This window comes from Sinohyriopsis cumingii, chromosome 14 (genome assembly GCF_028554795.1).
Source record: "Sinohyriopsis cumingii isolate HCF-2022 chromosome 14, ASM2855479v2, whole genome shotgun sequence".
Lineage (NCBI taxonomy): Eukaryota > Metazoa > Mollusca > Bivalvia > Unionida > Unionidae > Sinohyriopsis > Sinohyriopsis cumingii.
In genome coordinates, this window is record NC_142974.1 from 98,819,359 (window position 1) to 98,891,447 (window position 72,089).

At 35.7% G+C, this 72,089-nt stretch overlaps 1 protein-coding gene across 1 annotated transcript; it reads left to right on the top strand.

Annotated features, from left to right (window-relative positions):
• The first annotated feature begins 20,684 nt into the window (after positions 1 to 20,684).
• LOC149784472 (perlucin-like protein) lies at positions 20,685 to 26,618 on the top strand. The gene is made up of 5 exons (XM_089932553.1): positions 20,685 to 20,791; positions 21,363 to 21,460; positions 23,107 to 23,194; positions 24,003 to 24,219; positions 25,039 to 26,618. The coding sequence occupies exons 1-5, from the start codon at positions 20,737 to 20,739 to the stop codon at positions 25,049 to 25,051; spliced, it is 471 nt and encodes a 156-aa protein (XP_089788679.1). The 5' UTR covers positions 20,685 to 20,736; the 3' UTR covers positions 25,052 to 26,618.
• The last annotated feature ends 45,471 nt before the right edge of the window (positions 26,619 to 72,089 follow it).

The following is a 72,089-nucleotide window of genomic DNA, read 5'->3' on the forward strand; positions in this document are numbered from 1 at the left end:
CGCAAACTTCCCACAACGGTTTCTAATCGATCAACCTGAGGATGAATTGTCGGAACAAACCAGACCACTCTGCGGCTGCTTCGGAGTAATAGCAATCTGCGTGCAACTTTGTTTTTTGTCGTGACTTTTTTTCTGAGGACTCACATGCCCGTTCTTTTATCGCCTGGGTAAGAGTGCACCTGGGGGAGGGGTTTACATTAAGCATAAAAATTAACCCATTCGGGAATATCCTCGCAGACCTTTGTTTTCCCAGTTAACTCTCAATAAACTCATTTGTTCCAATCGTCGCGTAAAATAGGGACTTGTCCTGGCAATAAATGATTACACCTGCACCCATACTCATACTGGCAAAACATAACAGCATCTTAGATCTTCAGTAATTTTGCCTTTGAGGCCTGATTGCTATAAGAAATTTGGCTCAGCGATCTTCACCTCTTCATGCGAAATCTCAGCTATTTCACGGAATTCTTCGTGTGCACACTCCACCCCACACCGCGGCTTCTACTGCACGTGTTGCTCTCCACAGGGCTTCTTTCATTTGTCCTGTTAACCCTTTTATCGCGCCTCGGATTTCTGCAATGTCCACATGAAGATGATGCAGCGGAAAATCTTTGCTCGAATCACGTGGTGAGATCTTCACGGGTTGATTTAAGATATAAAAAATGTTGTTTGACTGCATCGCGCTCTGGTAAGTATCGCTGTAGTGTCGTCAAGCACTCTTTTGCTAGTCATTCTGTACCACTCATAATTGATATTTATTAAATGTGTGTTTTAAAGCCAATCCGGTATGTTTCGAGCGGACTCGAGATATTGATGGCGAAGAGTCCATGTAGGGGTGCTTGTAATAATTGTTTTGAAACTACTGTAACACATATCACCTGGACAAAATGTTGTATCGATATTTCTAAGTGTTCGTGTATCAGCCCCGTTGAATATGATTAACATATTGGCTTTGTCACAGATAGCTTTCGGGATTTGTTGCATTAAATAGATACGTCGGTGTTTTTTTTTTTGCCTGTCCAGAATCGCGATACGTACACTATGATCGATGCTGTTCAGCATACATATAGTGATGGTCAATACCCCATCGGGTTTTAAAACTTTCTTTTCAAAGCTTTACCTCCACACCGTGTTAAAGTCTTGCTCATAATGCTATATCTGTACACTCAGTTATATTGCTATTGTTATAACTCCTAAACAGATGGATTGTTACTTCGAACCATGTTAAACAATTTATTTGCTGTTTTGTATTTCTTTCTGACACCTCTGTAAGGTCTGATCTTGCCATTCAAAAATTTTATAATTTAGTTTAACTTTATATCCTGAAATTTTCGCCACTGTTATGTTATTTAAATGCAGTGTATGTTACAGTGGTGAACTTGGTATTGTGTTCGCGCATATTAAGGTAGAAATAGGCAGTGTAAAATTGTAATTTGTAACGTGTTTATCAGGCTGTTTTGGGCATATAGTTTATAAGTTTTGGGATCATTTAAGTGTTGCTTTCACTGATTTTGTTCTCCACGTTTTGCTCACATTTTCCCCAGGTTTGCTGTTCAAAATTGAAATAGAATTATTATTCATAGGCCCATTAGTAGCCATCGCCCTTGCATTGTGCGTATGAGTGGCTTACATTGTACAACTACCTAACTCCGATTAGTACCCCTCTTCTCTTGCATCGTGTGTACGTCTACGTAAATCAACTACTTCAGGCACATTATTACCCATATTCTCTTGCGTTGCGTGCTCATACACCACTAACCTACATAAGGCCCATTGGTACCCATCTACTCTTGCGTTCTTTGTGTGGCATACACCACTAACCTATATAAGGCCCATTGGTACCCATCTATTCTTGCGTTCTTTGTGTGACTTACATCACTCAACTACTTAAGGTCCATTAGCACCCATCTTATCTTGCGTTGTGTGTGTGTCGTTTGAACTATTCAGCTACATAAGGCTCATTAGTGTCCTTCTTATCTTGCGTTGTTTGTGTGTTACAACACAACTGCTTAAGGCCCATTAATACCTATCTACTCTTTCGTTGTGTGTGTGGTTTACACCATTCAACCACATAAAACCCATTTAGTACCCATCTAATCTTGCGTTGCATGTGTGTGCTTTTCACAATTCAACTACTTAAGGCACATTCGGACCCACCTTCTCTTTCTTTGTGTATGTGGCTGACACCATTCAACTACTTAAGGCTCATGAAAGGTGTTGACGAAAGACATCTCACTATAGCGCAAGTTTTTCTAGCGCCGCCTTTGACATATTTGACATAGAACAGCAGACACGTGCTTTCACTGAACAGGCATTAGATATATGAAATCTGCGAGAACAGATCTAATCAGACAGGTTGCCCTTCCAAAGATATAAACAAGAAAACAATAAAAATATGGAGAAGATTCACGTTTATGCCACCTATTTTAATCAGTTTTTCAGCATAGTATCCACGCTCTTCATTAATACCTTTATTTTAATTTTTTAACTACGTAATAGATAGATCCTCGAGCAATCATTTGTTAATGCATCGGTTACAAATCATTCATTTAGATATTTATTTGCCATGATTTTCAGTGTTTCTTTAGCTGCGTTCTGTTTCTCGATGAGGTGCCTTGGACGATTGCCTATGTCGTGTTTTTGCTATGTTTAATTTTGTTCTTAACTGTGCAAATCTGATGTGCTTCAATGCTATACAGCTAACATGCAATGCATATAGAAGTAATACCGAAATTAATTATAAAAGCACGTTAAAGTAATTAATACCATTTCGTGTAATGTTCTCTTATTTTAACTTCCCATACATTAGAACAATAATCCATTGTTGGAAGAATATATGACTTGTAGTACAGATTGCGAGTTTCAACGTAATTGTGTGCTTCTGCTAATCTTTCTCATCCGACGTTATGAATTTTAAATGTGGTTATGGCTTTAACATATTGCGTCTAGATAACTGAATTCCACATAAAATAAAATCGATATTTCAATCCAGTTTGATATGGAAATATCACGTATTACATTGAGTATTTAAATTCATACGAATATACCGACTCGAAGAAACATGCCCGGACTCTCTATCATGATCTCTAATACGCAAACACAAGTCTCACCACCTCTCCAAAACACAAACCTATATAGCATCTTTTCCGGAGTATTTTTCTCTTTACCTTAGCAGTATAAATGATACGCAATAAATATAAAAAAAAAGTTTAGACTGAAAGGTATCAAAAGTGGCTGAAAGGTATCAAAACACTATGCACCAACATTGGAACTATCTCCGCTTATTTATCCTTCCGTGCAGCGAATTTTATAGTGTGTTTGAAATCAGGCCAAATAAGAAATAGGCCTCATAAGAATTGATCATTACATTAGATCCCTGGAAATTAATTGCCGTTAGTAAACGTATATAAATCAACTTTGTCTTTAGTTAAACCAGATCTACAAAATAATATAGTCATTAACATATTACACTGCAATTAGCAGCAGTACCAGTGGCTACTATCATGTTCATTATCCTTCATTGCACACTAAAAGCAAAGTGGCATGTCACGCGTGTGTAACGTCTACAAGAATAATGTGTCAAGTTTAAGACAGAAATACAGTAGAAAAGTACGACGTCACGTTGCATCTAGTTAAATTTGAAATAGGAAGGGCTTAGCATAAAGAGGTGGAGGAAATTGATGATGATCATAATAAAATCGGGTAGACATATAACAAATTGAAATGGGAACAAGCAAAATAACTTAATAAGGAAGTGGTTCTACTTGGATCTTTGTCTATTTTAAAATCGTTGTAACTGGTTGGTATATCCTACATAGCGTACGTATAGGAACAATCAGTAAAACATTACAAAATTAAATAAAAAACAGAGTGAAGACGAAAATCATGAATTAAAACCGTCGGACGCTTAAAGCAAACATACAAGGAAACCTACTATTACATCTCCATTATGTTCGAGGCTGAATTTTCCTTTAATAAATAATCACATTCAAGGTTAGTGCATTTCATCCAAGAAACTAGTTCACAAATACATTACACGAAAACAATCCTTTAGTTTTACACTTTGTATGGCAACTTACTTGACACCAGAAACGCCCATTTTTGGAAAAACTGAACAATATTGGAACCGTTCTCCATTCATTCACTGCTTGAAATTTTATTAGGAACACAAATCACCTAGAAGGCATTAATATCATAATTATTTCACTTGATTTCTTGCCAGCTAGCATAGATACCCATAGCACTGTAGCATTTGTGTCCATGGAATTCGAAGCCAGTGGAACAAGCATAATGTGCATTATCACTGTTAAAATACAACCAATATGCTGAAATTGGATATACTCTTCAATTGATGTTCACATTCTTCTTATTTCCTTTATTTTCTTTGTAAACATAACCTTAGGAGTTTCATCCATTCGGATCCAGACGCAATGTGTAAATGAAAGGCTAAGAACTAATTATTGCTAGGTTAATCACAAGCTAAATTCTGGTTACATCTCTCTCTCTCTCTCTTTCTCTGTGGATCAATTATGTACGCGTGAGTTAAACTTCGTTTTGACAGTATGTGTACTAATATTATATCACTCATTGATAATGAATATAATATGTTAGTCGCTCAGTTTCACATGCTGCACTATAATCGTTTGTTTATATCATAGCACGTGGGTAAGTAAGAAACGGACAGACTGACTTGTCAATGAGCTTACTAACTATATAAAATGTGAGAAAGCAAAGAAAGAAAATAATTCAACAAAGAAACAAACATATGCTGACTAATAATGATGGAAACAAAATTAAATACAAAATTAAATAAAACCAATTCTGTTAATGAAGGAAGTCCTTGCATTAATGATCCCCTTGGACCTAAATCAGGAGTAGTAGAAACAAACAATTAAAATATCTCTTTTTGACAAAAAGATGTGTACTCTAGATACATCTTTTCAATGGTCAATGGACCTATCGATTATGCTCCTCCTCCTCATTAGCATATATAATAATTGAAACTTAAAGACTGTTTTATGAATTGGAACACATAATTTGAATACACTTCTGTGTATCTCCTGATGCCTTCTCTTCACTTAAAAATAAAATAAAGCACGAAAACATACGTTGAACATTATATATACACCTATTTAATTGACACGGTTAGAAATATGAGGAAAGTATGCTTGTTAAAGTCATCATTGATATAAATTCCATGTTTTTACTTTTTGCAGATGAATTAAGCATATTTTGTTTGTGGTTTATTTATGATTTAATGTATAGCATGTGATAATTAAACGTTTAATATATTTGCATTTTATGAATCACATTTGTTTAACATATGTGAAATATGTGTGGGAATTCATCCTGTGAAGACAATGAGACTAATCGATACCATAACGCAATCACAATGACTTTGTTTTGGCATTTAGTTTATACCGAATGCATTTAACATCATTGTTCGTCCGGTACAAAACTACTTTATCTCCATGAAATGGGCAGCAGTTTCGCGCAAAATAGGAAGATCATTTTCTAAATCATCCCTGAATGTCAACAGGACTATGTCATCAACTCTTTACCAAAATGATAAAGATATCCATCAGAATATATATAATTATGTGCTTTAATCGGCTTCCTAACGTACCAATAGATGCTTTAAGTAGGTGTGTGCGGGTGATTCGCATTTTTAACGTAGCTTTATCAATGTTCCAGTCATATTCGTACGATGTCTGCAGTGTGACAGTTTATAGTCATGTCTAGTACTGGGCATCATGCCGCAGACACGTAGCATCATGCCCCACCCAGTCACATTATCCTGACACCAGGCTGACTAGTCCTATCACTAACCTATTAATGTGAGCGCCAAGCGATGCAGCTGCTAGTACATTTTTATAAGTCTTTGTTATGACACGGTCAGTGTTAGAACCCGCGATCTACCGTATCAGAGGCGGACGCTCTAACTACTTAGGCCACCGGAGCGGTCTGCTTCAAGTTGATTATTGTTCAAAATCTAAATAAGCAGTTGTTTCTACTTTCTTTCACATGTCAAACATTATTGACGGATTATATATTTCCTTCTTGCCCTAAACTGCCCCCAATCACATTGTAATTGATATTTATTTAATTGCTATTGCTGTATTTCCCCATCAGATAGACACATCGTCGCCTTGTGAGCTGATTAAAAGTGACTAAATGGTGTCATGATTGTTGCCTATACTAAAGTGACCATACACATGCTTTAAATGCTATCACTGCACGATCATTTTGGAGCTCTTGCTCATAATACAATTTTAAATTAATAGGAGAGCCGGGGAAAATCTACTGGTATGTATTGTCATGGGATAATGTCGTCACAGTTCCATGAAATCTATTTGTTAGTCATAATTTTACGTAAAACAACTTTACTTGAACATCCTACTTCGACTTTGATTCATTAAATTTCTAGTAACACTATACTTGACATAAGTGCACATACGGCTATGTGTTACCATATAGTAAACAAAACTCTTGACAGCATTGTTTTCTGTCTTATCTTAAGTAATCAATATTCCTTTCATATCAAATAACTCACCGATTCAACTGTATAATATATCATAATCATTTACTTTAAGAAAATCGCAAATCAATCAATCAGTAAGAAGATCATGACCACTAACTGACTTTGCCGCAGGATAAATGACCTAAGAATCTATCGACTATTGCGTTTCATTAAAACGTATATTCAAAAAAATAGCTAACAAATAATTCGTACTACACGCATGTAATCCACCGAACAAATTAAATGAATTTTTGTTTGCTTCACAATTATATTTGGAGCGACACAATTATGTTGTTAAGTTTTGCTAACAATCATGTAAACAGCCAATACTATTTGTAGATTTTATTTAATACACTGTTACTTAACCCATCAACATCCATGTTTGCGCTAGAATGACTGTAAGTCAATATTTCTTAAGTTTAAATTGCATTGACCTTAATGTCTAGTGATTACCTCTTCACAAGCAGAACATAAATGTCCTTCGTATCTGTGCATCTTAGTGTGATTGTTTGACCTTGTACAAGAGAGAGACACATACAGACAGACATAGACAGATGGACAGACAGACAGATAGATTTTCAAACAACCTTTACTTATATGAACCCTTAAAAACTTAATTCAGTAATCGCATTTTTTCTGAATGTATTCTCAAATTCTATTAAATATAGCACAACCATTTAACTGCGTGTTGTCATCCGCATCATTTTGTGGACTTGGGGCGTGGTACGGTGGTGGTAGTGATGGTGGTGATAGGCCACAAAATACAATACAAGAAATCTGAGATTGTTCTAATGAATTACATATACCATGATATGTTTCAGCAAGTTGAAAAACTGTGGAGTGAACAGGAAATAATTCTGATTGATGTTTACAAAAAGACGGTAATTGTGAAAGTAATTATACACTAGTTGAAAAATGGATCGTTCAAAGATTTTTGAGACATAGCTAAGTGATTGGCATATAGTTGGCAACCTGGTGTGGATCACCTTGTTTTAGGAATGGGAACAATGTGCGCAAGTTTACCGTTATCTTGAAATATAGTTTCCTTCAATGATCGATTCAAAAGCATTGCTAGTGGTGCTGCCATTGTTTTACTGACACCTTGAAGCATTCTATGACATTCGTCACCAGGCCCAGTGGATTTGTTGACATAAATGGAATTAATAATATCTTTAATTTCATTTCAGTAATATTAATTTCGCTTAGGATGTCAGAGGGTCTTTTCTGAGAAATAGGGAAAGGAACATTGCTATCATCTGTAGTTAATAATCATTTAATAAGCTGGCATTTTCTTTTTCATCATAGATGCAAACAGAAACATTATTTATTGTATCTGTATATTGTGGAGTAGAATTTGAACGATTCGTCTCTTTTAAATGGGATTTTGTAACTTTGCCTAACATTTTGGGGCATCTTTTTCAGGATTGAATAATGTGCATCAATATTATCCATATATTGCTTTTAGCACGCTTTTTCATGTTGTTTACTTTATTTCCTGATTTGTTTGAATTTATTCCAGTGGATTGGCCTACCACGATTGATGGCAAATTTGTATGCTCTATCCTTTTTCCTTATCATTTTTCTAAATTGGCAATCAAGCCACGGTTGTGCGAATTGCTAAAGTTTTATAAAGAATACACAAAACTGAGAATTCTGATAGTTTCCTTGTAAATATATTACTTACTAGATCACTATCCTTTGATGTTACGAATATATCGGCCCAGGTAGGTCCTGCTATGGGAGTGTTTTATTTGTTAAATCAGCTTTGCTGTAAATCCAGACACGGCGCATGCAAGCCGCTTGCGGGTGCACGTTAACGATAATTGCTATATTAGGATCATCATAATCACTAAATACTCTATCATGTTTTAAGATGTGTGTGTGTGTGGATTATATATGTGCCACTATGTACAAAGACTGGATCAAGCAAATCTTTGGTAGTAGTTACTCGTGTAGGATTTGTTATTACATTTCGTAGACTATATCTTGCCCTTAGATTAACTAAATATTCAGAAAACAGTTAAGACTTAAAGGTAGCTAAAATAGCTACAAAGACCATGAAACAACATTTTGAATCATCTCTCCCTGTTCCTGTTGCGTGTAGTGAATGTATTCGAAATCTGTCTGAACAAGAAAAATGTCCCATAAGAATTGATATTGCTTCACAGCATTGATCTCTGGAATTAAATGATGTTACAAAACACCCCGAACTTTGCTCTAACTCCATCCAACTCTCATTAGCTTAAGAACATCTTTTCTAATGCATCGTATTTATGACATTATACGGACGTGTAAATTACACTATAAAAAACATAAGCTTTAAAATGTGAGAAAAAGCAGAGCAGTAGTTTTGGCGATACTCTGGTTCTAAGATACCCTATATGTTCTAGAACTGGTTTCCGGTTGTGTAAACAGTTTCTCCCATGTTATGTACCATGATACAACAACTCACACGTGACTGACTTGTCCGAAAGATTATTTAATAGTAACATAATATGAAGCAAAATATCGCAACCATGGTGTCGATCATAGTATCAATCTGTTTGGGGTTTATTACACCCACGCACATGGGAATGACCAAACTGACTCAATTTAAAGACGATTCTAATTTTAATACATGTTGAAGATCTATTCAAAAATAATCAGACTGATAATAAAGTACAGAAGGGTCTAGGTAATGTTGTAGGTTCTTATGTTCCTCTGTTGCCTTCCTGTATATCTAAAGAAATAAAGACACGATTATGCATATGGAAGACTGATATTCAGTTTCCACTTTTGACGAAAACACCTGTTAAAATATTCAACTGTCATTTTAATGCAAATAAAGGATAATGATGGGTGAAATGTCAATGTATAAAATATAATCTATTAATAATGTTATTTGTTTAAGGCACTCATGTCAGCACGTATCACCAAACTTTGCTGATCCAATTCTGACTTTTTAAGCAAAAAATTGGATTTTAATTTGATGGGTGGATTTGATACATGTAGTACATGCTGTATGTAGCTAATTATTGAATATAGATCATTTATCCAGTTGCATTGTCTATAAAAGAGTGAGGTGTTTTGGAAGGAAATGATAAAGTTACTAATTCCTTGAATTGATAAAGTACTTGGTGTGAAAGGAAGAATGAATGTTTAGGATAAATAATACTTACTGCTAAAAGTTGTGTTTACTATGTTGCAACTAGTAGCCTTCTATGCGCACATGTCAAGTATATAGTTTAATAGAAATTATCGAATCAGAGTCTAGTAAGATGTTTAAACAAAACTGTGTTATAAAATATTATGACTGAAAGCAACACTATTTTCAATCAATTGAAAATACATTCTTGAATAAAAGTGTATGTGTTTATTGGTATAATGCTATTGTCTACATATGTTTTAAATGCAAAATAGTTTTCAACGAATAAGAAAGATTTCTTCAGAAATGCAAAATAAGATTCAAAAGAATGTATGTATACATACATAAATACATACATACATACATACATACATACATACATACATACATACATACATACATACAAATGATAAACGTATGTTGCATACTGTTTGATATCAAAGATAATCTGCTCTAGTTCATAAAAGCATACGCAGACCGTGGAGATAATTTGGTGCCATCCTAATAGTTTTCTATTGTAACATGGGTATGAGTATCTCTCAATATTAACATGGAGAAGGAAAACTCCGATTCCAAACCTCTGCTGCCTTGTGGCTATACCCACTCTTGGGAAAGGCTAAGGGAGTAAACCCCGACAGAAAATCCGGAGATGGAGTCCCTAAGGCGGTATGACATTGACTTCAACGTCATTCCGGCAACTCCTGCGACGCCGTTGGTGCCAAGCTGTATCGGCATTCGTCGTTTCCTTGGGCACACCAGCTGCGTGGAGAGGGGGGATCTGCTGCATGGGCAACAGCTGATTCTCCATACCACCCTGCCCAGGCTTCATAGCTCCACTGGAGAGGACACTCCAGCGTCGTCGTACGGCGTCGGCACAACACGAGAAGTAGCAGTTTACCGGTTCTAAGTCAAAGCTCGATTGGCGTAGAGCTTGGCGCCAGGGGTTACTTCTGACGGTGGGAGAGATCATCAGGTCTCACTGGATTGCTACCGCCCGCCTCAAGCTGGGCAGCCCCCAGTCAGTAAGGTGCTGCCCGCCATGGCCTGCCTGCTTCACAGGGTGCGTGGAGCTTAGAGAACCATCTCGACAAGTGGGCCACAAAACTCTGCACCAGGAAAGACTAAAAGAAGAAATAAAAAGACTCCAACTCTTCGTTTTGCAACCTGGAACATCAGGACCATGTGTCCTGGATTGACCGCTGACCTACAGCAGATCGACGATGCACGGAAGACTGCCGTCATTGACAGAGAACTCTACCGACTGAACATCGACATTGCCTGCCTCCAGGAGACCCGACTGGCTGACAGCGGCACCATCAGGGAAGCCAATTACACATTCTTTTGGCAGGGGAAGCCCTTGGATGAACCTAGGCAGCATGGTGTAGGCTTTACCGTCAAGAACACGCTAATCGCCTTCATTGAACCTCCATCATCAGGTACTGAGAGAATCCTTGCCCTCCGGCTGTCAACATCCTTAGGCCCAGTCAAGATCTTCAGTGTGTACGCCCCAACCCTCTACTCCACCTACGAGGAGAAAGACAAGTTTTATGTGGCTCTGGATCAGGCAATATCCATTATCCCCAACAATGAAAGCCTTTACTTACTAGGAGACTTCAATGCTAGAGTGGGAGCTGACCATGAGGCCTGGTCCACCTGTCTCGGCTTTTACGGAAGGGGCAAGATCAACGAGAATGCTGGAGATGTGCTGCTCCCACAACCTATGTGTGACCAACACTTTCTTCAAATGCAAGGAGATCCACCAGGTGTCGTGGAGACACCCACGTTCACACCACTGGCACCAGCTAGACCTCGTCATCATCAGGCGTGCAGAACTGGCCAGTGTCCTCCTTACCCGCAGCTACCACAGTGCCGATTGTGACACGGACCATTCCCTCGTGGCCAGCAAGGTGCGAATATTACCCAAGAAGCTGCACCACGCCAAGAAGAAGGGTCACCCACGTATCAACACCTGCTGTGCAAGCAACCCAGAGAAAACACAGCAGTACATCAGCAAACTGAAGGAAGCCCACCAAAGTGACACATGATGACACCATTGATTCCAAGTGGTCCCATATCCGTGACTCTGTGTACAATTCAGCCATCACAGCTTACGGGAAGAGGGAGCGAAAGAATGTCGACTGGTATGAGGCAAACTGGGAGGAGATGGAGCCCGTGACTGAGGCAAAGAGGAAAGCCCTCCTGGCATACAAGGCTGCACCTAGCCCCAGAACGCTACAAGCCCTCAGGATTGCAAGTAATAACGCCCAGAAGACTGCCCGCCGCTGTGTCAACACCTACTGGCTGTATCTTTGCAACAGTATACAGACAGCTGCTGAGACCGGGGATACAAGAGGAATGTATGAGGGTATCAAAAAGGCGACAGGCCCCCCCCCCCCCAGCTACAAGACCGCCCCCCCCCCCCTCACGTCCAAGACGGGCGAAGTCATCACAGACCAGGGGAAACAACTGCAGCGATGGGTTGAGCACTATCTCGAGCTATATGCAACCCAAAACAATGTCACTGGAACTGCCCTGGACGCCATTCCAGACCTGCATGTCATGGAGGAGCTAGACACACAGCCCACCCTGGAAGAGCTCGGAAAAGCCCTCGATTGCCTTGCCTGTGGGAAGGCTCCTGGAAGCGACGGCATTCCGCCTGAAGTCCTCAAGAGCGGAAAACCAGCACTGCTCCAGCCCCTACACACACTCCTCTGCCTTTGCTGGGAACAGGGATACATCCGACAGGACATGCGTGACGCCAACATCGTCACTTTGTACAAAAATAAAGGAGACCGTAGCGACTGCAACAACTATCGGGGCATCTCCCTCTACAGCATCGTCGGAAAGGCCTTCGCCCGTGTTGCCTTGGCGCTTTTTGCAGATCCTAGCCTCCCGCGCTACCCAGAATCCCAGTGTGGATTTCGAGCCGGCAGGTCAACTGTAGACATGATCTTCTCACTACGTCAGCTGCAGGAGAAGTGTCGCGAGCAGCGGATGCCCTTCTACATTGCCTTCATAGACCTGACGAAGGCGTTTGACATGGTTAGTCGGAGTGGACTCTTCAGACTCCTGCAGAAGATCGGCTGCCCCCCACGTCTGCTTGCTGTCATTATGTCGTTCCACGAGAACATGCACAGCACAGTGTGCTTCAATGGCGCAACATCTGAAGCATTCCCAGTCATTAGCGGAGTCAAACAAGGCTGTGTCCTTGCACCGATGCTCTTTGCCATCTTCTTCTCCATGCTTCTCCAGTACTCATTCAAGGACTGCAGCGAGGGAGTGTACATCCATACCAGGGCTGACGGCAAGCTGTTCAACATCGCCCGTCTCCGTGCTAAGAGTAAAGTCACAGAGGTACTCATCCGTGAATTGCTCTTTGCTGACGATGCAGCCTTGACATCACACACGGAAGATGGACTTCACCAGCTGGTATGCTGCCTCTCCCATGCATGTAAGGAATTTGGCCTGACCATCAGTTTGAAGAAGACGAATGTCATGGCACAGGACACAGACTCCCCTCCCTCTGTCTCCATCGATGGGTACAATTTGGAAGTTGTCGAGAACTTCACATACCTCGGGTCTAACATCTCCAGCTCACTCTCCATTGATTCTGAGGTGGGCGGCAGGATTACCAAGGCAGCAGCAGTGATGGCCAGACTTAACCAGAGGGTCTGGAACAACCCCAGCCTCACAGAGAAGACCAAACTGCGTGTCTACCAAGCGTGCGTGCTCAGCTCACTTCTCTATAGCAGCGAAACATGGACCACCTATGCAAGACACGAGAGGAAGCTCAACAGCTTCCACCTGAGATGTCTGCGGCGCATTCTGCACATCCAGTGGCAGGACAAAGTACCCAACACGGAGGTTCTAGAACGTGCCAACATGAACAGCATATTCTCCATACTCAGCAAGAGGCGCCTTCGCTGGCTCGGCCATGTCAAGAGAATGGACCCAGGTCGCATTCCCAAGGACCTGTTATATGGGGAGTTAGCAGAAGGTGCACGACCAACTGGACGACCACATCTGCGCTACAAAGATGTTTGCAAGAAGGATATGAAGACAGTAAACATCAATGTCAGCGACTGGGAGAGCTGTGCAAACAACCGTTCCAGCTGGCGTCTAGCTGTTATGCAGGGAGTTCAAAACGCAGAGGAAAAGAGAAGAATAAAGCAAGCTGAAAAGAGAGCTATAAAGAAGGATAAGCAAAAGCGTCCTTTGGAGCTATGCCATCGTCTCTCGTAGACGGACGGATGCCAAGAGACAATATTAACATGGTATGGGATAAAGAACAGACTAATGAGATTAATGTATCTATCGGTATATATATATATATATATATATATATATATATATATATATATATATATATATATATATATATATATATCTTTTCTTGCTCCATCAATATAGTATAAAACTAAAGCTTTTATTTTTATGGTAATCTTTTCTTTAGCTGTGTTAGTTTTGTTGTCATCATAATTCTGTGTATTGATAACTTGAGATATGATTGGATTAAGTAACATAATTTCTGCGTTATATTGATGTAAGTTCGATGGTAAATAGGATTGTTTTGTATATCATTTATAAAATTAAGTTACATGAATAACGATTGCAGTGCTCTTATTTCTGTCATAAATCTATGCATGCGTACATATGTATAATTGCATTGATAAGAAAACATTATGAAATCTGACATATATCCTACTTTCCAAAAGTTAGTCGCAGTGAACACAATCTAGTAAAATAACAATTTTAAGTCGCTAGATGACGCTTTATTCCGATTAAGATTCATCTGAATTCCAATCCTGTGACTTTTACAGCAACTAATAGATATAACAACACTCAGAACTATTATGAAAATATCAAAGATATACTTTCTCTTCGACCCAATAACGTGAACCTAACGAAAGCTTAAGATATACAGCGGTGTCTTACTGAAGGTCCGAATTGTGGGCGAATTATTAATCTCGGTACAAGATCGTTATTTCTACATATCTTAGACAAGATTCAAATAATCCTGATATAACCCAAGTGACAAATTACGTCGTTTCGCTATGGTAACATCCACCATATGTAAGTAATACCATTTGATATGCAATTTAAGGTAAAATCTGTTCATTTAGTTCTTTACTTATCGTCGCCTAACCATTTTCTTAAAACATCTTTACCAGCAGCATAACTTCATAGGTATTTCCATCTACAAGATAACGTAGCAATCAATCTTTGTTACATCACTGTATTTAGATTGTGTTCCTTAGTATCAGCTAAGTAAGCTATGTCACTTACTGGAAGGAATTCGGTATAATAAATATTTTATATCTAAGACAGTTACACATGACCCATTACTTAAAACAGCACGCTAATCACAAAGTTATTTTCAATCGTTTTTAGAAAGAGGTTGGCTAAAAATATTATTAAATTTAAAACAAAAAGAATCGGTACAAGCCTGCAATTTTTGAAGGTTATTACCTTGTAAGAAATTCGACGGTCACAACTTTCGATAAAGATAAATATATGCAGAGCACTGAACTACCGTCTTCGATCTTGTCAAGATGAAGCTTGAGCGCATATTTGACTGAGGCAGTATTAGCATCCAGCATTGCTACCTGGGTGCAATCAGACAAAATGATCTACCAATGTTCAAGTATTTACAAGGCATTGGATGTCGATTTGATGCTTACGAAGTGCCATAACTGTAAGAAATGAAAGATCAGTGTGCTTTCAGTTTATTTCATTTGGCTATAGCAACATAGGGTTTTTAACACATACAGCACCAAACAAAATTCTGACTCTGGTTTCTGGTTTGTAATTTGCTTAAGCACTAAAGGTTGAAAAGTTGAAGATATACCAAATAAAGAACATACATAATTTTCATGCTCTCTCTCTCTCTCTCTCTCTCTCTCTCCACTAAGCGGTGGACGACGAAATGAAAACGAGAGCAAGGCACACGTAATATATAGAAGATATTTCATTAGAATTGAAGATGCACTTGGGTTATTCAAGCTTGAAGCGTATTTAGTTTACTTAACAAAACGTGCAATGAAAAGATTCTATTCTAGAGGAAATATTTTTTCGACATTATAATCTCATTGCCTCTTTGTTATGTATCTGCCTGTTTGTCTGTATGAATATGTCTGAAAGTCTTTATTGAACTTTGCTCTCTAAGATTATTCTGCATGAATACTTAAATGACTTCCAGAGATATCTGTTAAACGTTTGTAAATATTTACATGTGTCTATTAGAAAGATTGTCTTGTTGAGAGGTGTGACGGTTTTCAGAACTGATCAATACAAATGTAAAGATTTATTTACGAATATTTGAAAAAATATCAAGCCTCAAATTAGTACGAATATTTTTTATTTAATTTTAATGTAGGTATGATGAAGAAATAATATTGATCTATGCATGAGATGTGATTATATTTAAAAGTGTCAAGTCTATTTGCAATGGTTAAAGCTGAGTGCACTTTATTTATTATTCGTATCGCCGTACTAGATTCTGCCGACCATGTATGATATTGTAAGTACGTTTGTGGTTTGCACATACCAGTGACCTTCTGAAATGTCACTTTAAAGAGAGTTTAAGTTGTGACAACTTTCTTTTGGATTTTGTACCATGCGTATACTTGAATACGTACCCACGTTTATGTGAAACGGGGGGAAATAATGGATACAACAAGATAATTGTATAATAGATAAGCTTCAAATAGATAGTTTTTCTTATCAAAATTGTTGAATACGCTATTTAAAATGGCTTTCAACTACTCTTTCTCTCGGTGTAAAAATAAAGCTTTATTTTGATTCCATAAAGTCTCATACGCAGCATCTTGTATGAATTGCCAAACATTTAAATTATTGAATTTATCGTTGCTATATTTACACCCTTGTCTTACGTCAGCGAGTACCAACTGCTGTTGTAAACAATTAGAGACTGATCAAAGGTACTGCAAGCCTCTTGGAAATTTTAGGTGTATACAGATTATGTGAAGTCAGATTTTTGCTATCGAAAAACTATTCAAGATGAAGCAAACGGTGTAGAAATTCCATGTTTTAACCAATTATAAATATCCGGGTCCACCTCTTACATCGTAGGATTAATATATGTACCGGATATGTAGCAACGACCAAAATGATAAATGTAAAATAGAACTGGGCAAATAAGGCGGAAAGAGTAACATCTGCATGTATCTGGCACTGTTATAATTGTAATAAAATTTCCAAAGATGAAAATTATACACATATGCAGCACAAATGTTTTTGCCCCTGCCATGGCCGCAGACTTGAATAGGTTTTGTCTTGGTTCGGTGACCCTCATTTTTACAAGTTCGACAGATGCAAATTGGGAGAAGATACACTAAAGAATGCAATATTGCACCACTATGTAAATTAGTACGTCACTCGTCTTCAATAAATGAGAAGTAACTGACACAATAACCTGACATAAATTTTAAAAAAAAAATGGAATATGCGTTGTAAATCGGAATCGATACTACGCCAATTTTGCTCTAATCTTCAGCGTACAGTGCCCGCTAGGGGAACTAAAACGATATATGTGCGATATCAGCACTCTTGAGAAGTATTTATCTTAAAAATATTTTGTATTTCTGCATATTTATATTAAGGACACGCTAATTTAAGAACAAATGTCAATGCATTTCATTGCGAGCAGGATTAGACCAAGGTATAATATTATTTCCACCAAACTGTCGCAAAAATTGGGCCTTCAACATAATGTATTTCATCACTCAAGCAAAAAAATAGCCCCCTCCTCAACTTTGAAAGTAACATTTTAGTATACTTGTGGCGTACCTATTGCAAATACAGTTTATTATTATTTTTTATGTAAGTTCGATTGCATTTTTAAAGAAAACATTATGACTAAAAATAGAGCAAAGAAGAGAAAACGATAGTGAAACATTAGGTCGCAAGCATTTGTTCGACCCAATATCCACTTCGACCGAATGTCCGTTTCTTACACTCAAACTTTGACCAACTACTGGCGGGTCGATAGTATATATATATATATATATATATATATATATATATATATATATATATATATATATATATATATATATATATATATATATATATATATAATATAATATTGGTCAAAGTTTAAGTTTAAGAAATGGATATTCTTTTGATGCGTGTATTGGGTTGAAACAATTATTGCGACCACATGCTTCACGATCGGTTTCCCTTCTTTAATTCATTATCTGTCGGAAACACTATGTTACAAACAATTTAACTTGTTTAAAAATTAATAATCAATTATATTTTAATAGGTAAGCACGTAATACTCAAACTGTTGCTTTCAGAGTAGAGAGGCCTATATCTGGCTAGTGTAAAAATGGACATTATATTGTAGGCCCAGTTTTAGCGTCAGTTTCGGTCAATAGAGGCTTATATCTTTCTCTAATCCTGCTCATGAAGAAATACATTGATACTTGGACTTACATTAGCGTGTCGTCCGTAGAAATATGCAGAAATATAAAATATATTTAAGATATATATCCTTCTCAAGAGACCAAATATCGCACATATGTCTTTTTTATCTCCCCTAGCTGGGAAAGTTCAGCAAAGATAGAGAAGAGATGGCGTCGTCTCGATTCCAGATTTAGTTTCATGTTTTGTAGATTGTGGCCAGTGGCAAGTTATCATGTCTGTTAAGTCTTCTTTGTTGATGAAAAGTGATTATTTCGTTCATAGAATGGTACAATAATGTATTTTTCATTTTATCTATTTAACATTTTGTATTTATCTTATTTCTGAAACTGTGAGTCACCGAAAGAAGGCAAAACCTGTTAAAAAATGTTGCCTGGACAGGGGTTCAATTGGTTTGTGTGTATAATCTTCATCTTTAAGAGCACGATACATTATAATAGTGATAGATACAAATGCACATATTATCCTGTACGATATATTTGCCCAGTAATATTTTACAATTATTAATTTGGTTCTAGCTATATTTCCGCTATATGTATTAGTCCTACTATGCAAGAGTTGGACCCTGATGGCTAAAACATGAAATGTACACACCGTCTGTTTCAATCTAAAACAAGTTTTCGTTAGCAAAAAGCAGATACCATAAATTAATAATTGGTTTTAAGTACCTTTAGTCAGTCTCTATTTGTTTACAGCAGCGGTCAGCACTCGCTGTGGTATAACAGGATATATATATATATATATATATATATATATATATATATATATATATATATATATATATATATATATATATATATATCAAGGATATTCGAAAACATAAACTGTGCAAACAGTGTGCTAAATGGTCTCTGAATAAACCTGTAACCCACAGTGAGTCGGAATGGTTTGGGGTTTTTGTTGTTTTATTTATTAATATCGCTGTGTTGATACAATCCAAGAAAAGTAATCGAAATCATACTGACCTTTCATTTTTTACATGTATGGCACTTCATCAGCATAAAATGGACAACCAAATACTTGAACATTGGCCTCACATTTTGTTCTTGCATTGCACCCAAATCGATCTCAATCTTTAGCGAATCATGGATTTAGATGAACTGGATAATCAATAAATTTTGTGACCACGTTTTCCGAGTTAAAAGCTACATTCCTGTAAATATATTCATTCGAACTATTTGTTAGGAAACGGACATTCGTTGTTTCAATCACATATGCTTTCAAATTTTAACTTCACAAGATATTAGATTCAATCATTGGAATATTTTGATCTTTATTCGAGAGTTTTGACCCCGAAGTTCTTGCAACCTGACAACTTTTCAACGTATTAGACTTTTAGATACTATCTGTCAAGCTCTTTCTTAAACTAGAATGAAAATAACTCTGAGACTAGCGTGTTGTTTTAAGTAATGGGTCATGATGAACGTTCAAAAGGTTTACTTATAAAGCACCCATGCATCACCGTTTTTGATTATAATAGAACAACACTATAATGATTCATTTACCCACCCACCCACCTGCACAAATTAAATGATCGAGTCCTATACTCATCAGTGTGAAAATTAGTTTTTTTTCTTGATTAATATATTAGAGCTCATATAATCAGTGCCAAACACCCAGTGGGTCATGTTATATGATGACATTGAATCATATAATATAAATCAGCGAGACCTAACAGTGGCGTGTATATCAATAAAACAGTGGGTCTACCCTGTTGCAGGATATTGATTTGTATGATTTACAATAAGTCAGATTTGTTCCGTTTTAAACGTTCTAGACCCTTTTATATGATTTAATGTCTCCTTATTTGTTATCATTTTCACTTATTTCGATTTATCATTTCTTATTTGTTCCAACAATGCATATATGCTCCATTCACTTTCTCTAATTCGTGTAAAGAATATTTTTGAATGCCTGACATTTGAGTATTTGAGTTTGATATGTTTGTCATTTAATTTGATTACACGTTTCCTCCAATATCGTCTCTTTTATTTTATTTCGTCAATTAAAGCACAAGTACATTATTATTTGCTTCATGATATCCAAATAAATTTAAATTTACAAGATATCCGAGCTGCAAGGGATGCGCACTAACGTTGTTAAACAAGATTAGATAGATAAGTTTAGTTAAAGAACTTTTATCCTATGTTTGCTTACATAGTCAGTCATCAACAACCATCGCATTTCAACCAACCGAAACTTGTCTGAAAACGCCACCACTTGCCAGAATTTCCTTCCGACAGGAAACAAAACCCTGTGCAAGTATAGACCGAGTGAAGCAATTAGACTTTAATTTGTGCAGCAGAGACAATACAGGATATCAAGTATGTGATATATTGTTACAAATGTAGCAATGTCAATGCGACCGGGGAACACGCTTCACACGATTCCTGGAATACACGCCTATAGCAGCGTCAGCCAATAACGCCGATACTCCGAAGTGTAATAAAATGATGTGTGCCAATTCATAATACAGTCTCTGTTTCAATTAATGGATATTGCTACTTAGGAGGAGGGGCATACTTAATTATTCAAGGAAAGCGTCTAGAGTACATACACTTGAGTCACAAGTCCTAGAGAGAGATATAAATGTGTTTTTCTATTATTTCTGATTTAGTTTACAAGGACTTCCTTCATAAACAGAATGCGATTCTCAGCGAGTTTCTTCATTTTGGTCATGTTTGAAAGTATTCACGACGGTATGTTTCTATTTTACTTTCGTTGACTTATGTATTTATTTTTTTGTAACTTTATGATCAGTTTGTGCCTTTGTTGGTTTGTTTTCTTTACCTCTATTTCAAAATATAAATTTGTAGTTAGCTAATGTGCTGGTTAATCTGTTCTTTCGTCACATAACCATATGGCTAGACGTAATAGACTTTACTTTATTATGAGTAACCAATTATATAATAAATAATCATCAGCACTGAATGATATAATGTTGGTATATACGCTGGAAAAATCAATATTAACTCACGTGTACATAATTGGCCCAGATACCTGAGGCTCAGGTAACAGAGAGATAATGTGTGCGTGAGAGAGAGAGAGAGAGAGAGAGAGAGAGAGGGAACGAAAGAAAGATGTGGGTAGTGTGACAGTTGGCAAAAGTTATGCATGTTTTACTTTCTAGCCCATCTTTAGAGTTTGTATCCGGATGCCAAAGGCTGAAGAACTATATGTGATTTTTTCCAAAATAATAAATAAAAAAGAAAACAGTTGGTATTAGTTAAAGATTATATCCAAATTTAACAAATGCTTTGAATTTTGAAGGGTGTCATGCACAATATAAATGTCCCCCTGGCTTCCAGTTTGTTCGGTCTGGATGTTACAAGGAAGTAAAACAACAGGCTAGCTGGCCTGAAGCCAAGGTAAATAATTGTAAAATTAATGTCTTATAGGTCATTTATTGTTCGTAATAAAAATACAGAGGATAGAATGAATGGAATAACGTATTTCAATTGTTTACACTTTAACTTTATTCACTTCGCAACTATTCTCACTCAAACATTTTGGAATAGCATGGCATTTTCTGATATGAAAACCGAAGAACCTGAAAGAGAAGAAATATACACCGATATTGGATGTTTCTTATAGTAAACTGGTATGCAGAAGCTGGGGATCGAACCTGGGACCTAAGAGGTACTATGGACATGGTACAGATCCTCTTGCATGTTCAGCTTTATCCGAGTGTACTGATAGTTTGTAATAAATACTACGAGACAAACATTGAATTGGAACCTCCCTTTCCCAGGAGCTTTCACTAGAATCCTGTTAAGCGGGAATGTTGGACTAAATACAATTAAACGGTAAAACCTGATCTATGTGAGCTTTACCCACGCAAGATGAAAATGAATACATCCATTTAGTTTAGTTCTCTTGACCACATATATTAATACATAAAACAACAAACAAAGAAAACAAAAAGAAAGCAAACAAAAAGTCATAGACAACAAGATTTAGAAACAATTTATATTATTTAAAATACGGAACAAATATATATTTTGGCGAATGTTAACGCATTTAGATAAGCGACAGCTTGAACTCGTTCGTTTAAAATATAAAAGCACAATATTTGTTAACTATATTTGGTTATATAATCAATATTTTTTCTATTACGAAATATATTGGATCTGACCTTAGCGTGAATGACTTTAAGCAGTGAGGTAGATATTAGTTTATGTATAAACTGTTTTTTGTTTCCTCTGAATCCAAGATTTGATCAGTATATTAATCGATTTTAAATTCAAATCCTTTTAGTGTTTTCTAGCGAACTTGTTTAATAGTATCTTTCGATTCCCTGTATAGATAAACATACTAGCATACAATATTTGCTTTGAGTTTTGCACAAACTGTTCCGTTTGTCGTGTATGCTTTTCTATGTCTGTCTCTGTTTTAAGTATTGCGGCACGTTAACAACCACATTAATTCTCGCATAATTATTTCAAAATAATATTCTAAGGATTGCTAAGTCGAATTGTACATAGACGACACCGACATTAAGTTCTTAGTGAGAACATTTTCTTTTTTTGTTCATTGTGAAAGGGCAAATTCTATACAAAATTAGGGTTATATTCGTAACAAAAAATCACATTTGTCCCTTGATCTATAAATTTGCCATTAATATAATACTATATTTGATATCTGGTAGGCTCGTGGAAAATGTTCAGTGATATGACCGGTCACACAGTCGTTTATTAATTTCTGTTTTCAATTTGCTTGCCTATTATGTTAGTATTTTTGTCCCATCCAATACACAATCAATCAATTAGTATGTGGTCCAGGCACTCGAGGCTATATTGTGCAATTATGAATTTAGTATGGTATTCAGGGATTCTGTGTAACTTTTTTAAATAAAATATTTAATGGTTCAGAAGTAGCATATGACTGCATTGATAAATGTATGAATTGCTTGGACAAAGTACAAGCAAGAAAAGTATTTTGCCATGTAATTTAAAATAATCAAGCAGAATCTAGTACACGGCTATTTTCTCTTTAATTACATTTCTTTTGTAAGATGTACTGTAATATTATGGGAGGCGACCTTGCATCTGTGACAGGCGGAAATGAACAGGAAGCTATTTCCCTAATTGCCCGAAACGGTGGTAAGCTAAAATATTTACATTATATAGATTTGATACTAGATTTTGATTCACAGCTCCTTTGCTCCTTTTTGTTCCTTGTGAATCTTTGTCGCTACGATTACTGTGATTTGATTACATTTTCTATGCAAATTTGATCTATATTACTATAATACGGATAAACAGTCCATCTTAAAATATTTTTTAAAACTTTATGTCATGGGCCGATGCAAAACTTTCAAAAATGTAGGGGCCCCGAGTGGCCGAGTGGTCTAAAGCGCTCACCGTTCCAGATCACTACCATCTCACCTCTGTCTGCGTGGGTTCGAGTCCAAGGCTCGGCTATCGTGGGTACGTGGGAAAGCCTGCCAGTAGCTTCTCGTGGGTCGGTGGTTCTTCCCTGGGTTTTCCAGGGTTCTTCTTCCACCAGTTACACTGGCCGCCATGTATAGCCTATACTGTGCTGAAAAATGGCGTTAAACCCTAGAACAACAACAAATCAAAAATGTATTTTTTCAATAAGATTTCAAATGATAATGAAATGAGAGAAACATATCGAGACGAGTTTTGTGTCGTTCTTCAGAAACATGTGGAAAAAGAAGAAATCATTAAAAGCTCCTACAAGGATTTTTTGTAAGGAAGATCAGCAATACAATAGAGTATTTGTTTGAAATCCACCTACCCTGTAGAAGTACGCTTTACGCCAAGAAAAAGTAAACTCTGGAGTCGGCACTTCTATCGTTGTTTATAATGTATATCCAGAATGTGTGCAATAATAGCCGCTATATACTCCTTTATTATGGATATGTACATTGTCTACGTTCCGATTCAGGAGGGAAATACTGGATTGATGGAACAAGCTTAGTATATCCGAACGAATGGCGATGGATGCGCAGAAACGGAGCTAGCACCCCGTTTACATACACTAACTGGTATCCCGGACAGCCACATAATAGGCAGGAGTTTTGTGCGGCTGCTTATTCTTCTAACAATGGACAATGGCACGACCAGTGGTGTGTGGATCATTTGGAATCTATTTGTTACGCAAGGTAAAGAAAGTTCATAGTTACGCATTTATATATCACTACATTATAATTTAAGGTCTTGTCTCATTATAACCATGCTGATGAAATGTATGAACATTAACTTAATGACCGCGCATTTATATATCACTACATTATAATTTAAGGTCTTGTCTCATTATAACCATGCTGATGAAATGTATGAACATTAACTTAATGACCGCGTTTAGCTTTTATCACATCAAATTCAGAGAGAAATCTCTAACAGGCGATTCAAAACAGTACTGATTTAAGAGATTTAAACATATTCAAACACAGATTCGAATATTAGAGATTGTTGACACCAACACGATGACAAGTTGCGAATGTAAATAATGTCGATCTTGACCGTGTCCAACTTGTTGATAGGCCATATTGCTCATGTTTATAAACCAGTCTTACATTTATACGTACTACCAAAATATAATATGTAGAGAATGAGCTATTGAGCACATTTTTATAATATATGATATGTTTGTTACTTTGGTAAGTTACTTTGGGATAATGGATCTTTCCATGAAAATCGTATAATTTTTCAGGATGTCTTGATATAAATGAATGATAAAGAAAACAATTAGTTAAAGTCAGTTTAATTGTAATAGGTAATACTAATGTTGCATTCATATTTAAATCGATTTCTCTTTCTCTCATTTAGTTTATTGGTTCAGTTGAAATTAACCACGCATTACTGTCATGTAAAATGTTCCTTATGTTGAAACGGAAGAGAGCCACCAACGTTTCTAAAACTTATGTCAAATCCCATTGTTTTCTTCGTTTTACAACGCAATATATTTTACATTTTTTCAGTCCAACTATCTAAATACTGGATTAATTGCGCTACAACGTCGACGCCTCTCAACTCGAAGAAGATACGTCTCGCTAACGACCTAAAATTTAGTTGGAAATACAATACTTCAGAAAATCTCTTACTACATATATTCCACGTATACGTCGATGACCTCCAGGTAAATACAACACAGCCCGCGTTGTAGGAAATCAAGGCCTAGCTGGAAATCTTATTGACCAGGGATTTCTGATTGGAGGGCTTCATTCTTATTCTGTGTACTAAAATTCAGAGAACAACCACAACCAAACAGCTTTCAAATTTATTTTCTTTCTTCTTTTTGTATTATATCTTCCCTTTAGTCCAGTAAATAGTTTATTAAGTATAGTGCGAAATCTTTGCGATGATATTTTTAAATATGTCACGACCACAACGGAATCACATTTCAAAACGATGAAATATTTACTTTTCTTCTTTTCTTCTTATTTTATATATTGCATAATACACGACAACCTTATAGATTACTTTACAAACGGAAGCATCTTAGATTTCTTACGAAACAACGTGAAGCGTAGTTTATTTAGCACGAGGGAGTTTCAAGCCAGTCCTTCATTTTTATTATTGGCGGTTCATTAGTTAATTTTTAACTAGTGGATTGGAAATTCTGTTCAGCTGAATCCTAGTGTAGTACTTTACGATTCTCATCCACCGGTGAAAGTGGTAAAGAAGAAAACGAAATATTTCAGCTGGAAATTATTATTTCATACTGCGCTAGATTTCGTTTTAACCGTCTGGGTTGGAATGTATTTGGCCAATACTACTTCTTCAGCAAATATATGCGTGATATTGTTTCTTATTTATTAATTGTGCAATTAAACAGTTTGAATACATAAATAATTATGAATAGAAACAATTTGTCAGCACAAAGGAGCTGCACATTCGTCAAGTTTAATATATTGGCCTTATTTGTTTATACAGTTTACTCATTTGTAATAGGCTATACCGTTGCATGCACCTATAGTCCCGTATGAAGTGTGAATTTAGTTATATCGCTAGAATTATGTGTTCGAAAAAGTTTGTACTTTAAAGTGGAATTTGCTGTCTATGTTATAATATCGCATTACTATTTTCAAGTGAGTACAGTGTAAAGAAAGCTATTCCAATGTTTTAAAATCTTATAGGAGAGTCTATTATTAAAGAAGAGCCGTATAATGTATGTCTTAATAGATTACTTTGAGTTGTGCATTGAAAGCACCAGCCAGCAACTGTTTATTTATCCATGAATACGGTACTGATCAAAATATGAAAATAGATGGAGAAAGAAGACATCGACATCTTACTACTAACTGCACAGACATTGTATGTATAAGAGGCAAATGGCGAATCAAAGGTCCTAAGGTCAACATTTTAAAGTATCATCTATAGAGATCCAGTTTAATATAATTAATCAATTAGAGCATAGTATTTCTTGGTTAATATAGGCCGATGTCTACACATGTTGTTTCATTTAAGCTGTTATTCTTTTTTTCTTTGCGCTTTTATCTATATTAAGCTAATTACCTATGAAATCTTTCCTGAATAAAATAATTATATCAGCATTGTCTGTCATGAGTTTTACGTCTTCGATTTTATATATGGATGAGCTTTCAAGACTTACTAATGTATACAGTTTTAATACATTTACTTTGCTTACCTTTTTTCGTTTATATTTGAAATATTGGAAAAGCTTGTCATCAAGCTTTTGTTCATCTAAATGGCTGCAAATGGCGTTCAAAGACTTTAATTTTTGTGTACTTCAGGATATCCTTTTCTAACAACATAGCTTGTCGACTCGTGATATGGTCACGTGAAAAACCAAAATGGTAAGGCGCAGACGGCGCCGGTAGATGTATATGCTTTCAACATTTTGAGATATTCATCAAGAAAGGTTTAATTAGATTTTGGAAACTATGTTTGATGTCCATGTCAGTTATTTTGTAATATTTCATAAAAGGAAGCATTTTATTTTTAAATCAGTGATGGTATAAAATATTTATGCCTTGAATAATTTGCAGTTTCCATTTTATAACAAGTCTTTTTTTTTCGTTTTTGTTTTCCGTGCATACCAAACTAAGGCAGTTAGCACTTTTTACAATCAGAAGCTAAATGGTATCATATCATTTTAGCATCTTTTTATTCAAAATCTGAATGTCAGATAATACTTCTCCAGAGAGTGAAGCAAACACATAGTACCTGTTTTTACCATAATATTTAATGCAGAACACGTAGCCAACTGTGTTATGATGAAACCATGTCAACAAATTTATGACTGCATTAAGAAAACAATACTTACTGTCATATCAGTAATTGTTCTTACAGCCGAGCAATGTAGCAAGATACATAAAATGTGCAATAATATTAAAAACAAATTTTCTCCGTTGTTGCATATTGCAGTAAAGAATGATTATATATTCAGAGCCTCTGGATAAACATAACTGGTACTTCGCTATTCCACAACTTACCATACGATCTTGGATTAATATATAGTTAATATATAGTCTCAGAAATATAAAACTTAAAAGGCCGGACTATCACTTCACCGGTATTGTTTTAATAAATTAAAGACTATGCTACATTGTCCAAGATGTTTATGCTTTCTAGAATTGTATAAACGTGTTCAGTAGTTTATGTCGTAAGAAACAATACGAGAATCAATGATGTTTCTTGTCCACGAAAGTGGCCAATCAAATGAATTTCAAATGATCACTTGCATCGAGAGTTGGAAGTTTGTCTTTCACAGATGTACTGGATGGAAGGGACTGATAATACTCTACCATTCATATGGTATTGTCCCTGAAGCACAGACAAAACTAATATCAGCATTCTTAGCAGCAGATATTGTTCGCAAAATGACTGTTTATTTCTTTCTGACCTGGATATATTGTATCTTGAACCAGTTTACTATTTCCAATTGTTCATCTACTTTCACATTTCTCACAGTTTTCTTTCATAATTTTAAACTTCAGTTGTCTTACAACATTGGGCTCAACCTTCTCTGAAAGTGATATAACTGTTCATAAACTGTGAAGAAACATACGCTTTGGTAACCTTCTTTGCATTTTCAATGTAAGTATGAATTAAACCATATCCCATTTCTGAATGACCACTTTCTAGAAACTTTTGATTATGTTTTCAATTACTCGAATGCAAAATAGCAATGGTCATAACACACTTTTGCTTTGATTTCGCCCTCCAGAATATCAGAATATGAAGTGAGTTTCCTTGATGTTGGTGGTTCTGCTCGAAAGAGTTAATCTATATGATAAGACAGGTCCAAATTTGCAAGATCCTATACATCCTTTTGCCACATCCCATAAAAAGCAAGTTGCATTAGTTGTAGCAGCAACTTTTTTTAATAATTCAAGTCTCGTTCTAAGAAACAAGAAGTTTTCAGGACAGTTTGTAAGTCAATTTTTAAAACATGTGATCTTGTGTAAGATTTGGCCCTCTTCTTTCTGTCTTGTTTTCGTTGCCAGGTCATTTTTTTCAAGTTTGATGGTAACTATTCTTTTTCTCTTTCCATCCAATTTTCTTCTTATTTTAAGGTGCTCGTATCGATTGCAAATTGTATCTTCATGGGACGGACGAAGACAAATTGCAATCCTTGCAGAAAATAATTTTGTAAACATTTTCCTGAACAGTTTGTTGCCATCATCTTATCACTTTTCAACGTGAAGTAAATGCATTCGTCTAAGGTTTAAGTCATGTAAAAGGTATTTCTTTGTTCAGCCTTCTCGTGTGTTGTGCTGTTCAAATGTAGTAGAACTATTGACGTGGTCACGAACAATTGAATATCAGTTTCTGGTGTTTACTAGGCAGAAGATGTGAGCCACTGCTAATCTCTACCAGAGAAAAATGCACTTATTTTACTCCTCATTGCATATTCAAAATTCATGTTTGGCCAATATATTACATCCCTAGGAGCAAGCTTTTGAACGCATGGCATTTGTCTTGACCAACAATTGTGTTAAATTCCTGGGACAACTTTCTTCTTTCCTCCTTGAAACCATTATAGGTTCTGTCTGCTCCACGTGCTGACAAATAACGTCTTCTTCCCATAAACACATATATCCCAGAAAGTCTGAGAAATATCCCTTCGTTGATCATCTGTTATTTTTCTGAGTACCTAAATCTGCAATAGTTTCTCAATATTATTGACATAAAAATCACCTTTTGACTTCCTTTGTTTACGAATATTTACTTTACACTTCCGGATTTGCTAGATTTTTCAAGAAAGCTTCTTTCATTTCATACGTTGCTAATTAGCATTTTTGTATGGTGTAAATACAGCGTTCAACAACCCATAGGTTAATGTTAGGATGGTATGCACATTTTATCATGCGAAACAGTGATTGAGACTATTATGTAATATGTGTCTTCAACGGATGAATTACATATACCATCTGTTTCAGCTTCATCGACTGCAGGAATATTTGGATCAGTAGACGCTGAGAGATTGAGATCTCCATTTTGTACATTACGTTTGTGTGGACATATGTCTGGTTTGTTGGTCTTACAGACGTGTTTCCTTTCACGTAGTCATAACGACTTCTATCCTTTATTGCAATATATGCAATAGGTATTGGTTCAGCCGGGGATGCCGCTACCTGAACTGGTTGAACATCGAAATATGGGGTTGAATATTCTAAGTGGACGATTGAAGGAAGCTGCCGTGCATAGTGGCATAAAGTCCATCATATATAATTCCACTGTTCATCTCTCTTCGTTCCGTCAATAATTTTAATGACTGTTTTGTTCTTCTTTCAGTTGTTAACTTCTAGATAGACGTAATAAAGTGCGTATAATGCATAATATTATTCTGATTCCTCTAGATGTATAGCTATTTTAACTATCAGATCGTTGATTGACATATAATGGTCCGAATATTCTAAACTTTCAGTCATTAAGCAGTTGCCATGTGAGTTGAGCTTTGTTCTTTGTATCACATTAGTGGGTAAAAGGTTGTCCAGGCGAATGGTGTGATATTTCTGCAACATATTTGGAACTTTCTTTTACTTCATACTCTGTCTTCTTGTTTTTGTAAAACCAGAACTGTCTTTCTTCTTGCTTTCAGTATCTTCATAGTTTAATTGATTTATCACTGTGAACGAGGGGTGGTAGTGGATGATGATGGATGATGTGAAAACTTCCCTACTCCTTAAGGCTTTTGGCTATCGTTATCCACTGCCCGGATCGAGTAAATAAAAACATAAAATATGAAATTATGGGATAGCATAACAGGGAACAGACCAGAAAAATACAATAGATTACACACAAGCTCCCATATCTTAAATACAATAATTTAAGCAAATACATCAACAAAAGTGACATGTGAATGATTCGCTCTCTCTCAGAAATACTGTTACAACATTATGCGAATTTCAATTTGCCGTTCTGTTCCTGATATAACAAATTTCATCACAAGATTGATTGACAGATTAAACTCAGATTGACAGCATCACCTAGTTGTTTCCGGTCTTTTCCAAATCACTGATGGTAATCGGTCCGTCTATTTCTTTTCTCTCTCTCTCTCTCTCTCTCTCTCTCTCTCTCTCTCTCTCTCTCTCTCCTTTTACTACTAGCCATTTCGGGTCATCAACCTCTTAGTTGTGGACTGTGTCCTCCTTCCAAATGTGCAGTCAGTTGTGTAAAGCAATTTTCTGTCTGCCTTTCCAAGCTCTAGATCGATTAACATCAGGGAAAACTCTCTGTTCTTCTCTGGATACGGATCGCTTGCAGATCCCATGTCCCGTTGACGATTTATAACTGGAAAACAATTTCTGCTCCCGTGGATTCAAGAATTTCTTGCCTTCTCACAGAGACTTAGACTACTTATATCTACGAGGTGATTATCTTAAAACGTTTGAATTTTGTCTGGGTGCAAATCTCTCTTTTATGTTAGCCAATAAGGATAACTACTTTACCTGCCAAAATTCTTTTGAGCACCATAGAAGTCAGAAAATTATTCCTTTTGTCTGTCTTTATTATTAACTGTTCTGGAAACTGTCATCTTATGACACCTGTTTCAAATGGACTACAATTCTAAATATATTCTCTGGTTTATCTTAAATATTGTCACTGTACCACTATGACCTCGGGTTACCATCTCGCTCTATACGTCTGTTCAACTGTTAAAAAGTAGGTCCTAATTAAATATAAATTCGTGCCCCAAACGTAACAGTTTAAATAATTTGCGAAGCTATAGCGATCCTAACCAATACATCAATCTTAATGGGTACATTTCACGCTGCTCTGACCACAACAAAATGCCCTTTAAAGAATGTACTGTGAACTTTATACTATAGACAGATTAATTTCTGTGTATCGAAATTATTCAACAACACCTTACACAGTTACATTCAACGTAAGGACTATTCAAAGGATCAGTTTCTGAATTTTTGGTTGCTCCATTTGTATGTGAAAATATGAACGAGTGTTTCAGACAAATACTGCACAAGGAGTCATATTGTGAATGAATGCGCATGGATGTTGTTTATTTGTTTGTAAAACTCAATTCTGCTTTTCTGATTATGTGATGTTGCATTATTGAGTCAACTCAGTGCAGTAAGGAAATGAATTTCATCGGGAAATGTACTCTACTTGAAATTTCAGCGCAGCTTCTGTGTACATCAGGTTTTGCAGGACATGTCGGTCGGATTTGAAGAACTAAGAAAGTACATTTTGAGGAAATGCAAGATGCATAAATGTAAATATATTTATTACCATTTTTATTACCAGTTAAATAAGACACGATTATGCCTTGTCACTTGCACCTCGATGCTGGAGGGATTCCATCTATGACCTGTATCTTACAGTGTGTCTTCAATCGCTAGCCAAACATTGTATCAAAATAGTAACACAGGGAAATTTGAAAAGCACCTGTTATGTGACACTCCATTTACTAAAAGGAAAAAAAATACTTTTTCGTCGTATTGGATTATTGGCTCTGAGGCTCTTAGTTTCCTGTCAAAACCTTCAGTTGCATTGTTCTCTCGAATCTACTAGTTTGACAGACTTGTAAAATGGTACTTCTCTGATAGATATGTGATAGCCCTTGGCCTCGATATTTTTATATGGTATAATTTTTAGACCCTGGAGAGCATTCCTCATAGTATTAACCATTCTCTTTGAGAAAAGATATGCATATTCTTCTAAATAACTGTTTCAATTATCAGAACGGTATTTTCAATTCTGACGTCTCTCACGTTTATTGTTGACATTGCAAATATCAAGTTCATTCGTTTGCTTCTTTGAAAGTTTTGTTACTGAACAGCTGCTTTAGTTCATGCACAAACAAAGCGTCTTCTACACGATTGTACATGGTTTGTTTACAAAAAGTTCTTAATACACTATATTATCTTTAGGCACACGTGGCATGCACATGCGTGAATATGAAGGTGTTCAGTATTGCACAATTTTGACAGTGTAAAGTTAACGGAGACAAAAATGATCATATAATAAGATCGATTTCAGAGACATTTTTGTAATCAAAAGTTGTTCCTTCTATTGATATATATGTTTTCTTACATTTATTCATATTTTCTGTAAACTTCTTTTTTCATTGGTTTTCTTTTTATGTGCTTTCCTCGCCTTTTTCATTTTAAATCTATAATGTTCAGGTGTTGTTTTTTTATATAATTTTCTCTCTTCCAACTAATTTCCCTTTCATGTTATAATCTGTTAATATACGGTCATCTGTATTAGAGGAAACATCTTAATTGCATGGGGCATAGCCGCCGTCACTTTGCATGTTTATACTGACACTGGGTAGCCGGAATATGACACATTGATGGAAGGAAGTCTCTGTCACTGTTCTTGTTAGTGCTTCTCTTTGCTAATGTGCTATTTTGCCTTTTGAGGCGCGTTTCTATTTTAGTGTTGTATCACGTGCTTCAGCAACTGAATCATCTGAACTAAAGAATTTTAGCTTTCGCTTACTTGTATTTTATTCTTTAAGAGCACAAATTTGGTTCATAATGTTTTTGTTCTTTGGTTAGCAGACAATGTCGGCACGAAATCAGTAACTGAAGAATCAATCACCTTTGTTTTTACACCTCCCTTTCAGAACGCAGTGATTTTAAAGTTACTGAAACTTCTACAAATTTAGGTTGATTAAGATTATATATCACGTGCCTCTAGTAGCTTGATCAATAACATTACTTAAATGACCACTTTGCTCAATATAGGCAACTTAATACGTACTACTGCTGCTTGACATTTGTTGGTTGTTATCACCTTGGCCAAAGGTTTCATTAATTGTGCAATGTTATTTAACAGCGTTGTCTACATCCACCCTCATGAATTTGCTCCATACTATATTCATTTCTGTTTGTTCGATGAAGCTTTTTTTTAATTATACACGAGGAAAGCCAGTTTCTGATTCAATATTCATGTCGTTTGCACTATGATATGGCCTTGAATATTTTCAAGTAGAATGGCTTTACTTTCTTCAAATGTTTCTAGATCCATGGCTCGTACAACCTGTATTTGAATCTGGACAGGTTTTTGTGATGATCGCATGAGTGTCAGCTTTTGCCATTTGTTCCCTGTGGATTTGTTTCTTTTCTGGTGTATGGTACATTTTATTTCAGCTTGAATACAACTTAAGATTTCATCTGACCAGTCGGACCAATCACTTTAAAATACCTATTGATCAATCGACAGGAAAACAAATCTGTTTTCAGACGTGAATGTAGATTAATAATAAAGTGAGTAAACCACATCTTAATTTCAAGAAATATGGGCCTTTGAATTGAATTGCAATCTTAATTTATTGTTAGTAAAACTGATTAACTACTATTTTATTCAGGACAATCTATTACATCAAAACAAATGGTATTTAAGAAGGAACTGAAAGGCGCAAAACATATGAACCAAAAATTGCTGAGAACATACTGGTAAAATTTTACGATTGCTTGAAATATAATAGCTTCACGAGCATTTATAATACATACACTTGACGTAAAGATAACCTCCTGTAAATGTATTTTCTTTTATTTATTTTCGTCATTTTTGTAATCAACCCAAGTTAAACTTAATATCTTCATTTTCTTAACATGTTTGATAAAAATATTTAAAGTTGGTTAAACTGTACAAAACTTTAAATCTCCTTTACGCATCATAAAGGCGGAAAATTATGTACGCTAAATCTTGTTTAGATCCATCAAAATTTGCTTTATTTCGCCATGAAAAGTCGTACCGTATTTCTTGTTTTCTTTAATAAATGCCTTTTATCCTTTTCATTGTAGCAAATATCAACATAAAATGTGCAATAGTTTTTTTTCTGTAGTTCAAACTGATTGATTTACTTATTTTTTGTTGTCAACATATCAGAAGAAACGAATCCATTTATAACAGCACATTTTGAAATCTCTGGACAGTAGAAATTGAATAGCTTGTATTTATAGATATTCAGAGAGTGGACCTCTTAACATGTCCTGTAGAATTTCTTTAACATGCATGTGTTTCTTTAGTTTACTTCCATGTTTACATGTATCGTGGAATGTTTGTTCTTTTCGTCAGACATATCTAAATCAATATCTCTGATATCAAGCAATAAATAATCATATGTTCCAAATTTCTGATTTTTGTATAGGTGTTTGCAAAATTTGCTTGGAGCGTAACCAACACATTTCCTTGTAGATATATTTGCCAATAATATTAACCTTATACAATAACACACCTTTGCGGCTTTTCGACCTGGATCGGATGCAACAAAACATCATTTTCTTCATTAAGCATCAACTGATAAAAATCAAGTTTTGTCTTTTGTTGAACCAAATTTACAATAATATAACATTTCTTGCTTTGCAGTCTACAGTATTGTAAATTATGTTGATAGTTATACTTCCTATGTTCCAGTGAAGTTCAAATATAGTTTATGCTATGTAAAACGGATATGAAATATATAAGCCTTTATTATACCCTATACTCTGATTGCCATCACAGATGCTCTATATTCGATCCCAATTCAACAATACCACAGTGCCACAATGCGTTGGGACATATCTTGAAATATTTGGGGCGTTTGGTTATCCAGGAAAGAAATACAAGTAACTGTAATGGATTCCATTAAAAACTATTTCGCTCTGTATCTATACACTTCTCTCTTTCCTTTTCCTCATTCTATTATATCCGGCTTAAAATACATAGTGCCCGTACTCAATTGGTAATGTGTCTCTCATTTATGTTGAAACTATATTACTTTGTTCTCTTTCATTTGAATAGATACATAATCAATAACATATTGCATTGCCATTAACAGCGGCATTGTTACATCGTCCATTGTCTTGTGCATTATTATCCTTCATTGCATATTAAAGCAAACTTCAATGTCATGTGAGTGTCACCTCTTCAAGAATAAAGTAGAAGAATATTACGGTACATATAAACACTAACAACAAACACTGATATATGTATTTTTGGAGAGACTTCAGGGCATAAAACGTGCAGGACAAAATCATTATGAACTGAACATGACCTTTGGTCGGTAAATTAGCTCAAACAAGGTTACACTATTTTACCCAGACCACTGACGTTAAACTATAAGTTCTTTTATTTTTTATTTGTTATCCCTCTCTCAGTTCTTTTGGACTTGCCTACTGGCAGTAACTTGCAAACTTGAGTTTGCACGAACTGCGTCTGAGCGTGTAAATCCGTCTATATATAGGGCAGCTTAACGAAGGTCTTCCAATTGTTAAAAAATAAAGAAAACAAATGCACAGCTCGACTAACGGCTGTTGTCTGGGAATATGGAAGAATTGTTGCAGCACAGTACACGATATGGTCCATAGCAATCGCATTACCTTGAATCTGGATAGTAAACTTGGAACAAAAGACGGAAAACAAAAAGATACGGACGCTCCTTAAGGCGTGTATATTCACACCTAAGATGTTTGACTCTATCTCACTCAATCTCCAACGCTCAACTTACATAAATCGTGTTAGATTGTGAAGTAATGAATAATCTTGTATACTATCAAATGCACAGAGATAACTCGATCGGGAAATTTGAAATAGTAGTTCTGTAAGAGTTTTAAAAATATAGAACTACTGCACTGACGACACCTAATGTGGAACATCGAATATTAGTGATTCTTGACACCAAACCGTGAATGTAAAGAATGTCGATCTTGACTGTGTCCAACTTGCTGATAGACCGTTTTCTCATGTGGAAGCATATAAACCGGTCTACACATTGATATGTACTTTCAAAATGTAACATGCCAAGAAAGTGTTACTAAACATATTCTTGTTATATCTAATATATTTGTTACTTTTGGTCGGTTACATTGGGGGTAAAGGAAATTTCCATGAAATCGAACACTTTTTCAACTTGTTATGTTATAGCAAGATTATTTGAAAATGAACTTAACTAAATTCGTTATTACTAATGATTTATTCACTGTTGAATTAAATATATTGTGGGGGAACTTTCTCTATCTCTATTACTCTTATTATTACATTGCGTGTCTTGTTTCAGTTGAAATTAACCACGCATTGCTGTCATATAAAATGATCTTTGTGTTTTATACTGAGAGAACTATCTACATTACAAGAACTTATGTGAAATAATATTGTGTTCTTCTTTATAACTCATGATATCTTTTAAATTAACACTGCGTTTTAGTTTCAGGAATACATCGAACAGACGAAATAATGCTTAACAGCGTCGATGCTCTTCAACTCGAAAGAGATACACATCGTTTATTGCCAATAATTTATTTTGGAGATATTATATTTTAGAGAATCTCCCGCAACAGGAATTTCACGAATGACTTTTAAGCAAACATAGCCCAGCTGTACAGTAGCACATCCAGACGTAGCTGTAAAACTGAATGGCCAGAGATTTGTAAATGGAAGGTTGTTTCTTATTATGTGTATTAGAATTTAGAGAACAACCACGATAAAAAAAAAATTCTAATTCGTGGTGTTATATCTAGTCTTTCGTCTGGTAGATATGGTATCAAGTTGAGTAACCGCATGCCTTACAAGGAAAAGCATCTGTCACGAATATATGGTCATATAGACTATATACCTGGATGAAGCAAAACCAACACGTTTTGTAAAACTTAACAAACAATTTAATTATCATTGGAAGAAAATGAAAATTTAAGAGGAATTTGCAGTATTATGAATTGAATCCAAAATAATCTTGAAAAGTTCTATTAAAGTCCCAAAGAATTAAATGTTCGTACAAATTTCAGAACCAGGATAATACTGGTCCGCAAACATTCCTAATGTGTCATAATCGATTTGTCCATAACACCTTTGAATAATTCACAATAGTTCCAGAATACGATTATAGTCCAAGGAGCACATATTTCCACTGAATAATCAAATGTATTCTTTCAATTAATATCTAAATACAACATAAAACGCGTTGCAAACTTGATGTTACAAAAAGAACACATACAATAAAAGTGAGAAAAGTGTCCAGTCCTAGATACTTATATACTGGCGTAAGGGGTAAAAGTGAATTTTGCAACTACTTGTTACGTTGTAATTTGCAAATAGCCAATATCTTGAAAGAACTCACACGACCTAACCCATCCAATGGGAAATAATTGAATTCTTCCTAAGCACCCAACTGACAGACCTGTCCAATAGGAAACAGTCCCAAACTTGTCACTATGTTTACCATTTATTTTAATAATATTAACTGTAAACACGTACGTAAGCATCATTGAATAAAACCTTCATTTCTGAAAAAGGACATCTATCATACGAATATGGCTACATGGATTGTTTCGATTGATTCCACCAAACATCTATATCACACGAAGAAATATTTGCTTATCTCTTCACGATTCAAACATACCAAATGGCGATTACCAGTATATACATGAGGTTACGTAACACCTTACTGTGAAGATACTCAGAGATCTACAAAACTATATATAAATATACCTTGATGTTGTGCAGCATCTTCTAAAGGACTTACTCGTAGGTTATTTAAAACTAGTTTTGAGGCAGACAATATATATTCTGTCGAAGCTCGTGAAACGAGTTTAAAGACATCAGGAGTAGAATTTTAACTCATGGTAGATTATGACATATATGTGACCACTGAACGTGAACTTTGTAGTAAAAATAGCACGATGTCACCTCTGAATTGCGCACGTGCATTAAAGGCCGTGACGATATTTCTGCCATCTACAAACAATCACAATATAATGGTGCTGCTGATGTTAGAGAGCTTTACAAAACAAAGGTTTGTGGACGATCTGAAAATCCAAAGTCTTTTCAAGATGTTGATTGTTTACTTTTAGTGCAGCGATCAAGGGTATGTAAGCTCACTTATTAACCAGCCATACTGGTACGGATCTTTAATCTGAACTGCAGATTATGTAAGGGGGTATTATGAGACCACTTTACTAACCTATCTTGCTTGTCCGGATCCTTTAGTGTCGTGTGTGTTTGACAATATACAAAGAATAAGTTTATGGTGTGATAGTAGTCGACGGTGGCAATACCTGTGTCCTTCAGTAATTTTAAGAAACAAATAGACGTTGGTCTGCACAAACTATTTTCATTACATTTTTTTCGTCATCATCACGGACCTCATTGACATATCACCATCGTCATAATTATCATCCTCGTGGTCCTAATTGTAATCACCATTGCAACAACAACTACTACTCATATTAATATAACTAGTACTACTCATATTTATGAGTCAATATTTATCGTGCCTATGTTTTCCAGTCTAAGTTTTCTAAAATCCTTTCTGGACTCTTGCATTTCGTATCTACTATACTATTTTAGTCAAAGTATTTTCAGTTAGAAATACTTAATGCATTAGCATCTGATTTTAACGTACCCGAAAAAAATTTAATGTAACAAATTTAGATGTTGTTGCTCATGATAACCCGATACAAACTTAGCGTGCAGAATTGGTGTGATGTTGTCCATGATAATCTGATACACATTTACAGTGAAGAATTTATATGATGTCGCCCATAATAATCCGATGCCAAAATATTCAACCGTTGTGATACAAGATTACAATTGGCCATTTTGAAATGTGGTTTAGAGGAAGTGGGTACAATACTGTATTTCTCATTTCTTGTCTTATGCTTCTAATAGGATACAAAATTAAAGGTATGTGGTAAGCAAGGGCCAGCATAGAAAACATTTCAATAATGTACTTCGCCATGCATTTTCCGCTTGGCATAGCCAGTACAGCAAGAAAAGGTGGTCGTAGTAATTATTCCTGGTATTGGTTTTGATAATGCTAAGGTATTATAATTGGTGTTCTTTTTCCTGGATGAAGTAATATTAATATACATACCCTGGTGAATTTCTTGTTTGTTTCTTCTTCTTTATAGGATAATATTTGAGAATAAAAACCACGTATAACTGTACAATAGGAGGTGATGGAAAGAACATTACGTCTAATCATCATCATTAGGAATAAAGCACAAAGCTAATTGTTTAAAATGTATTTCCAAGAACGTGTGTTAAAAAGAATAGTAATTCTAAACATAAACATCCAACGTCATGACGTTGCTAAACACAACGTCCCCGTAACTAGTATCAATTTATACGTGTCATACACTGCACAGAGATGTGTTATTTTACCGCTGGTAAACATTGCATATTTTACTGAACATGCTTCACAAATGGAGTTCTTGTACGGAATATTGCACCAGGGAGAACAATGTGTTTTGTGAAGGTTTGTTTAAATTCCTACTGAACATACTGAGCAAAAATGTCATAGATGTAATAACGTATTTTAATAAAAGGAGTGTGTGGAAGTGACAATGGGACGTTGGTAAAGGTACAGGATATGCATGACACGTCAGCAGAATAATGGTGTGTGTGTGTGAATTGGATTTTTAACGTAGCTTTTACAATTGTTCATTCATAGAGCTACGATATCTGCAGTGTGGCACTTTATAGTGATGTATATATAGCACTGGGGCATCATGCCGCAGACATGAAGCATCGTGTCCGACCCAGTCAGAGTATGCTGATAGCAGGCCTAATAGTCATAGCACTAACCCGAGGAAGCTGTTAGTACCACCTTTATAAGCTTTTGGAATGACTCTGCCAGGGATCGAACCCGAGACCTCCCACATCCGAGGTGGACGCTCTAATCACTAGACCACCAGAACGGTTTATGTAGTGTAGTGCTAATTAAAAGTTATTTTCGAAAAAGGAAATACAAATAATTGCAACAGAACTGTAGTTTGATAAACCCTTCATAATATAACTAAATATATAGTACCACTAGATACAATATAAAAGGGTAGAGATGTTACAATTCTCGAATGTTATACAACATAGAAGACAAAGATCATACAAAGTACAAGATAAAATGTACAAAGTACGAGACAAAAATATGATACAAAATATTAAGATATGATGCAAAGAACTTGGTAAAGATGTTATACAATGTACAAGATAAAGGTGCTAATTAAAAACCCTTCAAAAATGAGGTTCTGGTAACGGTGAAATGTGTAAACTATACATACAGATTTCATGGTATCATTTATGACATGTAATCACAGTCCTCGTCTGTGCATTCCTTTAAATTCAATCATGTTACAACGTAATAATAGGAGGTAGTAAAAGATGCCATTTATTGCAAACCTAGAAGCTAGCAAAAAAGCAATAACATGGAACGTATTTTTTTTATTTCTTTTTTTTTGCGTTTCTTACTTATTTCTTCATTGTCTCCGTTTCTAAAGTGGGTATCTTTGTTTCAAAGAGTGCGAAACTCCCAGTGATGAGCACTGTAACTTAACCATGGTATGCAGTGTAGAGTTGAAAATCCGACATAATCCGTTGTGATCGGATTAAGCGGACGGATGTACGTTGTAAATTTCGAGATTCGGATGTTTTACTCATGAACTTCATATGCATATTGGTAGAAATGGTAGCGTTACTACTTCACATCTTCTGTGTAATTATTTTTCTTACAGTAATTTAGCATTCGTGGAAGATGAATATCGTGCATTTTCCATTGTAAGCATTATCGAGAACGTAGAGAAAATTATTTAGACAAATCTTGGTATAATAAACCATCTCTTAGATAAATTTTTATGGCTTTATGTGAACACAAAATCTTATTGTTATCCATAGAGTTGCATTATATATACAAAGTGCTACGTCGACAAGAAAATACATAAAAAAAACCACAATATGTGTATAAGCGCATCGGGTGACAGGGTTTGTCTTTATATATATTATTTTATTATGGGCAGGTGGCCAAGATTACGAATTAAAATTCTGGAATCTTTATAGTTATTACGGATAATCAAAATCTTATTCAAGTTGAATTAAAGGGAATGAACTGTATCTGTTTGGGAAAAGGTTATAATCTGAAATGTAAATTTCAATTCTTGAACAGTACTCCTGCATATGAAATAATACAGTAGTTACGTATTCTTTTAATTTCAGACGTGACAAGATAGAGTTGTTGGCTCGATTGCCTATATATCTGGTGAAATATTTCACTGAATAGTTCGTTTTTTGATATGTCTGACAAGGGTAAAATTTTGTTGTACCTGTCTGTTATGGTGTCTTTGCATATTTGAGGTATGTCATTATTAAAAATAGTAAACAAGACATTTTCTAAATTTTAAGTTCAAGACGTAAACTTGTGTACAGCTTGATGGAATTTTTCCATTAGAAATTATTAGTTTCTCAGAACATTGTTATGTCAGAGGGCGGATGACAGTTTGTATACTTAGAGTTTGGGCCTACAACTATTTCAATAATGTTTCATACCAGTCTCCTTTTGGATTGTTGAGAACTTATTATTCAAATACATTCTGGATTGCGCCATTGTGGTACATCAGGACATTAAAAACTCTTGGTACATCAGAACATACAATGCTTTTGGAATTCATTCGGAACATTATATAGTTTTGGACTTGTGAAAAGACATTTAGGATTATTTGGTACTTAATTTATAATACTGTAAGTGTCTCTTTAATTTTTAATTTATAACCAAGTGAAATAAATTATTGGCTGATTTTGCTAAACTTGGTGTTTTCAGATCCTTTCTGTCACATATTTTAAGATCATGAGTCGAAACAGTATGTCTATAAAAAAATCTTTGATGACGTATTATATTGCCTCTTATTCCTAATGGGGTCCCCGAGTGGCCTAGTGGTCTAAAGAGCTCACTGTTACGGATCACTGCCATCTCACCTCTGTCTGCGTGGGTTCGAGTCTCGGATTCGGCCAATGTGGGTGTGTGAGAAAGCTTGCCAGTAGCTTCTCGTGGGTCGGTGGTTCTTTCCAGAGTTTACCCGGGTTCTTCCTCCAACAGTTATAGCTTATATTGAGCTGAAAAACGGCGTAAAACCCTACAACAACCTCAACATATTCCAAATTAAATTATTACCTGTTTACAGTATAGTCCCACTGTGAATACCATAGACTCAGATTGACCGTCCTATAAATTGGCAAATAATCAGTCCTCGTATTATTAAAACGTTTTAAGTAGAAGCTATATTCCCAGAGCTTTACCCGGTGTGTATCTTTACTTGGAATAAAGCTAGAATCACAGAACCTTCTGATTGTTGTTAAATTCAGTCTCTATTACACTGAAAATTTTCATAAAGTAGGTGTACCATTTTGATGTTTTAAGTCTGAGATTGAATTTCTGACTCAACAAGATGAAGAATACAAAACGAGCCCTTTGTTTCAGCTTTGCCATAAATTAGGACCTTGTCATCCAAATGAAGACACTAAACTACACAATACCTTGTCAGGACCACCTTCCAGAAATGACTGGAGAAAATATGTAAATAGATTCATTAATCCATTTACTGTTTATTCTTCATTTTTTTATGAAAGCCCCAATTTAGTTAAACTTCAACAACGTTGTTTTACTAGAAGGGACATTACACACTTCTACAGTTAAAGGGAGTAAGTAGGGAAGCGAGGAGATATTTTGTTATAAACGCTCTAGTTTGAAAAGCTTGTCGCGGCGACAAACGCCCATATATCGAGAAACTAATAATTTGCTTTGTAGTTACTGGGGCGTAAAGCTAGTCTTTAATATTCGCCAATTAAATATAGATTATTATTAGTGGTAGGGGTCGTACATTAATTATGTCAACAAAATAGGGAGGAGGGGGTTTGAAGAAGTTTGACAATTGTTGACATGGGGGAGGGGGGAGTTCAAGATAAATTGACGTCAACAATGTTATTTTTTACAATAAATTTAATAAATCAAAAAATAGGAAATTAGTCTGTGCGTTGGTATGGCACACACTCGCTCACCCGTCAACAGCCCACCAGTTTAATCCTAAACCGGTTGGGCTCTTGCCATGGAAGTCATAGTCTTGCATCATCATATTTTGTTTTTATTGAATGTAGATTGTAGACTGTAGACAGATTTTTAAGGGAAGCTGTTACTAAATTCAAAGACTGCACTGAGCCATAGACATCTAAATAGTATAGCTATCCATGGATTTCTATTAAATAGCATCTATGTTAAATGTATAGATGCTACATATATTGAAGTCCATGAGTTATCCCTCCAAGGACGGATAACTGAGCCTAGGAAACTTGAGAGCTTGACTATTATACAGTCATCTTTAACATAATACATAAAATAAATTATGTAGCCTACACAAGCATACAACTTCTCCAACCAGATGCAGTAACCTTAATGCCTTACAAATATTGTACACTTTGATAACAGACTCTAGTTCATTTCAGGCAAATGCCCCCCCCCCATTTACATGTTCTGTAAAATTGCTGTAGGGGGGTCTCTGAAAGTTTGACATTTGTTGACAAGGGGGGAGGGGGTAAAAATTGCTTTAAATTGTTGACATAATTAATGGACATCCCCATAGCATTGGCATAATTATTTTATTTAATTAATTAAGTATTGGTAGTGGTGGAGGGTGTACTGGCGATGAAACTTTAAATATCACCATAAAGAATAAAAACCACAGCTAACTGTGTTAAATTTATTCCCAATTACCAGTAATAGAAGGAAATATAACTCTAATCATTAAGTTACGATGAGCATGAATAACGTCGTCAGAGACATCAAACGTCATGACATTCCTAAGTACGATGTCCCCTGTTAACAGTTGTTATTTCCTGTGTCATTCACAGCGAACAGACGTGTCTCATCAGTTCTGATAATTTTTGCTGATTTTATTGAACATACTACGCAAATGGATACAAATCTGTTACCGAGGCTAAATGTGTAACTTTCAGGCAGTTTGTTTCAATTCATATTAGAAACGGTGAGGAGGAAAATGTCACAGATAGCTAAAGTATTGTAACAGGAGGAGTGTGCGGAAGTAACGAAGCTACATTGATAAAGGTATGTTTCTGTGTCTAGCGTACAAATGACACGTCGACACAATACAGGTTATGTAATGCCAGTTGAATGTTAAGAACCACCACAGGTCTTGAGGAAAATAAATCGTTCCAAATATATGTAAATATGTAACAGTGCGATACAATGGCGGCAAATCAGACTTCGTATTCAGAAAAAAGTTTTAAGCAAGAAGCTCAGCCGCAAGCCTAATGTAATTGCAGCATAATTTTCATACCGTATTCAATATCAACAGCAGTCATACTTATCGTTGGTTTAGGCTTACAATAGACATAGCTATCATTATGATTACTTTTCAATATATATATATATATATATATATATATATATATATATATATATATATATATATATATATATATATATATAGCAGCAGGGAAGTTCTACAGACCAGGTGGCACAGACCAAATTAACCCTCCTACGCAAACTTTCTCCGTAGAAGCCTCAGAAAGCAGAAATAAAACCTTCTACGAAAATTAATTTGCGTAAATTCGACCCGGAGTGCAATTTTCAGATACAAAAAAAACAGCAATTTTTTTGGGGGGGGTATATTAAAATTTGTGTGTGATTGCAAGATTGGGCTGCAATTTTATGAGTAAATTTGATCAAGACCGACTCGATACCTACTACGCGGATTATGAAGATTAATCGTGACAAAACCGTGTGGTGTTGCCTGAGCGTGACTGAAGAAATTTTTGAATTTATTTATATCCATGTCGCCGTTACACCAAGTTTGATGAATATTTCTCAGCGTGTGAGTATCAACGCCATTAAATACTGATAAGATATTACAATTGTCTCTAATCACCTTTGGAATTTGTGTATATCGCTGCGTCACGTAAATCACATCGGTGTTCTTGTGTCGGCCACGCGAGAATATCCTAGCCGGATTAGTTTGCTTATCCAGCATCACATCATCGAAAACAACAAGATTATTAACATCGCCATCTAAATTTTCCACCGATGGAGCGTCATTGATATCCGTGATAAATTCTATTGTGCCCTCATCAGTATTATCGCTAAATTCTTTTAGTACTTGATAACATCGCTGATCGTCAACGGACGGCGCAACCAAATACAATTTATCCCATTTTAGCCATCGCATTATCAAATTTAGCAACAACTGCGTCTTTCCAGATCCAGACGGTCCAATGATTATCATTCTTATCGAATTTGGTAATGCCTCGGTGTGTTTTACTTGCTCGCGTTTTTTCGTGGCTGAAAAATCAATTACATTCATGTTATTAGAATATTATGGATTCATATTGTGTTAAGTGTCGCACTCGAACTGCTACGATAAATCCAATCGAAGTCGTTACGCGCAACAACAGGAATGCAATTAAGGGTGAATGTGAAGTTTGCAAGACAATTAAGTTTAGATTTGTAAAAAAAAAAGATAGAAGAACCGGAGGAGACATCGCCGCCTCCTTAACAAATCTACCTGGAGCTCCTTGGGCGAAATATCCCGGAGAGAAGCATCTACCAGGATACAACTACTGCGGACCTGGCACAAGGCTAGATATAAGACTTAACAGTAATAATCAACCAAATCCTGGCGAAGATCCAGTAAATGCCATTGATAACGCATGCTACTATCACGATCTTGCATATCGTAGCGGAGATTTAGAACAAAGACATCTCGCTGATATTAAATTAATTCACGCAATAGATGCGATTCCTGATAAAAATTTCAAAGAGAAATTGGCAACTTGGTTGATAAAAGGCGCGATGAAAGGTAAATTAGTTCTCGGTGCTGGTAAATTATAATGGAGCAGATATATTATTCTCCGCGAGGTTTTTGGCGAGGAAAATCAGCAATTGCTAAACTTGCTAAGGCAGCAAAAGTAAAGCAATCTGTCGCTGAATCGTGGCTATCGAGACAAGCGGTCTGGCAAATATATCTTCCTCCGCCTAAGAAAATATCATATGCGAGTTTCTCTGTCAGCGTCCCTAATGAAGTCCATCAGGCTGATCTTATGTTTCTTACTTACGATACCGTCGACGGAGTCACATATAAATACGTGTTGACGGTTGTTGATATCGCTAGCAGATACAAGGAAGCGGAACCGTTATCGAATAAAACAGCAACAGAGATTGCTAAGGCGTTTAGCGAAATTTATTCACGATCTCCATTAACATGGCCGAAGCTTCTCCAGGTTGATCCAGGTCGAGAATTTCTTGGCGCGGTTACTTCACTGATGAAAAAGAATAATGTTAAAATCCGTCGCGGTATTGTAGGTGTTCATCACAATCAAGCTATCGTTGAGAGATTCAATAAAACTCTTGCAGAACGATTATTCGGATATCAATACGCGAGAGAATTTATCCAAGATAAACGATCTCACGATTGGGTAACAAGATTACCTCACGTGATTAACGCACTAAATAACGAAGTAACACGAACAATATCAATGAAGCCCGCAACTGCAATTACAAAACCAAATATACCACTAAAGCGAAATTCTACTATTCCACCTGTGTTAGGTAGCGTCACGGTCAGATATTTATATAAGGAGGGGGAAGCCGAGGGGGGGAGAAAAAGAGCAACTGATCCAACTTGGAGTGTTACGACACATAAAATATCAGCCGTAACAAGATCATCAGGAAGACCAGCAATTTATTTTCTAGATTCGTTAGCACCACAACGAGGATTTACCAAGGAGGAATTACAAATAATACCGAAGGATACTCAATTACCGCCATCGTCGCTTATGTGAAATTTAATTCTACCTAATTGAGATAATTTTCTTACTCGAGACACAGCTAGATAAACTAAATTTGACCAGGAAATTCTATCATCGACAATCCAGACCTGGCTGTCTACTGTTAATCCCTGCGATGAATGTATCGTTGTTGCGTATCCTAGTTTCCATGGCGATCTTTCTGCGTTTATTGCATCATTGACAAGATTAATATCAACGAAAATAATATCGTTCAAAACTAATATCTTTTCTTCTCCGCAGGGTAAAGTAACACTGATATTTTGTTTCCTGGTATCAATGGGCCTGTAACACAACGGTACCTGCAATGCTGGAAATTTTTCACAATGAAGTTTGAATAACATTTCCTGAATAACATCGCGAACAATTTTTCTGCTAGCAACAATCAGATGATCTGGACGCCACAAATTTAGAAAAATATCCATCGGAGTCTCGTCAATTATTTTTCTCATTACATCGCATTGAAACTTATTCGGTTGTAATCGAATTATTTTCTTAAACTCGGTCAGTAAAATATCATCAGATCTATAATCAGCGTCGATTTCCTCGTAATAGTCAACGAAGTTTCTGAGCCATTCATGAGGAGATTCACCATCAATAGGATCGGGTTGACCGTAATCTCCGCACATTACCACAGCGGTATTTTTTCCTTCCAGCCAACCCAGGAATGATTTTAACACAACTAAATTTACCGTGCAAATTTCATCAAATATTATAATCTTGTTGATATATTTGTTTCCCATACGAGCCGAATCCCATAATCCACCGCTGTACTTGAAATAACTGTGATACGTGCCAGAATTAACGCCGCGTTGTCTTATTTCTCGCGCTAATCTATGAGTTGGAGTCAACACAACCATATCGGATTTTGAAAATAAATTTATCGCTCGTGTTGTTTTACCACTACCACCAGGACCGTTCATGTATACAAATTTATTTCGTGAAATCGGATCGAATGCGGATGCGGCCGTTGATACTTCATCGCATTTATCTTTATGAAACTTATCGCAATCTTCAACATCCGCATCCTCACAATAATCTAGAATATCCTCGTTTTTTATTCTCCAAGTTCCCCAAGAACCATCAGTGATTAAATTTTCTAGCCTGCACTGATATTTCTTATCTATATAAAATGAATCCGTCGCAACCCTTACCGCGATATCAGAAAATTTATTTATCATTGACAACAAATTTATACTGACGTAGGCGAGCATTGACGACCTCAGATGCGTATATTGCGCTGATTCTCCATCGAGATAACTAATCACGGTACCTAACTTCGTTCCATCAATGATAATATTTTCTCTATTGCAGAATATCCCTCTCGATACTGTATCGGCAATAATAAAGTCCATCTCGGCATCATTGATAAACAACCTAGCATGTCGGTGTTTATGATCAACTGATCCTCCTTGAGTAAATTTACCAATTATTTTTCTTCCGATATCCTTCGCATTTTCACAATCCGTTGGCAACCACACCTCGGTCTGCTTTCTATACGATATAATCGCTTCACTCACCGTCAATGATATTAACATCGACGAATCCAGCATATATCTCAACAATACCGTAGGGACCCATCTTCGCTGAGATAAATGCCGACCAAACCAAATATAACAAATTTTATGTAAATTTTCAGCAAACTCGAATGAAGTAACATAAGCGAATCCTGTCATGACAAAATCAGGTAACGGTCCGTTAATCGCAACTCTCGTCATCTCACTGGTAGGATGGCCGAATTTAGCAAAGTAATCCGCACAATCACCATATCCGAGGAAACTTCCAGGATAGCATGCGCTCATATCAACGGAAATCATATCCTCGAAATAATATTTGGTATTCCATAATCCTCCATGGCCGTATTCGATACAGCTAAGTTGAATATCATTGAGAAATTCATTCCTTGTAGGTTTCCACGAGTTTCTTTCTCTGGCAGCGTGAGCAGCAACAGACGGAACCGTAAAACAATTTGTCAGTAACTGATCTGGATTTGATGAATACTTCACCGCGATATTTTTCATCGATTCGTGTAATATTTCATCTCGGTAAATATCTCCGCGTGGCAAGATAAATTGATCATACTTTTCTTCGCTTGAGAATAACCAGACCGATATTGGATCAGACGCGGCTAGTATTTTGATAAACCTAAACATTGCATCGGAATTGTCTTTCCCAAATTCCACAGGATAAAACTTAACAGAACGATCCCTCGGGAATATCATTACCGACTGTGTCCACGCATGTGAATTATGATCAATAATTTCGATTGGTGTTCCTCGAGAACTATACGGTGATGAATATAATATTTCTCCCGATAATGTTTTTACCGTGATAGGAAATTTAAGTTTCTTGCTTAACGCAGCAACATCGTCAATCGATGCGCCATCAGTAACTGTCTTTGCCCACGTGTTAATTTTATCCAATCTCAATTGAGTCAAGCCAGATCCACGACGAGCGTTTTTCATGTGTTCGATAACTCGCTCGGCAACGCAATTTATTTTCGGAGATTCCTTCATCGTAGGTAGGTTTTTCACATCAGGATTATTATTCAGCCGATAAATTCCATAAACAACAGCGCTAGAAGGATACGCCTTAGCATAATAAGGACCATCTATACCCAATAACAATCCTGGTTTCGAATTCTTATCAAGAATAACATTTTTCTTACCGCCGCGTACTGGATCTCGTTTATCGCGAATAATCCAAATGTCATCAGGCATTTGTGCAATAAATTTTATTCCGAAAATAAATCGTTCTTCCTTGTGTTCAGATTTTATATGTTCGATTATCTTTTTCGCCCGTTCCAAATTCATCGTAGCATCAACGAAGTTAGTTTTCCATGTCGACCAAACATGAATAGCTCCATCATCGAAAAATTCTTTCTTTGCACGATCAACTTCAGGAATGATAAATTCTGCCTCATCAAGATCAAATGCATCCATTATTATATTTTAGACAAATGTTTAAATTATAATATGCAATGCAAATGGATAACAGTCGGATCAACAAAAACATGTGACAAATCCTGCAGAGGTGAATATTGCGGAGCTCACATATACGCAATTCGACGAGGCAGTAAAGGACCACAGCGATGTTTAGTTTGCCAAGTTGGTATTCGAGGAAAGACTCGATTATGTTTCTCCTGTGGAGGGAAAAATTATCGTGAGTTACGAAGATATTATGAAAAAAGATCTTCCTCAGTAATAAAATGCGAAGAAGATTACATTAATCGATTCAAAGCAAATTATGATTTAAACAAAGAAAATATAGTATATGAATCACAAAACAACGATTCCTGCAATGAAAATCTCACACGAGTATAGATCGCATCCAACCATCGAGGGATACGAGGCATCTACCGATGGTACCGTTAGACATATCAGAACAAAGAAACGTGTTGGTCGTATTTGTAATACAGGATATTTCAAATTTACCGCCTACAAAACAAATTATTACAATCACAGATTTGTGTTCGAATGTCACAAAGGACATATCAGGAAAGGACTTGTCATTGATCATATCGACGGAGATAAACTTAACAACAAACTTTCTAATCTTCGAGCAGTAACTCCGAGTGAAAATTCAAGGGTTGGCAATACTGGTGGTATATGGCTACCAGCTAAGGCCGTCAAATCGATAAATTTAGAAACAGGTGAGGAACTTGCATTCGAATCGATGACTGCAGCAGCAAAACATTTCAGTATTAATTCAGCATCGGTGTATCGTGCGGCAGAAAAAATAACTAGCGCAGCATTTTCTTATCGATTTGGCGAGTGGATCGAGTTTTCCTATACTCGAATAATATTTGATTCGGAAATCGAGGATGAAGAATAATTGAATATTAATAAATTAATATAATGAATGAGGAAACTATAAACGACATCATTGGAGCGATTGATGATCTGAAGAAAAAAATAAATCTTTCATCGGAGTTAGACACGAATAAAATTCGATCGGAATTCGAAACAATTGTTCAAGGAAAACTTGAATACAAATACACGCTACCGTCGGAGTATAAATTAATAAAGAAAATCCAGATTGCGATATACCAATCACTTTCGACAGTCAGCGATGATCGCGTCGAGGATTTTGTTAAATTATCGATGTTGGTAGAAAACGCTAGATTGATTTTATCAGACGCGTATGAATCACGAAAAATTACAAGTTCGCGTGTCAGACAATTGAAAAGACTTATCGATGAAAGTAAAATTAGGGAATCTTCCGATTCCTGAATATCTCCACAAAACAAAAAAAAAACAAAAATTAAAAAAATATATTAATTTTGAAAATTTCCCTGGATTTTATTTATTTTTTTCGCCTATTTTTCTCTGGGATATAGATTTACGATTTCACTAGCAAATTGATACTTACAGTTTCTCCGCGTATATCAAGTAAATTTCCTTTCTGATCCGTAAGTTTGAAATTTATTCTCGTCAATAACCGATTATGACATCGCAGGTAAAACGGATTTACCGGCTCCTTTATTATCAAATAACCAGGAGAGGCACTAGGTGAAAACGAATACAAAACAAATCCCTGATGGGCTTGATTCGACATTGACGCATCAACATTATAGCTGCCCTCGACAACATCCGCGTGAAGATAAATCGCGATAACTTCCGTTATATTAACGATACCCGGCGATATGTGCCGTCCACCATTAGTCGAATCGTTATTATGTTTGAGAATCAATTCTGAATGTACTTTTTTAGTCCATGCGGCATGTAATTTCGGAAATAAATCATCAATGGTATCAGTGACGGATTTTCTCATCGCATCAAAATCAGAATTGGGAAATTTGAAATTTGGCAGTGTTTCCTCGGTTAATTCAAATACTCTCATGAATTTTTGTTTTTCTCCTGAGTTTTTGATCAACTCGAATTTGCTAATAGGGAGAACATAATCGGCAATTGATATATCGTCGACTATCGCCTGAATAAACATATCATGATAATATTCAATATCATTCGCGAGTTGATTTAAAATTTTCACGTGCTTTATAATTTCGCTACATGAACCAGATTTATTTAGGATGCATTCATGAAATAATCCTCGCAATAAATTTAATTGTAATTCGTGTTCTTGAATAAACTCGTCTAGTGTTCTTCTTACCAAGATACCGTCTATGGGGGCTATTATCCTGTTAATGTTGGTAGCGTCGAAGATTTTCACATCTGGGGGGATTTTAGGAAGAGGCAGCCATGAGAGAATTCTTTCGTTAATAAAAGTGAAAGCGAACATTACTAGGTTAAATTTGTGGTTATTCATGAGATTGATGGCGCTGTGGATCAAAGGTTTGTGTTTTGTATTTTCGTACCATCCTTCGTCGGTTGTAAAATCCGATTTTTTTGGTTCCGATAGTTCTGGAAGAGCTTCCTCGTACCAACCTGGAATAATAACATCCGATTTTTTTGGTTCTACCAGAGGTGTGACCTCGGGCCAACCTAATATATTTCTAATCGATGATTGGTAAATATCAACAATATACGGTGATTTCACTTCTATCATCGATGACAACGTCGGTTCATGTGCAGATATCTTTATTCCCGGAGTAGCATCGCCGGTTATATTTGATATTCTAGTGATAAACTCATTATTCAGCTGATCAATTTCATAACTGCCCGTTGGTATACCAACGACGATCCAATCAGGTGTTCCATCGGGTTTATTTTTATTTGCAAAAACAAGTGAGTTGTTTGACATCAAATTACCGAATGATTTTGATCTAACATTAGGCCAGCTGTTGTAGACGCGCAATTGTGTTAATGCAATTTCGTTGACGCTGATTGGTGTTGAGAAATTAATGCTAAATTCTGGTTTCGTTGAACTTAACGATATTAACGTTGTTGTCGGCGGCGTCGTGTTTGTCACGATCTGGGCTAGCTCGGACATTATTAATATTCATTTGTTCAATCTCCGAGTAGATACTGATCATTGAAGAAAATTCTAGATCGGATATAATACCATCGTTGAGACTCTCAGAAAGTAGCGATGATAATTTTGAGTACGCGTCATTGATCTTAGTTAGTTTACTTTTGTACGAAGATAGTTTCTCACTTGTGCACGAAGATATTTTTTTTTGCGATAATATTTAAAACACCGGCAACTGTCGTTGTTGACGAGATTATTATTGTTGCTGCGATTGGCGCTATCATTGTTACCGCGGATAGAATTATTCCTGCACCAGCGACCACGGCTGATACTGCGTAAACAGCAACATCAATGGTAACTAATCTACGCTGATATTTCTTTATTTTTATCTGATAATCGTCGAGGAATTTTTTTAGTGAATCCTGCCATGATCGCGCCTGATTGTATCGGTAATCCGATGCGGTCATTTATTAGTTATTTATTTAACCAATTGTGATATTCCAGATAAATATTCGAAAATTACTTGACAATCAGCCATCATCATAGTTCTAGCTTGCGGTTCTAACCTAAAAGTTTTTGTTTGATTTTCAAATATACTAGTAACAAAAAAACCAGGACTATATTCCTGAAAATTAGTATATTTTTCGTCCATTATTACATTGAATTTTGGCAATGTGATAATATATCCTCGATATATGCCAGTAATTGGCGCGGTGAAGTTAAATGTGTTATTCTCAGGTGTCCATTCAACATAATATGTTTTTACCACAAATGGCACATTGCAGACAATATTTTTTGTTTCTACCTCCGTTGGTATCGAAATTCGCGATAATCTTCCAAGGTTCATTGACGATATTTTTGTGTTGATATTGTTAATTTTTGTGGTTGTTTCGATAATTTCCCTACTTAATTGTTTTACGTCAGTGGCGTGACCAGTTTTATCGACGGATTGGTCAATCTTTGCTGTTGCAGCAAGAAGTTTCGTGTTTAAATCTCGAATTTCTCCGTCGTACGTTGATATATCTAACTTTTGACGCGCCAATTCACGTACCACGTTAATTTCATAGTTGATGGATTTTATTTTCTCATCTATTTGTCCTTGCATCACGTTAATCCCCTTGGTAAATTCGGGAACAACAACATCGCCGAGTTTAATAATTTCCTCGTTGATTTTTTTGCTGAGATCGTCGATTGATGGTTTCTCACCCATCGAGATATTTACTTTGTTAATTTCGGCAAGAATATTAGTAATTTTCTCGTTGATTTTTTTTATTTTCTCGCTGAGATCGTCGATTGATGTTTTATCGATTTTCTGACCCATCGCGGTATTTATTTTGGTAATATCGGCGAGAATTTCAGTGATATCCTCGTTGATTTTTCTTATTCTCTCGCTGAGATCGTCATGCGATGCTTGATCGGCTTTTTTCTTTGCTAGTTCGTTTGCGGCGGAGGAAGTATCGCTGGATGTTTTTATGTCCTCGTCAAATTTTTTGCTAAATTTAGCTAAAGCATCGTCAAGTTTTTTAAGGTCGTTATTTAGCCTGTTAAGTCTTTTTGTCATTCTGTCCTGAAGATCGTCGTGTAATGCCTTATCGGTTTTTAGAAGTAACGCCGCTGATAACTCTTTGTCGGATTTTTCCACATCCGCGATATTGGCCTTCAGGGGTAACTTCGTTATAATATCGGCGATATCAGTGATAGATTTTAATACCATATCCGATTGACGAGTAAACTGACTAATGTGATCGCGGTATTCGTCTCGCTTGATTATATCAGTTATTTTGACGTTGCTGGTTTGTAATCGCCCTTCTGTATTTTGAAAAACAGCAACTTCGCCAGGATCCACCTCTGACAATGATAGAAGATTGTTAATATCACTCTTGGTTGCGAATTTTGATGTATCAATGTCGACTGCTCCCTTTTTTTCTTTTCTGAAGAGAGATCTACCGTAAATGTCAACCATGATATTTATCTACGGTATATTCAAATAAAATTTTCCGATAAGGATTGGATGATTTTGAAATTGCATCGAGGACGTTAATTGATTCTGGACCGCATATTGGTGGATCTGCTAATGTTTGTGTTGGAAGTGTTGAATACCAAACCGGAAGTTTTAGTTTTGACACATACTTGATAAATTCGTTTGGTGGTGCTAATCCGTATGAATCAAAATAGACAACTTCGCGAGGATTAATCGCGTAAGCAACCCAGTGAGTGCCAGGGCCGGAATTTTTATCGAGATTTATTATTCCTGTCTCGGTGAGATTTGGTTTGTCAGGTAGTTGATCTCGCATAAATACACCTCTGAAAAATTTTATTTTCTTTTTTTTTGCTTCACTTATTAAATCTAAATTTGAGGCTGGTAGGCTCGACTTAACCCGGATCCGTACGGGGGTCGTCTTAGGTAAAGGCCGGATCCTCGATTTAATAATTGGTCCAATGTTTTCCCCTCTGGTACCCCCACCCATTTTTTTTGTGTATACTGTGCGTCCCGACTCTTTAATGCTTTTCCTAACAATCCCATGGCTAGAAGCGGGGCGATGAATCCTCCCTTTTTTTTACGATATCTTCCTCCGGTAACTTTTTTTGCTAATGCGGAACCTATCCCTCCAAGCGCGCCTAATCCTACTGCCTTTCCAATCGCGGGGAGAACTCCAGCTATCAATCCTGGAATAGCGGCCAATAGAGGGAAAATACCACCTATTTTGACCATATCTCTGATTGCTCCTATTGAGAGATTCAGGCGAATACCAGTATTTGCTGATCTGGCTCTGGTGAAATGTCCATGTTGATTTTTAGTTAACGATAGTTTGTTAGGTCCACCGTGAAGTTGATTATTTTTTAAGGTTAAACTTAAACCTCGTCGCGCTGTTGTTGCTGCATGAAGTTTTTTTATCTGACCCGGGGTCAGAGTTACGCTGACGTGATCGTATGGCATATTAATAATCACTTCATCTAAATTTAGAATTTATCACATGTTTTCTACGGGTGCGTCAATGACTCGCATTCTACCACTGATGCCTTCCAGGATCATTGTTCTATCACTGAGAATAACTGCGATGGCTCTTGCCGGTCCTCCTGTGTTAATTCTGGCTTTGAAATGAATATCAACAACTGATTGTTTTACCAAATCGAGATGTTCCAAAGAAAAGTAGTAGATTGGATAGAAAGTATTAAAATCATACTGCGATATTTGCAATCCAGTATCGATATTTTGATCGCGACCCATAAAACTTAGCAATCGATGATATGCGCGTGCCGTAGATAAAAGTTCAAAATTAATAGCTATTTCCTCGGATGGTTCTTGTTGACCGTTTATTCTCAATGAAATGTTTGTTGCCGCGAATTGATCGAATATCATATGACTATGTAATTGATCGTATCTATTTGCATTTTGAAGAACAATGAAGATATGCCTAGGTGCCGAAACACCCTGTTGTGACGCAATTCGCCAGGTAAATATTCCATTAATATTAACATCGCAGGAGTCGGTCGTCGTCGTCAACCAGGACATGACGGATTTTCCGCCTTGATTCATGAATGATAATAATTTTTCTTCCTCGAGAATCGATGGTGTTATTGCTGGCATCCACAGAGTAATTTTAGTTAATAATACTTTACCGGCGTCGCCTGCCTCTCGCCAGATGGCTCTGTTATTGCCAGCCTCATCTCGAATAAAGGAAATTGTGTGTTTTGCCCCGTAAATAACTTTCCTGAAATGCCGGCAAAATCCAAAAATATGAGATAGTGGAATTGCACAGGAGAAATTTCGTTCCCCGGCTGTTAGCATTTTCCTTCGCGTGGCAAATCCAAGATTGTAATTGAGATTGGTGTTAATAATCATATCTTCGAAAGGAGTAGGACCAACGGCTTGAGCAACAACAGGAGGTTCAGCACGATTATTCGGTTGTCTGATAATATACTGGACATGATCAGCTTGATTAGAGTTATCCTTGGTGAACATCATACCAGGGCCGGCCGATCTGGTAAAATCATCCGAGTATCTTGCTAGGCCTATGATCGTTGTTGCTATATCAACATTGTCATTGATTGATTCAATCTCTCTTCCATCAATCATGTAGGTTGCGCTCTTGAATAACGCCATAATACCGTTGTTGACAAATCCAACTTTAAAATCATTGTCATAATCAGTATTATCGGTTTTCTTAATTTTCCCAACAAATTCGATATACGCCTCAGATGGAAGAAAATATCTCGTTGTATCGTGGACTTGAATTTCCTTACGATTAGCTGTATTTGGGTCAACTACGTCGTATGAGAAATACTGTAAATCTCGTACTGATGTGTCCCTACCTACGGGCTCATCCATGTCAAACACTTCATTTGACACTCTTGCGAACATTATTATTAATGATATCGTCTAAAACGAAGACCATCACCTGAAATAAAACTTGTATTTCCAAGATTTGTATTTGCAATTTCATGAGCTAGATTTGTGTTTGCAATTTCATGCGCTAGATTTGTGTTTGCTAGATTTGTGTTTGCAATTTCATGAGCTAGATTTGTCTTAGCAACTTCCTGTGCTAGATCGTTTATTTTCTTATTTGCTGCGTCGTTTATGGTTTTGCTAATTTCGGGTGGCATTTCGCTGGTGATAGGTAATTTGATGGGCCGTTTTTTACGTATTAAATTTAATATTTTATTTTTGACAACATTGAAGCCTTTACTAGCCAAATTACTAATACCAGAAACAGCTGTCTCGCCGATCTTTCCTATTGCTTTTAATCCTAATTGTTTGATTGCAGGACCAATTTTAGGTGCTACTCGAGTGACAAGACTTCCAATGATATCGCCAAATCCATTACCGTGGACATATTTGTATACTGGCAATCGAGAGTTTACTACGCGGACCTGATTAGGTCTGCGTTGATGTTTGTGAATAATCATATTATTTCAATTATGTTGTTTTAATCAATGAGTTCATCAACAAGATCTTTATAAATGTGAGAATCAATTACACCACCGCGAAATAATCGCTGACAAATATCTGACGCTTCGTTGATTATTTCGCGAGAGTTATTTCCAGCTCGTTTTCCTCCGATTAATACTTCGAGGCGAGATACGTCATTGACAACACTGTCAGGGCAGACTGTATATCCATGTCCTGTTTTTGGTTTTTTAGGTAATATTTTTTCTTCCCGATCTAATTGATTTATTTTTATTACAAATTTTATGTAACCACTGTCGTCTGGGTTAATAGGTTTATTCACAGAAGCAAAATACACATTACGGACCCAATCGTCTCTTGACATAAGTGAACGAGAATAATGCGGTCTCAAATATTTTTCCGAGTCTATAAGACCAAATCTAGCTATTTGAATTAATTTATCTTCGTCACTAAATTGTTCAAGAGCATCGTCAGTAAAATGATTTAATGTCGTAAACGGTTTTTTTTCAATTTTTGGAATTTCCTCTGGTTCGGTTTCAATTTTACTAGATGAAGGTAATAATGCTTGTTCCTGACCAACTTTTTGCTCACTTTTATGTTCATGTATAGCATTTAAAAATTCAGAATATTCTGGATCATTGTATTTAACCATTTTGACACCACTGTACGCATAATATATCCACTTTGTCCATTGCACAAATGTTACATTTTCAGCTTTACCGGGTTTCATAAATTTTTTTCGTTCTGCTTTCTTATAATTTTTTGCAGCAAATTTTACAACATCATCCGGACTCATTGATTTTATCATTGCGACAGTATCATCGGTAAATTTATTGACACCTGACCTTAATTCTGTTTGTTCTTTTTCTTCTTGTTTTGCTTGTGATTGTGCTTGTTCTTCTTTTTCTTGTTTTGCTTGTGCTAGTGCTTGTGCTTGTTCTTCTTTTTCTTGTTTTGCTTGTGCTAGTGCTTGTGCTTGTTCTTGTGCTTGTGCTTGTGCTTGTGCTTGTGCTTTCTGTAATTCATCTTGCAACGCTTGTGTTTGCGCTCGCACCTGTGTTTTTGTTCGTGCTTGCTGTAATTGATCTTGCAACACTTGTGTTTGTGCTCGCGCTTGTGCTTGTGCTTGTGCTTGACGTACTTGAGTTTGTTCTTGATGAATTTGATCAAGCTGACCAGGAACAACTCGAGTGTGTTGCTCGATATCTCTCGTCATAGGAATAAGCCCGAGATCTTTAAGTTCCTTATCTTTCTTTTGTTTGCCATATGCTACTTGTTCGATAACTTCGGTGACTGGACTCAACCATTTTGACGATATTTCACCAATATGATATTGTGAATCGTCGTACTCACGAACTTTTTTCTTAAATAATCGTTTTGTCGGAATAAGTTTTTTTACTGCCGCTAGTTGTTCTCGCGCTAATCTAGCAGATTGAGGTTCTCCAACTGTGCTAGTTTTTCGACTCATCTTATTTTCAACTATATTGTTTTATTGTGAAGTAAAATTAGCATCTGCAGCCCAATCTTGCAATCACACACAAATTTTAATATACCCCCCCCCCAAAATTGCTGTTTTTTTTGTATCTGAAAATTGCACTCCGGGTCGAATTTACGTAAATTAATTTTCGTAGAAGGTTTTATTTCTGCTTTCTGAGGCTTCTACGGAGAAAGTTTGCGTAGGAGGGTTAATTTGGTCTGTGCCACCTGGTCTGTAGAACTTCCCTGCTGCTTATATATATATATATATATATATATATATATATATATATATATATATATAGAGAGAGAGAGAGAGAGAGAGAGAGAGAGAATTTAATAAGCTTTATAATAGCCTTGGTAATCACAAACACTTAATTAAAATTTAAGCCTTAAACTGGATTTTTCCATAATATACATTACTGATAGCATTGTCTGTCAAGATATATGAGACCAGACCCAATGCCGATGTAGTAATTTACAGTATTGTCTGTCACGATATATGAGACCAGACCCAATGCCGATGTATTAATTAATTAACAGTATTGTCTGTCAAGTTATATGAGACCAGACCCAATGCCGATGTATTAATTAACAGTATTGTCTGTCAAGATACATGAGACCAGACCCAATGCCGATGTATTAATTAACAGTATTGTCTGTCAAGATATATTATACCAGACCCAATGCCGATGTATTAATTAGCAGTATTGTCTGTCAAGATATATTATACCAGACCCAATGCCGATGTATTAATTAACAGCATTGTCTATCAAGATATATCAGACCAGACCCAATGCCGATGTATTAATTAACAGTATTGTCTGTCAAGATATATGAGACCAGACCCAATCCCGATGTATTAACAGTATTGTCTGTCAAGGTATATGAGACCAGACCTAATGCCGATGTATTAATTAACAGTATTGTCTGTCAAGATATATGAGACCAGACCCAATGCCGATGTATTAATTAATAGTATTGTCTGTCAATATATGAGACCAGACCCAATGATAATGTATTAATTAATAGTGTTGTCTGTCAAGGTATATGAGACCAGACCCAATGATAATGATTAGTTAACAGTATTTGTCGGTCAAGATATATGAGACCAGACCAAATGCTGATGCATCAAAATATAACATAGTCATCCAATTGCTCCCGTGTTTGAGTAGCGTCTGAAATAATTTAATTCTGATATTTTACTTAAATTCAGTAAAAAAACATTTTTGCATCAAACATCATCATTCCTTCATATTGCGGCTCATTCAAATAGAAATGGTATCACTTATTTCCATTTCAGCTGTGTATTGAAAAGGACATTATCATTCCTCCACTCCGCATCAACTGCTCATTTAGCAGAACGCAGTATCACTTCTGCACACTGCATCAACAACTGTTTCATTTAACAGAAAACAACACATTCCATTACACGGTGTCAGCTGCTCATTGAGCAGAAAACAGTAACATGCCTTCCAATTGCGTTAGCTGGTCATTGTATCAGGTGCTGATTCAACATAAAACAGTATAATTCCTTCCTATTGCGTCCGATGCTCATTCAGCAGAAAACAGTACCATTCCTTCACACATAATCAACTGCTAATTTAGCAGAAAACAGTATCAATGCTTCATTTTGCATTAACTGCACAGAAAACATTATCATTCATTTACATTGCTTTCACTGCTAAATTGTGATACAATTGCGTAGCAGTAAAGAGTGCATAAACTGCATGGACTCTGGCAGATGTCTTAATTTTTTTTATAAGGAAGGCAGCAAATAAAAGCTGACAATCACTTAATTTCATATACAAAGTACTGTATTCTTGTACAGCAGTCTCCAGCCACCTGTAGTAGAGAGCAACCATTTAATATGTGATGTGTGAGGGTGTGATGTGGCCTTAGATGTTTTTGAGGAAAATAAATTCCTAAAATAACAATAAAATATTATCTCTATATCTTAGAGAAACAGCTATTATATCCATAATATTAGATATAAATGTATCATTTATCTTCAGGGAAAGAAAAAGATATATTCTGTGTTGAATAAAAACCCCGACCACAGCCCTTAAAATTTAAATGGTCTTGTCCGTACATATATAGGGTCTAAAAATGGAGCTGCCCACTATTGTGTAACTTTGCTGTAAACCCATTATCAGAGTTAAATACTTATTTATTTTATTATCGAATTCTAACTCTTAATACAGAATCATGAACATGGTACTATAACATTATCTGAATGCAAGGTATATAGATTGGCAGAGTCAAGGAATCATTCACTCATTTTTCATGACGAGAGGGGTGTGTGTGTGTGTGTGAGGAGAGAGAGAGAGAGTTTCATCGAGCTTAACGTTCAAATTAAAATTTAAAAATGTACATGTATTTATTTGTTCTCATTCTTCGCATACAATCTGTCCATATGAGCTATCTTATAAAAAAAGTGTCATGCCTCCAGAACGTAATGCCGCACTGTTGATACATTCTAGGCAAGTTGATTGTGTGACAAAGGTCTGTGAGGAACCCTTTTATGACTGCAATCAAAGAAGGTGGCACAACTGTGCACGAATTAATCAAAATAGGACAAAACTTTAAGGTAATGAAGCCCACAGACGATATAACTTGCCGAGTTTTTTCTGGAGTGATTTTTTTTTGCATTTTAAAATATCATTCCAAATGTTAGCCCTTCGTTCCAAGAGCATTTCAAAACTTGCCATTAGGACTTCTATCGATATTGTTTGATACTGTATAAAACTTTGCAAATGAAAATGAAAACTGATTGAATAGTCACATAGGTGAAAATAACACTATACATTACATACGAACAATCGTCAAGCTAATAGTATATATAAATGATGGTACGGTATTATAGCTCATTTGCACGAAATGAACATGATATCAGGAGGTTGGAACTTTGTATAGCTTAGATCATATGACTTTTGCTGAGGGGGTCATCATAAACTAAGGGACCGACTATAATCTTGATCTGAATTTTAGAAAACGGCAACTAATTATTTTCATTTATTAAAGTAATATCTTCATGCAAAATAGTATAGACTGATTCCAATGAAAACTCTAGGTCCGCACCCAAGAAAATTAAATATTAGGTCACTAACGTGCAGAAAAACTTAGAATAAATCACAAGTTATAAAAAAGATGAATTGGGAAGATATATCAGGGACAAATGATAAGTTTCAATACACTATACTGGCAAAAGACGTTCTCTCCGCATTTCTGTTGTTATCATAATGCTAGTAGATTTGAAAAGGACACGAATTTGTGTTTATCACGCATAGCTATTAAGGTACCTAACAGTATGTTTTAAAGGTATGAATACTAGTTAAACATCTGCGTCTTTTCGCGAGATATTTAATCCAATGGTGAGAACTAATCCTCGACAATAGCGGCATGTAGTATATACGTTACTTTGTTTCTGATATTCTTAAAAGGTAAATGAGTTCAAATCCGAAAATGACAAGTAGGCCATCATTAACTCCGTCATTTTGAGCTTTAAAGCATATAAATTAGATGCGAGAAATGATGTAATCGCAATTCAGTATTTTTGAAATACGGCTGAAATGGCAAATTACAGAGCCATGGGTTACATGAGCTCCAGTCACTCAAACCAGAATTCTACTATATATTCATTCTATTATTGGGATATTTATGCCGGCAAAACTCTGAGAAAGCGTGTAAATTGCACATTTTTACCTATCTCTCAATATCAATATAGGGGTCTTTAAAGTTAATGGACGTAAAAGATCTGTCATTCGTTTGTTTCCTATATCGCCCCATACTCCTTATAATGGGTTACCTCGCACTCGGACAGCGAGGATAACGTCACTACGACCATCAGTCGGAAAGTCCTTAGTCTTTTCCATCGCAAGGCTGAAAAACTCTGATAGCCTCGAGTCATAATTGTTACTTCCAGTTCAGTGGGAATTTAGTCCCAGTCTATTTTAGATCATTTGTTCCTCTCTCATTTTGTTGGTGTTACAAGAGCTATATTTGGGTAATCATGTTATTGATTTAAAGATAACTGTATATGCTTTAGAACTGGAACATTGTCTTGTGGTTGTATTTTTGGATTTCGGAGACAGTGCACAGTGAGTAATGAAGCATTGATGTTAAAGATGAAATATGTGACCTATTGCACGTGCTTTATTTACACTCCATACTCTCAAGAACTTGCTTTTTAAGGTATTTTATAATAAGATATGATTTATTATGATTTGGAGACACAGTGGGAAGTTCAGTACGGATAAATAAATGTAGAGACTATATGTATATAGGACAAAATTCGTTACCAGAGTCATGTCATTAGTATGCCCATAACGATTTAAACTGGATACAAATTTTAATACGAATTACAGACACATGTTCAAATTTTTTGGATCATGTAACTAACGTAACACACAATATTAGCCAATCAAGCAAGATACTATTCAGCACGTATAGACACAGTATAGTGAACTTTACTTACAGCGGGCACAGAGAAGATTTTTTTCATTTACATCCGTTCCAAATGTATTATCGAAGTGCTTCATCCCTTCTAATCGATGCAACAAATATCGCTTACCTCATTTCAGGACGATGCGAGTATAAGACGATTATCTGATACAGATAATCATGATTATAAGAATGTACTGAAAACTCTTTTTTTCCAGTTTCTCAAAACATGCATTTGATTCTCTACATGTAGCATTCTTCTAGTCTTATTTCTTCACTGTAGTATGCCCCACGGTTTACAACACACGGTCTGTTTTCCATTATATTCTGGTTATGATTTGTAAAGCCGACCCATAGAATCCGTACGACTAGCATTTGTATAATGCAGATGTAGATGGCCTATTGAGAGAGAGAGAGAGAGAGAGATATTATAATGGTAAAACAATTATCTGCTCATTTGATACTTCATTATGCATGGACATTGGCTTTCAATTAGAGGTGCGCGGTATTACCGGCATACCCATTTAGCTGGGTCTCTTTTACCGGTGGTAGGTACCACGGTACTTTTTCACTGTATCAGTACCTCGGTAGTTTCTGTCAGTAAAGAATGTACGGAGAGTCTCGAGGAAATTTGTTCACGGGTTTAATGATATCAATACTATGTATTTATTGTTCATGACCCACCAAAATATTTAACTTTGTGTTTACAAACCGGTTGTATATATTACAGATCATTTGTGAATATTACAGTTATAATTATATTTATCATCCTTTAATCCCATCTTTGACAAGTGTAATGTATGCCAAAGCGATGGCCAAATGGAGAAGTAAAGTCAAAATAAAGATGGGGTGCGCGAGTTTAACAGACAGCTACAACTTAGAATTAAAATGTAATATATATATATATATATATATATATATATATATATATATATATATATATATATATATATATATATGGACGCGTCAGCTAAAATTAAAAGTAGTGCGATTGTCTTTCATGCAGTGAAAAGGATAAAAGAATGAGCTACTAATATATTGCAATTATATTCTATTAATCAAGATGTTCACTCTTTCTTGTAGCCTATACAATCGTGCTTTTGAGTCTGAATCTTCTTCTACATGAAGTGGTGATGGGAAGACTTTTGTTTATGAAAGCAGATTGATTAAAGAAGATTGAAAGCTTATGCTTGCTTAACAAATATGAGTATTATACATTTAAATGTTGATATAGTAAAGCAATTACACTTATAGATGTTTACGGCATGTTAAAGCAAACACGTACGCATAATACAAAAAGGAAAATTATTTACAAATTCTAAATAGGAGAGAACGAATAATAACATAAAATCAAGATGAATACTAGGTCGGTATCAAACAGTCAAACGAAATCAGAGATCCAGACGCAGATGGCAAACATATGATAGTCTACGCTCTAATTTATTTAGACACTGTGTATGAAGGTGATAATTTAAATCAACAGTGGACATGGAAACAAATTGAAAACAATATGAAATAATTCATATCTCTGAAAGGTTCGAATAAATGTTACAAATTGTCGAAAACATTAGTGATGTATGCCCTGTTGGCTTGTCGAGAATGCATAAGACAATTTATAAAGCTCACAGTTTTCTGTACGTCTTTTTATACAGTATGTAACGGTTGACCTCATTGGTTTTGCAGAGCAAGGACAACGTTTAATTAATTATGTTACTGCGATTTATAAAGTAGAACTAATTCCATTTAAGCTAATCAGTTTTGGGAAAAACATTACATTGAACAAAGAAAATATCAAATGCATAGTTTCTTAAGAATGGTTAACCGAACAATCTACATATATAAGCAGTGTAGAAAATAATTATCTTGCAGAAAGTTTATCCAAGTCACATTGTTGGCCAGTGGCAAATAAACATCTTTGATACGTAAGCATAAAGAAAATACAACAGAAAATAATTTTTTAAAGCAATATATCAATTTGCAAAATAAAGTGTGATTATGAAAACAAAAACGAACAAGGAAGGACAAAAGTAAAATATAATTAATCATTGCATTCCTTTATTTGACAGGTGGCACATTTAGAACGAGAAATTTTAAACAAATTAGGGTAACAGAATTTCAAAACACAAATATTTTTAAAGGATTATTTTCTCAACATTAGCGAAGGAACTCTTATACTTCAGTCTTCTGCTGTGTAGGCGGCAGATGCGTGTTTGTCCAATCGATATGCTGCAGTGTACTAATAAAATAAACAACAGAAACATGTTACCAGTATGACTCGAGCAGCATAAACCTGGCCGTTATATATATATATATATATATATATATATATATATATATATATATATATATATATATATATATATATATATATATATGTATGTATGTATTACGTTCAACATCAGTTTTAACTCTTTCGCCATTTTATACACATCTCTTATCTACATCAAGATTTAATAGTAAAATCTGACATTATCATGTTTTTCACAGAAGAATTTTTAGTTGTTTTAAAGTCTTGAGAGAATTCGTTCATTACCAGCGAAACAATATGACCTATTGTTGGTAGCAACCGATTCGTTGTCTACGTATGTAATGCCAAATCAAAAGTGAATGTTGTCCACGTCGACATCAGAGCCTCATCTGACTTTAACTCTAATCATCCAAACCTAGCCAGATCCTCAGCTTCCATATTGGAGAGTGGAGAATCCGACCCTGTTACTTTAAGTAGCAGATTAAGACTAGATCTTAAATACGTTCCACCTCATGTGATGTAATCTAATATCTACTATTTGGACGTTTCCGAAAGGTGGTGCTACGGAAACCATATCAAATTAGTGTTTACTGAATGCGTACAAAGACCATTACATACGGGTGTTGCATAGACATCCAAACACGCTCGTATGCGAATAAGGTAGAGGCGTCCGCTGGTGCGTCCACGAGAGTGGGATAGAAACACCCAAAGTGCTTACATAAGGCAATTTCAAGTACTCCGTAGTATGGTGCTTAGATATTTTGCTAACTCAAACAATGGATTAGAATGGTAAATCTTGTTGATCATGTCATAAAAGTTATCTCCTTGCTTTGGATTTGGAGTAGACCCATGTCCAGGAACAACAGTAGGAAAAATATAACTTCTTTTAAGCTGCTCGAGATAGAGGAATTGAGAATGTAGTCACTATTATCGCTGTAGTTTATCAGTTATTGCAACGTCTTTTTCTTTAAACAATTGCTTCAGCTTTTCATCAAATATCAATTTTTTCCCCAACATTTAAATTAAATTTCACAATGTTGTTTTCTTTCATTGCTCTTTTATTACGCTCTGTGTCCTAATAATTCACTTATTATATTGTAGTAAAGTTTGCTACTATTTTCAATGTACAGTTGATCTTTCAAAACGATTGGTATCTTTGTATGTATTTGTTTGAAACCCAATACGTTCTTTTGTATAACCACTAGAGTCATAAAACTTACTGATTTCCTAATTCCAGGATTGTCCATTGTTTCTAACTTGAAATTAAAATTCCTAATGAGACTTATTTAAAACAGCCTGTGTTTTTTTCTCTAGAAAATGCATCGTAAAAATGTGTTTTCTTGTAACTTCCTTGCCGAGCGACATCAGGCAGCTGCTGTACAAAATGCTATTTATGAATACATTTCAAACATTAGTTGACGTTGTACCTATTAGTTTACCGCCACACACATTAATGTCACTAATATACATACGAATCCATCCATGAGTCCAGTTAGGTATTTCCATGTAGGTCACTGCTGGGGGGGGGGGGCATACTTGCTCGATGAATACATTTAACATTTTATTTTTATATAATTGAACATCATAAAGTGCAGGCATAAACACTTGGATAGTACTCGATAACTTTATTCGACTGCATCATCACAGCAAAACGAGACGATATTTGCAACGAGTTAAAAATGAAAATGGATCATCCGTGCATCTACTCCAGAATACTAGGAAAATGTTATTAGAAAACTAATTGTATCAGGCGCATTTACAGCCATACTAAGATGACTATACAATTCATAGAGGTAGAGGAAATACTATGTTGATTACAAATTACTAATTATTTGCAGCCAGAAACGAGTTATGTAATACAATGGGGCATTATGCCGCAGATATGTAGCATCCTGCCCCATCCAGTCACATTATCCTGACACCAGGCCGACCAGTCCTAACACTAACCTCTTAATGCTGAGCAATAAGCGAGGCGACTGTTAGTACCATTGTTATAAGTATTTGTGATGACTTAGTCGGGGTTCGAACCCACAAATTCCAGCATCCACGCGGACACTCTAACTATTTAGGTTCCAGGAGCGCTGCTGCCTTGTAGACCGTATCAAATGGCTTATTAATTTTATAATAAGAGACGATGTGTTGGATACCAAATAGCTTATTAATTTTATAATAAGAGACAATGTGTTGGATACCAAATGGCTTATTAATGTTATAATAAGAGAATGTGTTGGATACCAAATCGCTTATTAATTTTATAATAAGAGACACTGGGCTGGATACCAAATTGCCTATTAATTTTTAATACAAGAAAGTGTATTGGATACCAAATGGCTTATTAATGTTATAATAAGAGACAGTGTGTTGGATACCAATTGTCTTAATCTTATAATAAGAGACAATGCTTTGGATACCAAACGACATATTACTCTTAGAATAAGAGACTGTGTTGGATACCAAATGGCTTATCAATCTTATAATAAGAGACTGTTGGATACCAAATGGCGTCTTAATCTTACAACAAGAGACAATGTATTTTGATAGCTGAATTGTAGGGATATATTGGTCTGCAGGACGATAAGGGAATAAAGCTTTAGGTTACCTTCGCTGTCGTTAAAAGTTCCAATGAATACAAAATTATAATATAATTTGTATCTCACTTACACACGCAAACGATTTAGTTATATTCTCACGTTTCAGTTCCCAGTGCATTACACATTGATCGACGTATATATGATACATATAAGCCTAACGACGTTTATACATGCATGTCAGCATCGAGAATGACAGACACTGGTCCGGACAGACACTCTACTTGCAAAATTAAAAAATAAATAAAATAAGTGAGATATATAAACCGCACGATCAGCTGTGCCAATAATTTTTGTATCTACAACTTAACATTTCCTTATCATTATTCTATTTTCTCGTAAAAAAGACAACTATTTGTGTATGTATTTATTTATCTTGAACCCTGAAGTGCTTCTCGTCTGTCTTGTACATAGACACTTAGCCTACAGTGTGCGTCTGTCTTATACATAGGCACTTAGCCAGCATTGTGAGTCTGATTTTTTTTATTGTTGTTTATTTTCGTTGTTTTATTTTTGTAACTATGGCACTATCACACAAATATTTAATTAAAAAAATTAATTACGTAAAATGTTATATGTGTGAATACTGTAGTCTGTTCTAGTCAGATAGAGTTCAGGGTATACATTACCCTTGCATGTATCAAGTCACGGGTGGTTATGTCTTAATCTATATCTGGTATTTATAATCATTTCCTGACTTGATCACAAAGGATGCGGCATTTCATGTTAGAGGTATTTATACTCTCTCTCTCTCTCTCTCTCTCTCTCTCTCTCTCTCTCTGTGATTTGGATTTATAACGTCGCATTAACAATTTTCCAGTCATATCAGGAATGTATACTCTTGCTGCTAAAATAGATAAGATTCAAACAGAAAATACTATCTACCAACCATTAGAACTGAAGATTTTGAAACCTAAATGGATGTTTTCATTATCTTAGAAGAAAAAGCGTATTTATATATATTTTAGTGAGGATAAACTTTTTTATATTAGGGCCTAGTATGGTTATGTAATTGAGCATGATATAAAAAATGTGAAAAGGATCCGGATGATTAACGGATTGCTTTCAATATTACAACAGGTGATTAGTGCATATGGGCAATACAATGATTGTCCAGAACTCTACAATAATATAAATGATATTTACTAACCGATATAATAATGAGTCTACTATTATAAGTGAGGACTTTAACTTGGTTCAAGATCCAAAATGAGTTTCATATAATTATCAAAATATCAATAGCCAAAGTGTTAGGAATGCATCTTGCAGGATAACAGAAATCTTTGATCTCCTTGATCCATTTAGAGCATTAAATGCAGGATTAAAGAGAGACACATCGAGAAGAAAATGTCGTCTAACGCAAGCTAGGCTGGATTCTGTTCTTGTGTCTGAAATTTTTATTCCAAACGTAGTAAAAATGACAATAGAACCAAGTTATAGGTCCGACTACACCATGATAATATTGCATTTAAATTCATATGATTATATTAGCGGTATAGGTGTATAGAAATTTAACAAGTTTACTGGCTGATAAACAAATATCTCTGAAATCGAAAATTTCAGGAAGAGAATAAAATTACAATACACTTCGACTGATTGAGCGGTAAATATTACCAATGCATTGAATTCAAATCCAAGATTTACCATAACATATTCTTATTTCTAAATACTTGAAAATTAGTGGGGAAAAAACATTTTGTATGTTTCATCAAAAATAAATGTAAATAAAAAGAGGAAAACCAACTTTTACAACACATACTGTCCTTCTGATACGAATGCTTGGAAAAGGATGATTCCGTGGGAAGTTATAATTTAGAAATATTGTAGCCTGTCCAAATTATGAGGAGAACAAGTTTTCAGGAGGTATTATTAGATCCGGAGTAAAACAGACGCAAGAGGGCGAGAAACTAACAAGACACTTTCACCATGTAACAAATATCAACTATGTGAATAAAATGATTACAGAATGAAAAAAAAAAAATGAAAATTCAATTATTACTAGTCAGTTAGATATTGTAGGGGAAGTTATATAGTAAACAGGTACAGTTAGATGCAAAGACACCGGTCAGACTATTAATGTCTGTTTGGGAATTGTATTTCATCATAATAAAGAGTGTAAATACTTTTAAAACCATTTTTCAAAACGGATGTTAAACCAATTGATTTTTAAGAAATGGAATGAAACTTTGAATTTGAATATGGACGTTTGTCCTCAAGATTTTAAAATAACAAAAACCTCAGATTTACAATGGTTTCGCTTGCATGTTATTCACAGAATTTTAACAATGAATTTAGTTTTGTGTGCGATGAAATTGATACCGATAAATGTACTTTTTGTAAAACAAAAGCAATTCCAGGAAAACTTACTGCTTAATAAAGCAAATAATATGACAGACAACACGCATATGAAAACAATATTTCGTTTATTTAAAAATCTAAAATGAAAATGTATATGAGTGAACACGATGTCATTTGTTGCAGTCCGGACTCTCAGATGTGTTACCAAACTGATGTTAGACTGAAATGATAGAAATAAAGAAAGAAAGAAAGAAAGAAAGAAAGAAAGAAAGAAAGAGAAAGAAAGAAAGAAAGAGAAAGAAAGAGAAATAAAGAGAAAAAGAAAGTAAGAAAAAATAAATAAATTCCGACACACACCGAGAAAGAAAATTAACTGGAAAAGACCAGGTCATCCAAATCGCCTGATAAAGGAAGGGGACAAAAGAAAGACGGATAGAAAGATAGAGATAGACTACTAGATTAGTTTATTTGTTGGTTGAAAATTCAAACCATATCAGCATGGCGAAGATTACAGGAAAGAAATTATGACCGAAATAATAACCCACAAATCTAACTTCAGGCACTAATAACCGAATTTTGAATAAATAACTGATTTAGGAATTTATGACAACAGCAAGAATGAAAAAAGGAAACATCTTCCATGATTTACTTCTCAACTTAGCTATAATCAAGTTAAAGCTACATATTGATTCTCAAACTTGTTTTTTTATTTATCACTTATTTATTTTGAAGATTATTCTATTGTGAGAGAGAAAGAGAGAGGAGAGAGGAGAGAGAAGGCGAGACTCACTGGGACTGGAATCCTCTTGCTGTTATTGTTTTCTGTTTTGCCCGTGCATTAAATATTCGAAATAAAATTTAACAGGGTTCACCTTTGTGTGGTCCTCCTTCCAAAATCTCTACAGGCGACTTCACTCCACTGCAGAGTAAATTCATCCCCAGTGGAGAGTTGCCCCTTGCATATCGCACAAGAGAAAAAAACCCAGATGGTAGACCTGATGACATACACGATGCACTCATTAACTTCAATGAGCATGTGGCATTTATAACATCTGGTGCCGAATTCTCTGAAATGTGATGTGAAGTGATGTGATGTGATTTTTTATTTTTAACGTAGCTTTAACAATTTTTCAGTCATATCGCTACTATGTCTGCAATGTGGCA

Coding starts and splice junctions, on each gene's coding strand:
- LOC149784472 (XM_089932553.1), top strand. CDS start 20,737: ATGCGATTCTCAGCGAGTTTCTTCATTTTGGTCATGTTTGAAAGTATT. Junction 20,792..21,362: donor GTTTGAAAGTATTCACGACG/GTATGTTTCTAT, acceptor TGAATTTTGAAG/GGTGTCATGCACAATATAAA. Junction 21,461..23,106: donor CTAGCTGGCCTGAAGCCAAG/GTAAATAATTGT, acceptor TTCTTTTGTAAG/ATGTACTGTAATATTATGGG.